Raw genomic sequence first — 72,089 nt, forward strand, 5'->3', positions numbered from 1 at the left:
GGGCACCTGGGTGGCTCAGTCGGTTAAGCGTCGACTTCGGCTCAGGTCACGATCTCGTGGTATGTGAGTTCGAGCCCCGCGTCGGGCTCTGTGCTGACAGCTCAGAGCCTGGAGCCTGTTTCGGATTCTGTCTCCCTCTCTCTGACCCTCCCCCGTTCATGCTCTGTCTCTCTCTGTGTCAAAAATAAATAAACGTTAAAAAAAATTAAAAAAAGTAATAATAAAATCATAAAAGGTATATTATCTCATTATAATAGAACTGGGCTATAAAAATAATAGATAATAATGAAAGTGTTCCTTTATATTTTAAGCAATACTCTAAATCAAGGGTAGAGAATGAATTCATAATTAAATTTCAAAAATATTTTAAACTGAGTATTAATAAAAATATATCAAAACTTACAGAATAAAACTACAATCAATCTAGTGTTAATTTTAAATTGTAAATACATACGTTAAAAATAAGACTTGAAAATCAGTGATCTGAGAATACTCTGCTTTCTTGGAAAGATAAGAAGAAATAATATAAAGATAATGCTATCCTTAATAAATGGAAAATGTTACCATAGAATTAACATATCTGAAGATATTTTTTCTTTTCAATTTTTTTAATGTTTACTTATTTTTGAGCAGGAGAGTGAGAGAGACAAAGCACGAGTGGAGGAGGGGCAGAAACCAAGACACAGAATTGGAGGCTCTGGATTCTGGGCTGTCAGCACAGAGTACTGGCTGTGGGGTTCAAACTCAAGTCACTCACAAGCCATGAGATCGTGACCTGAGCCGAAGTCAAACTAACTGACTGAGCTACCAAGGCGCCCCTCTTTTTAAAAACCAGTAAGATTGAAACCACCTGGCAACAGAGAGCCAAAAAAGAGATAGTGCAATTACTAATATTAAGAATGAAAAGGAGAAATCACTTCAGTGATTTTATTGTCTTTAAACCAAAAAGAAACTATTATGAACAACCCTGGCTAAAAACAGTATAATATAAAATTTAGGTAACGTGGACATATTGCTAGAAAACCTAACAAAATTGACACAAAAATATAAAATCCTAATATTTCAAAATTTTATGAAGAGCTAGATTTTATAACTAAAACTCACACCAGTTGAACTACACATTCAAATGGTTTTTCCAATTAGTTCTTGCAAACATATACAAAAGAAGTAACATCATTGCTACATAACTTTTTGAGAAAACAGAGAAGACATGTTTCTTGCATTATTTAAGAAGACCACTATATTATTTTACCAAAAGTGTGTAACAAGAAAGTAAAATTGTATGTTAATCTGCCTTATATATAAAGATGCAAAATTCCTAATCAGTGTGTTAGCAAGTCAAATCCAGTGATATATAAAAGGAGGACATATTGCTAAAGGGCAAGCTTATTACATGAATGGATTTAATATTAAAAAAGTAAAAAATGCAGTTCACCCAATTAACAGAAGAATATTTGCAGAAAATACATTTATTCATATTTAGCTCTCATTTAGAAAAGAAAAAAAATGTTGTCAGTAAAGGAAAATTAGGAGGATGTCCTTAATCTTATAAAAAACTAGGTACTGAACTTCTATAATATTGATTCTTATTGGTAAAATCTTGAATGTTCTCCCTGAAAGAAGGAATGATATAAATATTTCTGTTCTCACAACTTCATTTTTATGTTTGCTAGGAGTCCTAATGAATGTAAAATGTTAGGAAAAGTAAATAAAAGTGGTAATAATAGGAAATGAAATAAAACTTTTTTTTTTTTTGCAAGTGGCATGATTGGATTGTCCATATAGAAAAGGAAAAAAAAGCAAAAATAATTAAAATCAATTAAATCATGATTGATTAATTGGTTTTCATTCAAATTTAAAATTCTTGTCAAACAATACCATTTAAAATAGATAAAACTCAAGTCATGGAGTGAAGGACCATATTTTCAATTCACAAATGTTATCAGAGTATGTATAGTTGCCTAAGATCAATGGGAAGAAAAGGCAACAATTTTGAAAAATGAACAAATGTGTGGAATAGGCACTATAAAATAGAGTAAATGAAAAAAAAATAAAATAGAGTAAATGACTAATAACTATGTGAAAAGATGTCCAATTTCACCCATGATAATGGAGAAACAAAACATCACTAGGATTTAATTATACACACACTTAAAAGAGGGTAAGCGATTGGAAATCTGACATTCTGTTCATGGAAGTATAAATTAGCACCATGTTGGGAAACTACACATAATTATTAAAGCTAAATAAACACATCCCTTTTGACTCAGAAATTTCATCCTGTTATATATTCAACAGAAAGGCCTACAAACGTGCAAACAAAAGATACATACAAAAAAGTAGATTTTTTAAAAGTAGACAAAACCAGCAAACAACTCAAATGTCCATCAAAAATAAATGAGGGTGAGGAGGGGTGGGTTAAGTAGGCAACGGGCAATAAGAAATGCACTTGTGATGAGCACTGGGTGATGTATGGAAGTGTTGAATTACTGTACTGCACACTTGACTGTATGTTAACTAACTGGAGTTTAAATAAAAATTTGAACACAAAGAATGAATAATTGAATTGAGATATATAATGTATTACTTTGCAGCAATGAAAATGATAAACTGCCATATGTAGTAACAGATGAATCTCTCAATGTTAAACAAAAGTAGGCAGACATAATAGTATTTAATTTAGTTACTCAAAGTTTACCCAATATATGTAGATCTAAAAATTAGAAGGATTTACCTTTGGGGAATGTGTGACAGAGAAGGGCATGAGGAGAGTATCTGGGATGCAAGTTCTATTTATCAATCTGTGTGTTGGTTATCTGTACATGGATGGTAATTCTTTGTGAAAAGCCACTAAGCTTTAAATTTGTTATTGATACATTTTTTTTAAATGTATAAAGTCATGCAACAGTGGCCACAAATGTGGTTTTACAATATTTCCATCACCTGGAAAAGATTCCACTTCTACTTATTCCCTAGGTAAATACTAATCTGTTTACAGAAATTTGCCATTTCTGGAAATTTCATATAAAAAGAATCATGCAAGAAATAATCTTTTGTTTTCGACATTTTTTTTTTTTTACTTACCATAATGTTTCTGCAAATCATCGGTTTTATAGAATGCATCAGTAGTTTGTTACTTTAAATTGTTGAACAGTATTCTATTGCATGGATATGCCACTTTTTATTTATCCATTCACTAGTTGGACGATTGTTCAGTTTTTTAGATGAATGGTGCTGCTGTGAACTGCATATTTGTGCCTTTTTGTAGACATATGCTTCCATTTCTTTTTAATAGATTCCTAGGAGTGAAATTGGTACGTTGTATTTTAAGTTTATGTTTAACATTTTCAGAAACTGTCAAACTGGTTTTCAAAGTTGCTTTGTCATTTTGCATCTCTAAAAGTGTTGTATGACTTCAGTTTCTCCAGATCCTCATAAACACTTTTTATTATCTCTTTTTGATTATAGACATTCTAGTGGTTGTGTAGTAGCATCTTACTGAAGATTTTTATTTAGAAGTGGTATTGGTGTCATTGTTTTGTTATTCATGAATTTGCGTTGGAATGCTTCTACATCCCATGTAATATTAGTAGTTTTTCCCTTATGATCTGTGAATATCCTGAAATATATTTCCTAATATTAACATGTCTTACATTTCTAGGCTAAAGAATGATGTTAAAATGTCTGAGCATTGTAGGTTTTTGTTGATAAATATTTTATTTACTAATTTTCCATTACCATTATTTATAATATTGGCCTAATATAATGTGTAATTATTTTAAGCATGTTTTTAATGTTTGTTTATTTTTGAGAGAGACAGAGAGAGAGAGAGAGACAGAGAGAGAGAGAGAGACAGAACACAAGATCAGGTAAGGAGCAGAGAAAGGGAGACAGAGGATCCCAAGTGGGCTCTGTGCTGATGGCAGAGAGCCCAACGCAGGGCTAGAACTCATGAACCATGAGATCATGAACTGAGAAGTTGGAAGCTTAACTGACTGAGCCACTTATGCACCCCAATGTATAATTTAAAAAAATTTTTTTTTACATTTATTTATTTTTGAGAGGCAGAGAGAGCACAAGTGAGGAGGAGCAGAGAGAGAAGGAGACAGAATCCAAAGCAGGCTCCAGGTTCCGAGCTGTCAGCACAGAGCCCGATGTGGGTCTCGAACTCACAAACCGTGAGATCATGACCTGAGCCGAAGTTGGACGTTTAACCAACTGAGCCATCCAGGCGCCCCTAATGTATAGTTATTTTTAATCAAGGTTATACTATTATCTGAATGGTAATAAGTTGATTTGCTTTTCTATTTGTTTTTGGAACAGTTTATTTAGATAGAGATTTTTAAAATTAGAATATTGTCTAATATATTTACATTTAAAAATATGTTTATATACATTGTTTTTAATAGTCTATTGTAATAATTATTATTAAATCTTGCTAATACTGCTCCCATTCTTATTCCTTATAGTACAGAGGTCTTAGGAAAGAAATGGTTTTCCTTATACTGTCTCATATTGCACATTTTATTATTGTCCAGTATTTTAATTTCACTTGTTTTGTTATTCACCAAAATTGCTCATTATTTTTATCCTTGTTTATACCAGCAGTTGATGACAATTATCCTTTTGATTACCTGTTTGTTCAAATTTATTTCTTGAAACTTTGATCTTCAGTTTATTTTCCTTGTTTCTAAAGAATTTTTTAGACACTTGTTTGCTGAGAATTTACCATTTGCCAGTGGAAAGTTTTGTGTGTTTATTATTATTTGTTTATTGGTCTATAACTTTTTACCTTTAATTGTGAAATGTCATTCATTTGCTTATTTTCTTTGTGGTTATATGACTAATTGAGTTCCCTGGAGTATACTATATTGAGACCAAGATTTTAGTGTAAAAGACTATTAGGAAACAAAGAGGAAGAGAAAGGAATATGTTAGGGTCAGCTACAGTTTTAAAAAATTCCTCCATCAAACCCTTGGAGCTCTGAAGCTAGGATGGCCCTTTGGAATTGAGGCAAGGAAGCTGAGCTGTTCTTAAGCGTCAGTCTTTGGATGTCCCTTTGATGGTGGTTTCGGTTGAAGCAGCTCTCCTCAGTAGAGGGTGATTCCTGAGGAAGGCTGATAGCTGCAAGCTGTTTGCTGGCAGCACTTAGAGTGGGTTGTGTAAAAAATTATTCATTGTTTTTTAAAAATTATTATTGAAGTATCAGGGTGCCTGGGTAGCTCAGTCGGTTGAGCGTCCGACTTCGGCTGGGGTCATGATCTCTCAGTTCATGAGTTCAAGCCCTGCGTTGGGCTCTGTGCTGACAGCTCAGAGCCTGGAGCCTGCTTCGGATTCTGTGTCTCCCTCTCTCTCTGCCCCTTCCCCGCTCATACTCTGTCTCTCTCTCTGTCTCTCAAAAATGAATAAATGTTAAAAAATATTAGTGAAGTATAATTAATATAAAATTTTAGTTTTAGGTGTACAACATAATTATTCAACAATTCTATGCATTACTCAGTGCCCACCATGATAACTGTAGTCACTATCTGTCACCACACAAAGTTACTACAATATTATTGACTGTATTTCCAATACTACATTTTTATCTCCATGACTTACTTGTAAGTGGAAGATTGTATTCCTTAATCCTCTTTTTCTATTTTACCCATCCTCCTCCTACCTGTCTCCCTTCTGGCAACCACAAGTTTGTTCTCTGTATTTAAGACTCCATTTGTTTTGTTTGTTTTGTTTGTTTTGTTTTTTAGATTTTATGTATAAGTGAAATCATATGATATTTATCTTCATCTGTCTGAGTTATTTCACTTAGCGTAATACCTTCTGGGTCCATCTATGATGATGTAAGAAACTATACCACATCTTCTTTATCCAGTCATCTAAAGATGGACACTGGGTTGTTTCCCGTTTCTTGGATTTTGTAAACAATGCTGTAATAAACATAGAAGCACATATATCTTTTTGAGTTAGTGTTTTCATTTTCTTTAGTTAAATGCCTACTAGGGGAATTACTGGATCATATGGTATTTCTATCTTCAATTTTTTGAGAAACTTCTCTACTGTTTTACACATATAAGCTGATTAAAAAAATGGGCAGGGGACCTGAATAGACATTTTTCCAAAGAATACCTGCAGATGGCCAACAGACACATGAAAAGATGTTCAATTTCACTAATCATCAGGGAAATACAAATCAAAACTATTATCAGATGTCACTCTATACCAGTCAGAATGGCTAGAATCAAAAGGCAAGAAATAATATGTGTTGGTAAGGATGTGGAGAAAATGGACCCCTTGTGCACTATTGGTTGGAATGTATATTTCCACAGTGTAACTACTGTGGAAAACAGTATGGAGGTTCCTTGGTGGGGCGGGCGGGGAGGGGGAACTTAAGACCTTTATTATTAACGTGAGATCTGGCTAAATTATCATAGTGCCCCGTGTAGGTTGTTAGTTACTTCCTTCAAAAAATTGAGAGTATTATTTTATTGTCTTCTCCGTATTTTTCTGGTGTGAACTATTAACCTGTCATGATTTAAAGTTAATTGTATTTTTTTTGTTTTCCAGTTCTTTTTTCCTTCCTTCCCTTCTTCTTTCCACTTTTTTTTTCCTATTTCTACTCGCTATTAGTTTTGTTTCCTGAATCAAAGGGAAAATAATTTTAGCTATCTTTTAAACAATCTTACACTTTACCTTTTATTCCAGCATTTGCTATCTTCTGCTAATAACTCTTTCAGATATATATTGGATTTACTAATTTTATCCTCAGGCATCTCCTTTGATACTTTCGTTATTTTTTCTCCATGTGCTATTTTTAAAATTAATTTATATATCTTCCAGTTAGCTAGTATTTTCTTTAGTAGAATTTAAATCCCCATTTTTATCCATACAATTAAATTTTTATTCCAATCTTTATATATTTATTATTTTCAGAAATTGTTTTTATATCAATCATCCTAGCATTTTTAATGGAGTCTTATTCCGTTTTAATGTTCACCCTTAAAATATTATTTGATTATGTATAGTTATATATTAGCACATCTTACCTAGGTTTCATGGGTCCTAAAACAATACATTATTCGTTCTGCTGATTCTCACTCAGGTTTACTTATTTCTTTATAAAATACAAAATTTGGTGAGGTCACGATCAGTATTGTGTTATATGTGGGAAATGCAATTTGCCTTGGATATAGGGTGATTTCCTCCAAGTAATTTTTGTTTCTTGTTTTTTATTAAACAGAAAATAATATTAATTTCCATGGCTTGTGTTTTCCTGAGCCACTCAGGAAGTTCAAACTGAAGTTCTTTTGAAGAATCTTTTTTTTAAATGTTTATTTATTTTTGAGAGAGAGAGAGAGAGAGAGAGAGAGAGAATATGAACTGGGGAGGAGCAGAGAGAGAGGGAGACACAGAATCCAAAGCAGGCTTCAGGCTCAGCACTGTCCACAGAGCCCAATGCAGGACTCGAACTCACTAACTGTGAGGTTGTGACCTGAGCCGAAGCCTGATGCTTAACCCACTGAGCCACCCAGGAATCCCAAAACTCAAGTTCCTTTGAAAATGGGTCTATGCTTATAAATTGCTCATGTAGAATCTTACACATCTAGAGCTTGAGCCAAGTCAGAGTAATATCCTTACTTCTTCCTCTGTCAGTGGGGCGACTTGTTTCAGGTCCACTCAGTCCTGGAGTTACAGCTCTTTATGTTCTAGTTTGATTTGTGAAATGGGGGTGGGAGGAGTGTCTGGGTCTCAATTCTCCACATGGAGACCTGTGGAAGATCTTGTTTCCCATCCTGCTGATCCAGTAAAATAAAACCTCCTTGGTTCTGAAGACAGATTCTCTCAGGACAGCTTAAGGCGGGCATTACCCTCTTGCCATTCTGATTTTCAGCTTCTCTTCAGTTTAACTTCTGACAATATTTTCATAAGTTCAGCTACATAGTTTAGTCAATTTTTCTAGCTGTTTTGTTGCAGGAGGTTTTTTCAGATATCTACTTCATTATTTATAGATCCAGAAATAGAAGTCCAGATATTTTTATGTGACAATGCTTAATGCTCCTGAGGTTATGAGATGACAGACACTTTCTTTTTCAGCTAAAGGAATAATTTAATATTTTTTTCTGGAAAAACATTTAAAGAATCTTAAAATGTTTCATGAATTTTTCCAAAATTAACTTTTCAGAAACTGTATCCTGAGTAATTAATCATACAGTAATATACTTAACTCCTAAGAATCATACTTTTGCAGTTTTATTAAAGGAATGACCAAATGCATACTATTTTAAGTCACTGAGTATATGAGGCATTTTTTTTTTTTGTTATTTTGTGTTAGCTTTCTGGAATGGCTGTATTTTAAAATTGGTTGTTCCAGGGCAGAGATGCCACATTAAATCACTACAGATCGCTCTAACTACTGGTGTAGGAGGTCTAGATTTCCTGACTCTCTGGATATAATCATGGAAGCCCTGCTTGAAAGGGGTGTGTATAGGCATAGTGGGAACAGAGGTTTCGTATTCCTGGAAAGAAGCTTAGAGACATTGTGTGTACTAGAAGTCAAAGAGAAAAACTATTTGAATTGATACCAGGAGGAGAAAAGGAGAATGAAAAGCTTATTGGAATAATTTGTGTACTATCGAAGAGAAATTGTATTGGATGGAGTTAAACAGGCAACAATGAGTTTATTCAAGACTATTGCAGTACAATGAGATTGACTGATTTCAAGTGCTATTGAAACAAAAGGCAGGAAAATTTTTTAAGCACCAGGGTGGACCAATGGAAAATTAGCCTGAAGGTTAGTAGGTAAGATGAAGCTGTCTGTGTTTGCTAACTGTTGTTTTTGAAGTTAGGCTTCCACCTTCCGCAGAGACTGAGAGGGGCACTACCTTTCTTGGTAATTATCACATTTCAAAGGGATGGCTCCTTTGTGCTTGAGAAAGACAGCTCTGGGTTGAAAAACTAGCAAGAGGCTGGGAGAAAACTTGCATTTCAAAGGGACATTGAAATACAATTGTACGTTTTCTAAAGTAAATGCTGTCTGAAAAGACAGGTTAAGCGGCTGGAATCAAGAAGAAATCTGTCTGATGGTTACTGGAGGGGAGATGGATGGAGCAGGGTGTGGGGGGCGGTGAGTTAAATAGGTGACAGGTAATAAGGACAGCACTTGTGATGAGCACTGGGTGTTGTATGTAAGTGATGAATCACTGAATTCTACACCAGAAACCAATATTATGCTGCTTGTTAGCTAACTGGAATTTAAATAAAAAGTTGGAGAAATAAAATAAACATATCTTTAAAAAAAGAGAAGAAATCTCTAAAGTTTGGTCAGGCTGAGTGGTACATTAGGCCAGGTTGGTCAGTTCTGAGTTTGCTAATGCCTTCTTGAATGATATGCACAGTAGAAGAGGAATAAAGCTATTCTTGGAATTCAAGCAGAGCTCTCATTGCCATGCTGAGTATTGCGTACGGCCCCTCAACTTCTTGTAAACACCAAGACCCCTGATAGTGTGCATTGTAGTCAGGGAAGCACATCCTAGCATGTGTCCATGGACCTCGTGAGACCACTCCTTCCCAGCAGTAGTAGGAAGCAACAGCAAGAAACAGCGAGGATGTAGTATTTGTACTTACTCACTACATAACAGCACACTAGGTAACCAGCAATTTTAAATTCTTGAAAGGGGCAATATAGGATTAGAGGAGAGAAATACTTGGTTCCTCATCTGTCAAGAAATGATAAAATCAGTTTACTTTGAGAGAAAAAAAGTGAGAAGTGATAATATTTGCCCCTGATTTCAGGACCCATAGTTTTGCAGTTTGTTTTCATATTTATTAGGCCAAATTATTGCAAAAAATTGTCAGTGTTTAAGTTCTGGATGTGTTTGGAGACAATTTAAGCTAACTTAATCTGATATATCTCAATCAGATATATTAATTATATATTATGTTAATATTAATTATATATAATATATAATATATTATTATATGTAATTTATATATTAATATATAACATATATTAATATATAATTCCCTTAATATTAAAAGGGAAATATTTTGTGTATTATATATGTCAAATTTATTGTCTACTTTGAAAGAAAAAAACTTACTTTCAATAGTAATTCACATTGGATGATATAAAAGCACTTTAGTGCCATAGGTTGATTAAGAAAGTGAGACTAATGTGACATCATGAGAAAAGTATTGTTCTGTAATGGACTTAATGCATTCTCAGAAGGTTAATTTCTATATTATATCAGGACTCTCTAGGATGAAAGATTTCATAGAACTTTGCAAGTACAAGAGTAATTATACCTCAAAGTATAAGCCCTTGTGAAACTCAAAGGTCATTGTCCCAGATGTGCATTGATTCTATTTGTATTTTTTATTATCAATTACATATATTCATCACTCTATTTTTGGAGTAATAATAAAATAGCCATGCTGTTAACAGTAATGGATTATTATTCTAATTCAGTGTTACAATGAAACCAGTGATGAAAGTACAGTTTCAAAAGCAAAATTATCAACTTGAGAACAGATAAAATATAAAATATGCAAATTCTTTGTGTTCAATTTTTTGTCCCTCTACATGAATCAGATGTGAAGATAACCAGCAATATCAGTTAAATATATGAAGTTTTGAATTATTCTCAGAAGAGTTTTTGGAAGTAGGTAAACTGGATACATATTTTAAAAAATCATTCAAGTACAAGTCTCTCTTCCTGCCTGCTGCCCTCTCATATTCTCTCTGTCTCTGTCTCTCTCTGTCTCTGTCTTCTCTCTCTCTCTCTCTCTCTCTCACACACACACACACACACACACACTTCATCATTTGTTCACAAACTAAAAAATAATCCCGGAAGCCCTAAAAGGATTTGCCTCTAGCTACCTATCACTTACCATTTCCTACCCTATTTTTTTTTTTTTTTTTACTCTTCTTTCAATCTCATCGTCTTCATTGCCCTTTCAACTTGCCAAGTTTAGAGACTTTCTACTTGTGGTTTCCTAAATCTGTGGTGTTCTTCTCTCTGATATTTTATGATCTAGCTTTTCACATTATTCACGTCTCTCAGCCATAAGTTCACCACTTGAAGATGTCCTCTCCATTTGGTCTATCCAGAACAAGCTTCCTGCTATGATTTCCAGTTTATTTAATGTTCCTGTTTTATCAGTGTAAATGCTGTGAAGCACTCATAATTCTCTGGTATTTTATTTATTTATTTTAGTCTGTTGATTTTGTTTTTATCTTTCCTATTAGAATGTAAGCTCTGAGAGCAGGAACTGTGTTTTGTTTACTGCAATGTTCTAATTGCCAGAAGAGCATCTGGTGCTCTTGGGAGCCCCACGGATATTGTTGAATGTATAAATGAATTAGTAGTAAAGACATAGTATGATATGAAAAAAGAATTAACTTATGAATATATAAAACTGGATATATCTTCTGTAATTGGATTTATGTAAAGATATATCATAAAAAAAGAATTTTTATTCATTTTTTGTGAATAAATTGGGGCTTTTTCCATGATTTGCCTTTAAGCCCATAGCCAATTATCCATCATTCTCTTACATTGCTCTTTGCTTGGTGGCTTGTAAAACTTCTTTATATATGAAGGAAATGACTTTTCACTAGTCACATGTGTTTGAATACATGTGTCTCTTGCATTTTTACTTTGTATATGAATTTTTAATGGTTATGGCTTTGTTTTTATGACTACTGTATGTTTCTTATTTTTGAAGTGTTTATTTATTTTGAGAGGGAGAGAGAGAAAGAGAGAAAGAGTGGGGGAGGGGCATACAGGAAGAGAGAGAATCCCAAGCAGACTCCGCACTATCAGTGCAAAGTCCCACACGGGGCTCCATCCCAGGAACCCGCAGATCATGACCTGAGCTGAAATCAAGAGTCAGATGCTTAATCAGCTGAGCCACTCAGGCACTCCTTATGACTAGGTTAGAAAGGCTCTACTGGGGCGCCTGGGTGGCTCAGTCGGTTAAATGTCTGACTCTGGCTCAAGTCATGATCTCATGGTTCATGGGTTCAAGCCCTGCATCTGGCTCTGTGCTGACAGCTCGTAGCCTGGAGCCTTCTTCAGATTCTGTGTCTCCCTCTCTTTCTGTTCCTCCCCTGCTTGTGCTCTGTCTCTTTGTTTCTCCAAATTGAATAAAATTAAAAAAAAAACAGCATTATTTTTTTTTAGCCATATTTTTTCTTGTAATTGGTTACTTCTGTTAATGCTTTGATCCATTTGGTTGTTTTTTTTAAAAGAAAGAATAAAGTAGGGATTTTAATTTTTCTGGTTTTCTAGATACTTTCTTTAAACAGTTTCCTTTAATTCTTTATATTTAGTTTTTTTGTTCCTGGATTCTGAACTCTTGAACTACATCTATTAATATTTGTCTATTATATTAGAAACGAGAATGGTAATTTTAAATAAAATTGGAGTTAAAAAAGTTAAAATGTGATTTTATAAGAATTCATTTTAAGATACAAAGAAAAAGGGATAAACTGTAAAATACTTTACTTACATTTTTTAACCCTATAAAATTAGCCTCGGAGTTTTGCAGCTAGAATGGGAGAAGGCATATTGTAATACCTTTACCAGCAGAATTTATTGCTGTGTTGTGTCTGTTTTAAACTGTTCAAATATGAAGTGAAAGTGTTTACATATTCCTATACAAAAAAATTTTATTTGGAATTCTATATGGGTTTCAAATGTATAACAAAAATGTCAAGTAATTGATTTCCTTATTTCCTAAATCTTTACCTTCCTCTCTTCCCTCCCTAGTCATTCACTGAAGACTGGTTAATAGATTTGAATTTGAACCAAAAGTATGAGAAATGCCATTGGAGGATGTGAGAGAATCCACTCAGCTCTATAACCTGGATTGCAAGTAAGATCCCTGAAAACAACTTCCCCAGTGCCTTATTTTACATGGCTTACCGAGAATATATTTGAGATAAAAGGAAACCCAAATCTCCAGAGATATTGGGGTAGAATCAAATGTAAAAATGTCCAGTTAAAGGAGCTGGTTATCATGGAAAAACACTGATATTCTGACAGGAATATAGAGGAAGATGGTAGAATATTTATTGGAAAAACTTGGCGGCTTTATACATTTCATACTGAAATGTATTCAACTCTTTGTGATGGAAACACAAATTTCCTTAGGTCTTCTCCATAATATATAAAAATATATAGTAAAAGGAGTGTACTTCATCAAATTCAACATATAATTTGTTTTTATTAAGATGTATTTGTGCATGATTTCAGTATGGAACAATGCCTTCTTGTGCCTTAGGGATGGATGTTGCCTAGAAAGCATCCTTATCTTTATTAATTTATTTAAACTATTAATAATATTAATAATTTCTTATGCTTAGCCATCTCTCCAGATCTATTTCCTTGCTGATGCCTAATTTCTCCCAAAGTCTTAGGAAGGATAATTATTTATTTTTTTCCTTTGACTTTATCTCCTCCCCCCTTCCTTTTCTGAGGCGAATCAACAATGCTTACATGAATTTTCTATTCCTAAGGTGTTCTTGAGATTATATCCAATCTATAGACTGCAACTTGCACATCAAATCAGAAAGACAAGCCAAATTTGAAATATTAATCCATGTATAATACATTAATATGTGCGTTAATGGCTAAATTCACTTTAAAACTTTATAATAATTGGGGAATTATTAATAAATCATGAATGCTGATAGTATTTTGAGATACAGAAAGGCAGATTAAAAAAAAGAACCAGTGACTATAATAAGAGAAAGTACACAAAAGAATATAAATGGTTTTATATCTTGGTTTCAGCAGTCATTTTTCAATAGTTTCACAAGGAACTATCATTTTTTTTAAATGTCAACAAGAAAAGTAAACGTCCACCTGCTTGCTTACTCAGTGCCACAAAACTCACCATTAATCTAATAAACAGCAGTTCCCTGGGCTGGAAAACTTATTTAAAATCTTTCTGAGGCAAATATCCTTTCATGATCATAAATCACTTTCTTTTGAACTCTATCTGAACTCAAATTAGCATAAAAATATTGAGATGAGCTCTATTTTATAACTCCTGTGCATGAAGTGCCTTATCTAGATATTTTCATCTTCATTTCATATATAAAATACTGGCACCTTAATAGCAGTTAACATAATTTTAAGCAAAAACAAAGCCATAAGAGTGCTTCTCTCACTTGGATTTTCGGTTGTGACCAGTTTGTAGTGTTTTTTTTTTTTTTCTTTTCTTTTTCCTATAGATACGGAAAAGGATTGCATTTTCTTAAATTCTTCAGATTTTTATTCTTAATATCATTTTATATTTTTGAATTTCTAAATAAAATAAAATTTGCAAAGTTAAGGTTTCTGATGCATTACTAGGTAACTGAGATAGAAACTGAAGTTAGGAAGATTTTTATTTCAACTTTATACAACACCAGGTTATGTAAAATAATACTACTGTAGAAGTGTTATTCAGTGGTTGTTTTTGAAATTACCTTAAAATAAAAGATAACTGGAATCACATACGTATACAAACATACAGACACACACAGACATCTCTATGTATGTAATGGCTGACCTAAAATGACCATAACAATTATAACAATACCAGAGATTTCCTTTAAAACATAATCCATTTCTCAGCATATATACGTATGTGTGTGTGTGTGTGTGTGTGTGTGTACGAATACATGTATGTAGACATATAAAAATAGGTCATAATTTTTAACAACAACTCCATTCTGTGTCATATCTAACTTTATACAGTGCTAGTTCTTTTGTGACTTTCCGTTGGATCAAACATATTAATGGATGTGGTACCAGAACTGGCTTCCTTGCAGAAATTTGTATTATATCATTTTTTCTCTGAAACTGGAGCAAACGGTAATGGCTGCCTTGATGCTTCATTCCTGAGATTCATCTATATTTTGTTGTTGTTGCTGCTGCATTATTAACTCTTAAAGAAACCTGACTCAGCTGCTCAACCTTCATCTGTTTAAATAGGCTTTCTGTTGTCAGTTTTCAAATCAAAATAAATCCAGCCTAGCTGTTGGTAAAATCATCTATTTCTTTTCACTTTTGGCTGTCAGAATTACTCATTTTCCATGAAATTTTAACTGTATATATGTGTGTGTGTGTGTGTGTGTGTGTGTGTGTGTATACATATATATATATGTATATATATACACAAAAATCCTGTGTGTTTACCTCAGTGCAAAGGAGTTTATTTTTTCTAAAGTAGTGGGGACTAGAACTTAATAGAAATTTAATTAAGGGAAGTGACTGATGCTGGCAGAGCCTTTGTATTATATATGTTTGTAAGTTATAAGACTTATGGAATTTCCTTTGACATCTAATACCAATACTGGCTGTTTCATATTACAGATGATATTTATGTATATACATATAACATTTATATATATATGTATATACATATAATATTTATATATATACATATACATACACATACATATACACACACAGCTGCAACATATAACACATACAAATTTTATTTTTCAAAACATTTCTTTCTGAAAAACAGAATTTACTCGAGACATTATTCTGAAATTCATTTGCTTCACCTGAAAGTATATACTTGAAACTCATTCTAATTCTATTGATTAAAAAATAAATATATTAAATTTATCAAACACATGTATGTCTAAATACACACATTTTGTGTATAATATGTATATTTGTGAGTATATGCATATATGTGTATAAATGATTTTAGGTGAATGAGATTATACTACATAACTGTATACTAGATTTCTTAATGTTTATTTTTGAGAGAGAGAGAGAGCAAGTGGGGGAGGGCAGAGAGAGAGGGAGGCACAGAATCCAAAGCAGGCTCCAGGCTCTGAGCTGTCTGCACAGAGCCCGATGTAGGGCTCGAACTCACGAACCATGAGATCATGACTTGAGCCCAAGTCGGATGCTTAATTGACTGAGCCCCCCAAGCACCCCTATACTGGATTTCTTAGAGCAAATATTTTTCTATATTATTCTATTGTCCATTTCTTTCTTCTTTGTTGATTCCCACTTTATAGTTCCTGTTCATCTCACCCATATGGATGAGCCTCCCATAGGGATGTTGTTTACTCCTTCGGTGACATTTCTATGCACATATAACTCTCGATCCAGGGGAAAAGCATATAACTCTTGATCCAGGGGAAAAGCTGAAATCTACATTTATCAAATGGGTTCTAGATGGGAAACTAACAATAAGAGGTTCTTGCGTGATATTTTAAAAATGGCCAGTATTTTTTGGCTGCAGGTATAGAAGATCATATAGAAAGTTGTAAAAGGTACAGCTGCTCACACCTGAGCTTTTGTGAAGCACCAACTTGGGGATTCAGGCTCATAAAATTAGTAGCAGCTTCTCTGATTACATAAGCCGCTTATTGCATTTATTGTTAGCACTTCATAAATAGAATCTAGAGTGTCTTATGTTTTCACCATACACACAAACACACATAGGAAGTTCATCGTTGTTAGTTTCACAAAAATATTCCCAGCATTGATTAGATTATAGGTCTCTTGATCTTACTTTTCTCACTCAACCATTCTTCATCCTATAAGTCAACTGTTTGAGTTTTAATATAAGATCTACAGTGTATAATGTGTTTGTGCTATGATATAGTCACCCCTAATGGGCATTTATTTTCATTCTGTTTTTTAAACCATTATTCCAAAACACATATTAAGCATCATTGTAAGCATATAGTTGCGTCTTTGATTTCTATGAATATACCCTGATAATGGATTCATGGTGTGTAGGTGTATGTGTGGGGCTTATTGTATTTTAAAAGATGGTGCCAGATTGTTTTTGCAAACGTATTACAATTTAAGTGTCCACCAACAATAGGTAGGAGTGTCTACATTCCTTCATTCCCACACTCACTAAGTTATCTTTTTCAATTTTATTCCCAGTGTGATGGTTATGACTAATATCACCCTCATTTTATTTCTGTGACTCTTTGTGACTTTGACTATATTTTCATGAGTCAGTTAGCAATTTGAATTTGATGTTTAATGAATTTTCTATATATTTTCTTGTTTTTCCTTTTATAATTTTTTTTTTTTTTGGTGAGTATTTCAGTGCTTCTGGTATAGCTTAGAAATAGTCATTTATCTGCCACTGGCATTCAATTTGTTAACTAAATTATTTACTTATTGATTTTTGTTATCTTCTGTTATGGAAAACTGTATAGTCAAAAAAAAATTTTTTTTTGGGTGAGTAGTCCCTTTAACCATTTTAGTGTTTAATTTTATAATTATTTGTGGCTTATAAAAATGACTTTTGGAAAGTACAAATCTGAAATGAGCACTGAAATAATATTGCAACAAGGTATAGTCTGAAGACAAGATGGGAAAAATTCTATTCCTGGATTAACTTCATAGAAACCCACAGGTCTTAGCTATTCATATACAGAATTAGATGGTATACTGCTGCTTATTATCATGAAAATATAAGCATTGCTAGTGGAAAACACATAATTCTCTTGGAAAAACATATATCAAAATAACTCAGTTCAAAGAGCGTATGTGACAAGCTTCATGGACAAAGCCATGTTACAGGATAAACCATTCATTTCTGTTTGGGGATATTAGGGTAAGTTTTATGTCAGATTTTATTTAAAATGGCATTACATTATACATATAAAAGCAGGCTGAAGAACAAGAGTGCATAGGTAACTATGAGAAACTCAATTATTGTTGGTAATTATGAAAAAAAAAACTTTAGATGGAAATTTCCTAATAGAACCTTTATTACACAGTTATGCAAATTACATTTCTCTTACCTCATATCCTCCCTAAAAAAAGTATTTCATACTTAACGCTATTTGTTTTTTCAGCTTTAAAATTGATAACAGTGACCTGAATTTCAGATAATTTGGAAAATATCTGCTTTTATACACAATTCTGAACATAATTCTATTCAAATATTAAATAATCTATAAATAGTATTATGTTGATGTAATTATAGTAGATTTTTATATTTGTTTTAAAATATGTTCTCTAGTCACCATTTTAAATATAGCATAATAATAAATTTTACTTATGTGTATCACTATTTGAGTTGGAAAACTATATAAAATTCCATATAGGTACATCAGGAAAAAATTTTATATATTTTTTCAAAATATAAACATGTAATCATTTTAAATAGAAAATACATTTTAAGTGTGATTGATTTTACTGAAGTCTCCCATTCATATACTTACAAAAAGATTTAAGTTTTTATTAACTTTTTAATGGTACTCATTTAATGTTTTCTTTTTTATAAATGTAATGTTTTTAATGTTTATTTTTGAGAGAGAGAGAGAGAGAGAGAGAGAGCATGAGCAGAGGAGGGACAGAGACAGAGGGAGACACAGAATCTGAAGCAGGCTTCAGGCTCTGGTCTGTCAGCACAGAGTCTGACAAGGGGCTTGAACCCCCGAGATCACAACCTGAGCCGAAGTTGGACTCTTAACTGACTGAGCCACCCAGGTGCCCCAGATTTTCTAATAAGATTTAACATTGGCTTAAGATTTAGGCTAATATTTAGAAAAATGTTACTAATGAAAATTGTCCTCTAATTTCCCGTGTTTAGTTCTATATTTTTTAAGAGAAGAAGCAAAGCATTTTGATGATCTGTCACTGAAATTGAAAGTGAAAGGAAAGTTCTGCAAATTAGTTCTAACTTAAAAAGATTTCAACAACTGTATTAAATGATCCCAAAGAGTTCAAGCTAGAGTTCAAATTCTACGAATTTCATTAAGTTTGTGCATACTGAGTATGTGCACAGAATAATTAAAACACTACCTTTTGTTTTTCTAGAAAATAACAAAAGGATGAAATGTGCATGTAATTTGGGGGAGGCTGACTGGTCAATTTTGTTCTATTAATTGAACACCAAGTGGAAACAGAGACTTGACATAAAACTGAGGTCATTCTCTTTTCTGTTGATTATGAAAGGTTAAGAATTTATATAAGAAAATAGTTTTGTTCAATCCTGTGAGAAAAGGTATGAATTTCATATATTTCTAATAAAACATTTTACTTGACTATGTCACCTTGTGGATTTGCTACTATTTTTTCATTTTAATATATAGAAAATTATCCATGTAACTTTTTACTTTTGTGTACTATTCCTAAATTTGATATAGTTACATTAATAATGGAATTAGCATTTTGAAATTGATATACTTCAAAAGATTTTATTAACCTACAAGTAGTGTAGGAAAGTTATGTGTTTAATATATACTGTAGCAAATGTTATTGTTTTCCTCAAATGATAACTCCCTTTAGTTGTAGCCATGTTTTTTACTTATGTATGGAAAAAAAGGACTGTAAAATTTTTACCAAGTATGAACAAAGTTCATACTTAAAATCAACTATTCTAGGCTACTTAAAGCAGCAAAAAAAAAAAAAAAAAAAAAAAAAAGATGTATTAAAGGATATTCTGTAGGGTGGAGAAACTTTGGAAGTACAGGGGATCAGTTTGTAGAATGCATAGCCAGAAACTGTGGTACAAATAGTTCATAAGTCCAGCTGCCTTCTTTTAGGATCATATAGAACCAGCTTTGTCAAGACTGGGTATGGGGTATCTCTCCCTCTGTAAACTGGTGTGTCTCTGACCCCCACTCTTCCTCAGCTGATACCACAAATGATACCTCTTTCTTCATGTCACTCCCTTTGAAACTGAAATCTCTCATGTAGGCTGAACACAGATCGCATGCCTGTGTCATAAGTGCATGGTATTCTGGGAAAGCAAATGCATAGGTTCTTTCTTGAGGTGAAATTTGCAAAGTGGAAAACATTGTGAACACATAAAGGATATTCAAATGGTGAAAGAATGAAAAGCATCCACTAGCAATGAAAAAGTAAAACCATACTCTTAATCAGGAAACCTAAAGTTATTTATTCTAATAATATATGTGAAGTAGCAGACTAGTTAGCCAGATCTTTTTTTTTTTCTGAGATATTACTTGAGATTTATGAAGTTCATGAAAAGAGATTACCTCATGGCTAATGGTTGACACAGTCATTCAAACATGGTAAAAAAAAATATCGAACTTCTTCCTACTATCAGTTTTGTGATTTACAAGTTATAGTAATAAAACAAACTCTGTTTTATACATAAAGACATTGCAGAGAGAAGAATTTAGCACAATGCCTTCCTTTAGGGATCCAATAAATCATGACTAGCTAAAGAAGCAAGAAAACTAAAGAAGCAAAATGCAGTATGTTTGTTATTAAGAGAATAAGTTTGTTATTAATTAGCAAGCTCAGAATATAGTTGATCGATTTTTTTTTCTACAAGATGCCAAATACCAGTAAGAGCTTTTTTCATCCCTCATCTGAAAAACCGCTCTTAGATAATGCAAAAAAACTTCAGTAGAATAGGAACGTGACTCCTTTAGTTGACCCATTGTAGCTTTACAATCATGGATCTCCTTTGTGTATAAGGAGTAGAAAATTATCCAATATGGCAGTGTGTATTCAAATAACCTCCTGGATTGTATGTACACACAATCTCCGTTTCTGTAGCGCAGAGCATTATCTAGATTTCATCTTATATATTAAGCGAGTGCTCCCTTCCCCCAAACCATTATTAGACCAAAGGGCAAATTGATGACAGTTTTGAGGAAAACAAAGGGCAAGAAAAACATAAGAGATAAGTTTGTGCCAGTGATATAAGGCAGTCAATAACACCTAAGTAGACAAAACATACAATTTTAGTTTAATAAAATAAAATGATACACAAAAATACTTTTTATAATATGAACAAGGTACTATGGAGTTATACTGAAAAATGTAAAACATTGCTAATGTATATGTAAAAGGTAAAATTACAGATTTTGGAAGTATGATTTATAATGACAAGAAAGTGACACTTGAGTACAAATTGTCAGTTACAATGATGCAAAGTTAGAAAAATACTGGAGGAGTGCAGACATAAAACAGTTTAGTAGTAGACTTTCTTTGTAGTTCTGTCTCTAAAACGATTTGTTCTTTTCCTCTGATAAAATCCATTAAATACTTTAAGCATCAGTTTCTTACCCTATAAATTAAAGGGTTTAAGTGAGGTTATTTCTCATCTTGATTTTACATAAATTAATTCTTTCACATACTTATTAATTCCGTAACTTTTTCTTGAATTTTAAATCATAATAGAGCAAAACAAAGCAATATGCGGGTAGGCAAATATGGAAAGAACATAAATGCAAATTGTGGTAAGTTTTATGAAGTGGGTAAATGGGGTGCTGTGACATTTATTACTGAGGAGGGATTGGAGAAATTGAATTACTTTAGATATGAAGATTTTGGATTGCCTCTCAGAGAAAGTTATATCTGAGGTGAGATTTGAAGGAGGGGATGGAGATAGCAATGTTAACAAGGAAGACAGACTGTTTCAAGAATCACTAGCTTAAGGGCAATTGTGCTGAGCTGGGAAAGAATCTACCCTGTTTGAACAGTGTGAAAAGGATGTCAGGCATATACTGATTAAGAAAGAAAATTTTGTGGGGCGCCTGGGTGGCTCAGTCGGTTAAGCATCCGACTTCAGCTCAGGTCATGATCTCATAGTTGGTGAGTTCCAGCCCCGGGTCCAGCTCTGTGCTGTCAGTTCAGAGCCTGGAGCCTGCTTCAGATTCTGTGCCTCCCTCTCTCTCTGCCCCTTCCCCACTCATGCTCTGTCTCTCTCTATCAAAAAATGAATAAACATTTAAAAAATTAAAAAAAAGAAAATTTTGTAACTCAGATACTCTGGTTTACACGTGTTGAATTTAAGGTGACTACATGGCACGCCCATATAAAATTAATTTTGTATTTGGATCTATGAGTTATCATCACATGAGTTATTTTGTGATGAAACTATACGTTTAGGAATTTCTAGAATCTAGATAGCATTTGTAATGATGGCATAGATGGGCTCCCCCAGGAAGCATGTGTTGGTAATGATGAAAAGAACAAAGAATTAACCCTGTATTAAACCACAGTTTAGAGATTGAGGAAGTACTTCCAGCATCGGATTGAATAGATAAAGAGCTTAGATACTATGACTTTGTCTTTACAGCAAGAAAGTTTGGAAAAACTAAAAAAATAGCACTTTCTTGGGCTCATCAACAAATTTAGGTTGCAGGGTAACCCCCCATCTCAAAATATGAGAGAGAAGTACATCCAGAGAGAAGCAGCAACTGCTTACTTGAGGAATTGCTGGAGACTGAGTGTGAATTAGAATGCAGTGAGAAATTCCTAGGGGGCCACCACATATGTTTTTGGGCTTTCGCTCAAAGGACCCACCAGGTTCTCATAGTGAGGATCCAAGAAAGATCCCCTTATGGCAATCGGAGGGGAAGAGTAGCCATTGTAAAACATGCCTAGAAACTTCTCTGTAGCACATCTGCTCTATAGGAATAAAGGATTTTATCAGAGCACAGTTCTGAAAACTTATATCAGCAGGTATATAGGAATTCCTTCCCACTGAAGTCCCCTCCAGGCTTCCTATCTAACCTACAAGGATAGAGAAACCTTGTCAATAGGGACTGTGGATCAAAGGAAAGGGACTGGGAAAGCTGTAGACAGGATAGGTAGGGAGTATGAGGCAAGAGGAAATAAAAGCTCTATAAGAGGGGAGGGGAGGGGAGAGGATCAGAGACACTCCTTAAGGCCAGTTTCAAAGTATAGAACCACTGAAGTCTGGACAACTTTGGAGGATTGGAGGATTCTAATTGCAAAACTAGAGATCATTCTCCACTGTTCTCAACCCTCCTGCACACACTACACCACCTTGTCAAGGCAACTCCAGTGTAACAGTGTATGTCAGCTGAAAGAGCTGTAAGCCGTGAACTCCTACCAAACATCAACTTATAGAGAAGCACAACAACTTAAAAGACATTACAAAAGGCAAGAAAAAGCAGAGTATGAAGAAAAAGCAATCATCAGAACAATACTCAAATATGACGCTGATGGAATTATCATTTGGGGAATTTAAAATAAGTGTGATTGATGCATTACTATAGGTTCTAATGGAAAACATAGACAGCATTCAAGAACTGATTGTGTAAGCAGAGAGTTAGAAACTCTAAGAAATAAACAAAAGAAAATGTTAGATATTTTTAAAAAGTAACAGAAATGGAGAATACTTTTGATAGACTCAGTAGTTGACTTAACATGCCAAGAAAAATATCAGTTAAGTTGAATACAGGTCAATACAAAGTCAAAAACTACAACAGAAAGAGAATGAAGAATAAAAATAAAAAGAACAGAAGATAACTATGGGGCAGTATCAAAGGATGTAGGATATGCATAATTAGAATACAAAAAGGGTAAGAAAAAGGGAAAGAAGAAATATTCTAAGAAGTAGTATCAGAAAACTTTGCAAAATTAATACCAGACACCAAACTACATATCTAGGAAGTTCAGAGAGCCCCAAGAAAGATACATAAATCTATACTGCAGTTCTACAGGCCTTTACCAGGGTGACTGTGCATTGGGAAAAAGGAAATCATCAGACTTTAGGAGATTTTTGTACACAGGCTCTGAACAAACACTTTATTCCAGGAAACCCAAAATGCCTTCGTGGTCTACCCATGAGACTAGGGGCTTGTGGAGGTGACCAATGGACTTACAGCTCAGGTTTTTCTCACAGTTCGTACAGTAGACCCCCAAACTTATTCTGTGGTTATTTCCCCAGTTCTGGAGTAGAAATATGTGAGAAAAAATTATGATAGACTCTAGGCTAGAGAATTTTTGTATATTTCTTATGCTATAAAGGGACAACAAATACCAAAGTCACTGCTCACAGTCAAGAAATAACTCTTCAACCACTAAACTAGAAGATCATATCTCAGCCTAGATTTCTTGGCAGTTAGAATTTATAAAATTAAAGGTTTGCTAAAATGTTGAGGACTTGAACAGAAGTAGAATCTCTTTCTTCCTTTAACTTTCATTATGCTCCTTAGTAAAAGAAAGTATTCATTCAATTTTAAACCATAATCCCTTAGGGGTGCCTGGGTGGCTCAGTCGGTTGGGCGTCCGACTTCGGCTTAAGTCATGATCTCGCGGTCCGTGAGTTCGAGCCCCCCTTCAGGCTCTGTGCTGACAGCTCAGAGCCTGGAGCCTGTTTCGGATTCTGTGTCTCCCTCTCTCTCTGACCCTCCCCTGTTCATGCTCTGTCTCTCTCTGTCTCAAAAATAAATAAACGTTAAAAAAATTTTTTAAACCATAATCCCTTAAAGATTCCTTTATTAAATGATATTTGGATTTAGGGGCACCGGGGTGGCTCAGTTGGTTAAACATCTGACTCTTGATTTCGGCTCAGATCATGATCTCACAGTTCGTGAGATCCAGCCCGGCATCAGGCTCTTATGCTTGGGATTCTCTTTCTCTCCCTCTCTCTCTGTCCCTACCCTCCTCATGTGCTTGCTCTCTCTGTCTCTCTCTCTCTCTCAAAATAAATAAATAAACATTGAAAAAATAAATAAACATGATATTTGGTTTTAATACATGTTCACAAATGAATCTCCAGGTTTAGTGCAGGCTGAGTATTGATCATCAGTAATAACATCAGGTTCCATGAGTGACTAGCAAACTATACTTAATATATTGCTGCTGGAAACTTTTTTTATGTGTTTATGTATGTATGTATGTATGTATTTAGAGAGAGAGAGAGAGAGAGCATAAGCATGCATGTGAGCAGGAGAGGGGCAGAGAGAGAGAGAGAGAGAGAGAGAGACAGACAGACAGACAATCCCAAGCAGGCTCCACACTCAGCACAGAGCCCAACACAGGGCGTAATCCCATGACCATGAGATAATGACCTGAGCTGAAATAAAGAGCCAGATGCTTACCTGACTGAGCCACCCAGGCATCCCACTGCTGGAAATATTTATGAGAAGATCAAGTAGAAGACAATAGTTACAGTGACCCCAAATAAAAGAACAAAGCATGATTAAGCATGTTTAATAACTAGAAGTAAACACTTAAATGGATTACAATCACCATAGTGTTTTAATAATTGACATTCATGCTATATTTCTGTCATTCACATGCATATGTATCTAAGGCTTATGCAGGCATTTCTATAGCTTAATGGGAAACAGTTGGATGAAAACTTAAGAAAGCCTCAATAGCCAATGTAGAAGTCTTATAATGAATATTTTATAAAGCTTGAATAGTCTCATAATTTTCTACAGTTCTAAAAATTAAAATTAACATTCCTACACAGGCTAAGTTGTAAAATAGCTTTTCAGTCAAATTTCTTGGAGATATTAACAGAGCAGAATCTTTTCTTCTTTGAAATACATCATTAAGATTTATTTAAAATGGAATATTCACTTTGGATTTAATTTGTTTCAAGAGACAGACAAGTAGCCTCATTAGTTTTTCATATATATTATCAATTTGAACTAAGCTGTTATCTTTCAAGGGTCATAATAGGAGAAGATATTTAAGTGGTGGTGGGTGGGAATGTTTCTTATAACAATTTTGCAGACTACTTTTCTCCTGTATGTTAGCCACTGTTATGACTTAGTTTTTTTTAATTCCTTTAATCCTTACAAAAGCTTTATGAAATAATTATCCATTTGTAGACTTGAACACCCAGCATGGTGGTGCAACTGGGATTCCATCTTTGGCTGTCTACTCCAGAGGATCTGTTGTTAACCATCCCTCAGTCAAACAATCTGCCCCCAGTTCTTGTTTCCTTATAAAAACATCTAATTGTATTAATCTAAAATCCACTTCAAAATTTAATGTTGAGTATTATCCAACAAATATAAGACTTATTTTCTAAGAATGAGGAGTGCGTATTTTTTCCTTCTGAATAGCTAAAATAATAAGTAAACTCTAAAATTTGCATTAGTTTTATTTTCAGCCAGCATGTTTTCTTACTATTTCATGTGATATATGTTTCATGCTTTTTTGGAATTTTGAAAATTTGAATTTCTCAATGTCATGGGAAGTCATATTCAGAAATTCCTCAATGTTAGTAAAAACTAAAGTTTAAAACATGTTCTTAGCCAAACTTTTGTAGAGAAACCTTGAAGTAAATGTCCAATTAGTACTTGAAAGGTCAAGACAACTTAGCTGATTTTTTTGCTGTCAGGTTAAACATGACAAAGAGAAAAGAAAATAATCTTTGAAATTAGCCTAAGTATACCATTCCAATTTACTTTATTTCTCTTAACAGACTAAAATCATATCCAGAAGATGTTACTAAATCTTATTTTAGAAACCTGCATTTTTACTTATCAAATAAAAGGTGATGTTTTAAAACATGAAAATATAACACAATTTTAAAACGTTAATAGATAAGTTGATTATTGATAGTGAGACATACCTAAGTAAAAACTAATAAGATTACTTTTAAAATATTATGAGATTCTTGAACTTATTCTTTTTTTTTAAAATTTATTTACTTTGAGAAAGAGAGAGAGAGCACGTGGGAGGGACAGAGAGACAGGGAGACAGGGAATCCCTAGCAGGCTGTCCATCAGCATGGAGCCTGATGCAGGGTTGAACTCACAAACCATGAGTTCATGACCTGAGCTGGAATCAAGAGTCAGATGCCTAACCTACTGAGCCACCGAGATGACCCTTAAATTTATTCTTAAAATCCATTTCCCTTGACAAGTTTCCAAAGGGTAATTGGGCACAGTCTGGGTGCCATGAAGTTTGGGGTGCACAGTAAAGTTATGCTAAGAATTCCTTGGTATCTTGTATTTTGCTTCCTATAGTCATAAGGTGAATCAACTAAAAATTTGGAAATCAGATTTTCCTATAAATCTCCCAACACTGTTGGACAGGCTCTATACCCTAAAAGTCAGAGGGCCAGGAAATATAAGACAGCTGACTCATACAATTTCTGACATTTAAGCCAAATCATCAATGCCACCAGAGAAGAAGAGTGACTTCTATCATATCCCAGGATTAGAGTCATCTTCTATGGAGCAAAATCTAGTAGGTAAAATAGGTGTGGAAATCTGGACAGTTTACTCATGGACTGACTACATATCGCCCTAAAAACTAAAATACCAAAGATGCCCTAAGACACAACTCTTCCCCAGAAATCCTTGAACAATGTAATCCCTACTATTTACAACCTACAATGTTTCCTTATACATTTCACCTTCTGACAACTGGACAAACTTCCAAACCTCTATCCTGTTTTCTGTCAAAATAGAGATAACTAGTCCATGTTTGCTGTCTCTCTGATAGCTATTTACTCTATTTGAATGAATGTTAATATTCCCATTGTATGGGGCGTCTGGGTGGCTCAGTCGGTTGAGCATCCGACATCAGCTCAGGTCATGATCTCACAGTTTGTGAGTTCGAGCCCTGCGTCGGGATCTGTGCTGACAGCTCAGAGCCTGGAGCCTGCTTCAGATTCTGTTTCTCCCTCTCTCTGCCCCTCCCCTGCTCATACTCTCTCTCTCTCTCTGTTTCTAAAAAATGAGTAAACGTTAAAAAAAAATTTAAAAAAAAATTCCCATTGTAATAATACTAATATTTTGAGGGACTCTTATAACCAAGATAAAGGGAAATAACACCTATGCATTCTAATTTTTATTAACCTTTCCCTTCTTCAGCTGTGTTCTGAACTGGTCTTACTCTTGTGTCTCATCTGTATTTTTATGCTTTATAGCATCTTTATGACCTATACAATTTTCCATTAGTTAACTGACGTAATATGTACTAAAACTTTATCTTATAATTAATGCTTCCAATAAATATATTTCTCTTATGATCAAAAGTATCCCAGTACTGCTAACTTATGTAGACATATTCTGTGGTTTCCATAAATATCACAACCTTAAAGCAACACAATCTTAATAAAAAACTTAGCACAGAGCACAACACACGGGCATAAAACACATTCATGGGACTCCTAGGCTCGTATCCTTGCTCCCACTCAATCGGGCAACTTCTATATAATACAATTAGAGTTTCCACCTATCAGTGCCAACTTATTTCTAGGAATCATAATCACTGAAAAGTACATTTTAAAAGATATTAAGGAATATGTGTCTCTCATAAACATTGTGATGTACTTACTTTCAAATGTATCTTCATTTGAAGTAGCTTATTTAATTGATCCCATAATTTTATCCATCTATTTTGTTATAATTTCTAAATATTGCTTGTTTTTCATCCTGTTATCTTTATAATTTCTCAAAAAGGGTGGTCTTTTCTACTCCAGACTCTGGTGAAAGTAGAGATTATCAGCCACTTTTCTCATGCACTAGCACATAAAGTTATAGACACAAAAGTTTTCCTTACTGTCTTAAGTATAAGACTTAACTGGGGTGCCTGGGTGGCTCAGTTGGTTAAGCATCCAACTCTTGGTTTCGGCTCAGGTCATGACGTTACGATTTGTGAAATTGAGCCTGGTGTGGGGCTTCATGATGACAGCATGGAGCCTGCTCGGGATTCTCTCTCTCCCTCCCTCCCTCCTCCTCCTCCCCTGTTCACTCGGGCACGTGCTCTCTCCCTCCTTCCGCCTCTCTCTCTCTCTCTCTGTCTCCTGCTTGCTTGGGCACATGCTTTCTCTCTGTCTCTCTGTCTGTCTCTCTCTCTCTCAAAATAAATAAGTAAATTTTAAATAAGACCTAACTCAAATATTAAATACACAATATTTAAATAATTTCCCAGTTATTACTGATGGTTTATATTGACCTAGGTTTCATAGCCACACTACCAATTATCCTTTATACATACATATTTGTCTCAAGAGGTGATGGTTCTTCCAGTGCTTTGCATTGCTATAGAAGAGTCTAGAAGCTTAGTTCACTTTTACCACAGTCCTTGTAGACCAAATTTCCACTATTTGTACTGGAAATGAAATATTCCATGTGTGATTACTGGTATCTCTTTGTTCTGAGAGCCACAGAATATCTCAGAATGTGTTTGAAAATATTCTTCAAGTTGAATTCTCAAAACATCTTTAAATGTCTGTAGGATATATAATATTATCTTTGATTTTTTAAATATAAACATACAAAGCTGTAATATTACCCCCTTCTATCTACTACTTTATATATTAAATTTTTTGAGATATTAATTTTTGTTATAATTTAATTAAAATCCTTTTTATTTCTCTTTTAGAGGTATATTGCTTAATTTCCAAATATAAAGTGTTTCCTAGATATACTGCTGTTGTTTAATTTTGCTGAAGTCAAAGAATATAATTTAATTTTTAAATTAAAAAATATATGTACTGAAACCTGTTTACAACAGGAATATAGTCTAAGTGAATGTTCTATGTACAGTCAAAAATAATGTTTAGTGCTGATACTTGGTGAAGTGTCCTATAAATTTCAATTAAGTCAATTGATAGTATAGTTCAGGGGAATCAAATCTTAAAAAGCTCCCTGAGTGATTTTGTTTCACAGCCAATTTTGAAAACTAGTAAGGAAAGAAAAAAGAAGGCAAAGACAAAATAGTTTAAATTGAAAGGGATTTAAGAATATCACTCTGTTTGATATATAATGATAGATATGGAAATCTGAAGGTTTAAGAGAAGAGCAGGGAATAAATGTTATGTCAAACAGATTCAGCTGCTCACTTGGCTTAGTGGGGAGCATGAATACACCACTTATTCTGATTAAAAGTCATGTTCATCACACTCAGTGTTTCTTGGATGCCTGTTCCATATGAAAATATGAAATCTTACATTTGATCAAAATTTCTTGTCTCATAAATTTCTTATCTATTCATTTAGGCTATGGTATTGCAAAATCAGTAATAATTTTTGGGAATTGGCAATTGAGGGTGGATATGGCCCTTGGATAAATTTTAGCTGGCCTATTTAAAATGGCTTTTATATTATTTTCCTCAATTTCACCAATGTCTCATAAAATGTATAAATATGAATTGATAATTTTTTTCGGGTACCAGTATTTGTTATCTTCTTGAATATTAAAATAACTGATGATCTTTAATGCTCTTCATTTTACTGTTTACTTAGTTGCTTATTGTTACTTATTAATACGTGGCAACAATTAATAATTTGTCAAAAGTAAACACCTACTCCATCACTTATTTACCATGAATTAATTTGAGGGCAATTTACTTAGCTTTCTGAGCCTAATATTCTTCATCTGCAATATGAGGGTAATAATATACATCATATAGTATTGTTGTAAGGAGTAAATTATGTTAAGTATTTTGACTTGTATTTTATCTAGTTTAATCACAATTCAGTATTTTGTTATCACTGATGTAACACCTGACAACTAATTTTATTAGACTAGACTCATATGACATATTAACAAAGAAGGTTCTACATACATAGTTTCAAGATTGGAAGTTCTTAACTAATTTATTCACATCTCCTTTTTCTGTTCTTAGTTAAGAGTCTCATAAGAATTTGCTTGCCAATAACATCTAAACTCTCTTTAGATGATCTATTTCAACCAGTCAACATACATTCTGAAAGTTTGAGATTATGTTTAAACATGTGACATTCTTGCTTTAAAAGAGTGAACTGACAACATTTAGCTTGGTCTGGCTTTCAGTAGTTTTTACAAGCTAGTCCAACATTGTCTTGCCTTATCTTCTGTAATTCTTTGAATACACTTTGAATATGCACTTTCTCATACGTCAGTTATTTATTTACATTTCTCACATTGTTTTTTCCTCCCTTTTCTGCCTATGAAAACTATCATCTTGAAAACTACTAATATTCTGCTTTCCATTTCTCCCTCATTTAGAATTAATCATTCTTTTAGGTATCAATAGCATTCTGTTTATATTTCTAGGTATACATAATTTTATATATATATATATATAATATATATATATATAATAGATTTAAAATTAATAGTACCCAACCTCTTAGGACGACAACACACTTTATAACATTTGAGAGTATGTAATTCTGGTTAGGCAGAAATATAGTTATCTGAGAGATTGCTTGCTTCAGAATCCATGCAGAGCTAAAGAATCAAATGGGTAAATGACTCCAGTCCATGGGGCTAATATACCTAGGTAGATGTTCTCTGTGCACTTGAATGTTCATTTCCTAATATTTGGTGAAGTGTTCTATAAATTTCAATTAGGCTTTTGATAGTGTTGTCCATGGGACATTAGATATAAATATTTGTTAATGTTTCCTAAGTGATTGTGTTGCACAAGGAACCTTAAGAAGTAATAAATATGCTAGTTAGGCAACTTTGGGATTTGGGAAGGCAGAAAATTAATGCAACTAACACAAATTATCAGGCACACTTGGAGATATCTTCTGATCATGAGGCTAATTACTACCCTCTTTATTCCTAATCCGTTGATTTGTTTGTGGGGTGGTAGTGGTTATGTGGTGGTGTTTGGGGTAAAGAGTTGTCTACTATAAAAGGCAGTTGATCTGAGCAGGAAAGGTCCCTAAGAGATGCTCACCCCAAATGGTTGGGAAATATATTGAATATGTATCACATACAAATATATAATTATGAGTTGAGTAGGAAAATGGAAACTGCAAATTCTAAAATGGCTTTACTTTATAAAGACTAATACTTATTTAAAGTGAATCAGGACTTAACTAGGGATTTTCAAGACAAAATAAAGATCTTTAAAAATAAACAAAGAATGGAGGTGAAGTGACTATTTATAGAAGACTGTCAAATATGTGAGAAAAAAACTGAGTTTCTAAGTCAAAAAAAGCAGTCACATGGTTGAAAATGAGTGAATAGAAAGATGGCAAGGTTAAGGCCTTCCTAGACATTTTAAAGACTGAGTTCATTAAGATATTGCAAATCATGGGGTGCCTGGGTGGCTCAGTCAGTTAAGCATCTGACTCTTGGTTTTGGTTCAGGCCATGATCTCATGGTTTGTGAGTTCAAGCCCCACATCGGGCTCCACACTGAAACACAGAGCCTGCCTGGGATTCTCTCTCTCTCTCTTCCTCTGCCCCTCTTCCACCCTCTCTGTCTCTCAAAATAAATAAACTTAAAAAAAAAATAGGTTGCAAATTTTATTGCCTTAGCAGTAAAATGCCTCAAGATTTTACCAACAACTATCATGTGTAAGTCCATTTTAGGTTTAAAGAAGGTGTGACTTTGAGAAAAATACAACTTGGAAAACTGAAGTATCAAAAGGAGGACCAAAAATATGACTTGCTTGGTACTAATGAAGGCAAAGAGTGTTTAATTTTAGCTTTTGTATTATCTGTCTATGAAAGAAAAATATTATGTGTTTCTGTTATCATTATGCTTCCTTAAAGCTCACAGATATCCAGGACCCACCTTTAGGAATTCTGATTTGGAAAGATTGGGATTGGGCTTGAACATCCATATATTTAACAAGCTCTCTAGACTCTTTTCCTCCTCCTGTTTTTTCTTCTTCCTCATCCTTTGTAATTCATATTCCATAAAATTCACCCTTTTATACTTTATAATTCAGTGGTTTTAGTGTATTCATAAAGTTTTGCATATATCATCATAATATATTTCCAGAACATTTGTATTAGTAAAAAACAAAAAAAACAAAAAAAACAAACAAGACACACACCCACACACAGAATTTTCGGTATCCATTAGAAGTCAGTCCCCATTTCCTCCTCCCCCACTGCCTCTGCAGTCCTCTAATCTCTCTCTCTCTCTCTCTCTCTCTCTCTCTCTCTCTCTCTCTCTCTATCTCTGTGCTTGTCTATTCTGACATTTCATAAGAATATAATCATATAATATGAAGCCTTTTATATCTGGATTGTTTCCCTTAGCCTAATGTTTTCAAAGTTCATTTATATTGTAACTTGCACCAATACATCATTTCCTTTTAATACTGAATAGTATTGTATTGTATGGACACTCCACATTGTGTTTATCCATTCCTCAATTAATGGATGTTTTTGGTGTTTTCACCTTTTGGCTGTTACAGAAAATGTTGCTAATTTTATTCCATTTTGATTGCAGGACACTCTTATGATGTCAGTTTTTTAAAATATATTGAGACTTCTTTTATGGGTTAGCATATGATATATCATGGGAAAAGTTCCATGTACACACAAGAAGAATTTGTGTTCTCTTTTTGGTTAGAGTGTTCTCTAGATGTCTGTTAGATCCAGTTGATTTATATATAGATACATGTAGTATTACAACATACATACACACAAACATTTATGTAAAGATTTGAGAAATGGAAAAGGAATTTCACTTATGTTAAATTCATGTAGTCTTCATATTACTAGGTCTAATAACACTTGAGAGGCACCTGGGTGGCTCAGTCAGTTAAGCATCGACTCTTGATTTCAGCTTGTCATGATCTCAAGGCATGTGAGTTTGAGCCCTGCATCAACCTCCACACTGACAGCATGGAATCTGCTTGGAATTCTCTGTCTCCGTCTCTGTCTGCCCCTCCTCCACTCATAATCTCTCTCTCTCTCTCTCTCTCTCTCTCTCTGTGTGTGTGTGTGTGTGTGTGTGTGTCTATCTCTCTCAAAATAAACTTTAAAATGATAATAATAACATTTGGTTCTGATCAAACCAATTACCAATTACCAATTATGGTCACTAAAGAAAAGAGGCAAGAGTGAGTATAATTACTTAATTATAATGTTAAGTGTAATGTTACATATAATGTTAAGGTATAATTTAAATGTGTTGCATTTCAACAACAAAAAACACAAAGGCAAAAGACATAGTTCAGGGCTAAGATTAAACTCCAAATTTTGTTACTTATGTGAAAGAAAAAAAATTAGAATAGTTTTAGATTAAGTTTTCCAATGATTTCATTTAGCCCACGTCCAATGTTTATGTACTTCTTATAAAAAATAAGAATAAAGTTGGTAAATATGTAAAATTGAAAATTTAATTGTTTAGTACACAGATAAATATTGTGAATTAGTGTGTGTTTCACTGTAACAAAACCAAGAATAAAATAGATTTAGTTTATGCTTACAGATTCCCTTTAAGGTGTCATATAAATTTTTACATACATTCTCTCACTGCGTACCCTATGAGGTTTTTATCCTTGAGGATACTCCTTTAATAGTGAAATAAATACAGAATGCCTAAAATTGAGAAGAATCTAAAAACTGAAGAACCAAGAAACCCAATTGTGACAAATAATGTAGCCTCTATTTCTAGGGAAATATAATTTTTCTTTGTTTTGTATTCTGGCTTATATGTATTTACATAACAATTTTGAATTAGAAATAAGAGTCTGCACATACAAGAGATTGGATAAAGAATGAATAATTTTGTTGTTACAAATACAAGAGTTATGGGGACTACACAAAAATAATATTAAAATGTAAAATGTAACAATATGCATAATATCAATATATAATAATTCTTACTCTTACTTGGACAGTGTTGTTTACAACAGCCCTCGATAACCCAGATGGGAAAATACAATATTTATCATCCCGGGAGATTCATACAGTAAGCATAATAGTTGGAAAATAAGTTGACTAAATAATGTATATAATAAGTGACATTTCTTGAATTGAAACATAGGTCCATCTTAAGTATTCTACTTTAAAGCATCATGGTATACTCAAATCTAAATTGCAGGTTTACTATAATGTTCATATAAAGTCACCCCTTCAACTGAATCATGTGCAAATTGAATTTTTTAACAGGTATGTATGGGAAGTTTCAGAAGTCCTACTTAATGTTTTATATTAAAGTATTTGGAATCCTGCATTTAACTGAGCTGTTTGATATTAATTAAAAAAAAATACTTTTGTATAAGTCTTACAGATGACATCTTTTAGACTTTTGTCCTAAATGTTCCATTCAGGATATTACTATATAATCTTTTAGATATAGATTTCTGTTTTTTAGGTATTTCCTATACTTTGACATTATTCAACTTACTTAATGTTCTCTTATAATAGCATAAAAATAGCACTAAATACTAATACTCACACAACCAAAGCATAGCCAGATATTTTTACTTGCTACCATTTGTGAAGAATATTATTTGAATATTTTTGTCCATAATGGATATCATTTCCTTTGTGTACAAAAGGCAATGAAATGTGAGTGGTATAATGTCAAATTTGTCATAACAGACTGTTTCATGAATGAAGAGTTCATCCAAAATTAGCCATGTCACTTCACATGCATGAATAGCATAGACTGTTAAATAATGAATGTCCTCAGAAAAAAAGATCATATTCACTATTCAAATACATGTACTGAATGATTTTACTCCTTTGTTTATTGCTTAAATTATTGTAGTATAGAACATTATAGTAATTTAATTTAAATAAATAATACAACTTTATAAATTCATTTCTTCTAAAGCATGCTTTAAAAACGGGTTAAACATGTTTCTTCAATTCTCTGCTTGCTATGTGTACTAGAAGAGAAAATTGCAATTCTTAGAATTTGCCTTGAAAATTTGTGCAGTAATAAAATAGAATTGTGGAATAATAGAGCTTAAATATATGTTTAAGATCATCCATTCAGCTTTTCCAAATTTTGCTTTGTTGAGTTTCAGTTATCCTTCTCTTGTTTGTGGGTATGGGGGTATCTGCATAAGATATTTCTGATTTTCATCATTTTAGTAGTGGAATTGAAAAAGTATGCCTTGGATCCAAGGTGTTAGTTTGAGTTAAAACTCAAAAATATCCTTGACTTCCCTGAAAAAGATCTAAAATATGCCCAGGCACCAGGCAAAAGAAAACACATAGTGCTCGTAGGTGGAAATACATTCTTTTATTGGTGCTTCAGAATTTTAATTTTAAAATTAAATCAGAAAAAAATTACAGTTAAGATCATCAAAACAAATTAACCCATTCCTCTGCCCACTTCCCCTCCAGTAACCCTCAGTTTGTTCTCTATACTGAAGAGTCTGTTATTCTGGTTTGCCTCTCCTTCTCCCCCTCAGTGTTCATCTGTTTTGTTACTTAAATTGCACATATGAGTGAAATTATATGGTATTTGTCTCTCTGGCTGACTTATTTCACATAGCACTAATACTCTCTAGCTTCATCCATGTCATTGCAAATGGCAAGATTTCACTGTATTTCATGACTAATATTCTAACACACACACACACACACACACACACACACACACTCCACCTCTTTTTTATCCATTCATCAGTCGATGGACATTTGGGCTCTTTTCATAATTTGTCTATTGTTGATAATGCTGCCATAAACATTGAGGTGCATCCATACCTTCAAATCAGTGTTTTTTTCATCCTTTGGGTAAATACTTAGTAGTGCAATTGCTGGATCATAGGGAATTTCTATTTTTAACTTTCTGAGGAACCTCCATACTGTTTTCCAGAGTGGCTTCCCACCAGCAGTTTGCATTCCCACCGACAGTGTAAGAGGGTTCTTCTTCCTCTGCATCCTCTCCAATGGGTATTGTTTCCTGTGTTAGTAATTTTAGCCTCTCTGACTGGTGTGAGGTGTTATATCATTTTATTTTTATTTACCTGATGATGAGTGATGTTTAGCATCTTTTAATGTGTTGATAAGCCATCTGGATATCTTCTTTGGAAATATGTCTATTTATGTCTTCTACACATTTCCTAACCAAATTATTTTTTGTGTGTTGAATTTTAAAAGTTCCTTATTTATTTTGGATACAGACTCTTTTTCAGATGTATCATTTGCAAATATCCTCTCGCATTCCAAAGGTTGCCTATTAGTTTTGTTGATTGTTTCCCTCACTGTGCAGAAGATTTTTATCTTGATAAAGTTCCAATAGTTCATGTTTGCCTTTGTTTCCTTTGCCTCTTGAGACATATCCAGTAAAAAGTTGCTATGGCTTGTGTCAAAGAGGTTACTGTCTGTGTTCTTTTCTACAATTGTGATGGGTTCCCTTACATTTAGGTCTTTCATCCATTTTGAATCTACTTTTGTGTATGGTGTAAGAAAGTGGTCCAGGTTCATTCTTCTGCATGTCACTGTCCAGTGTTCCTAACACACTTGTTGAGGAGACTCTCTTTTTCCTACTGGATATTCTTTCCTGTTTTGTTGAAGATTAGTTGACCATGTAGTTGTGGATTCACTTCTGGGTTTTCTATTCTGTTCCTTGATCTATGTGTCTGTTTTTGTCCCAATACCGTACCTTCTTGATCACTACAGCTTTGTAATATAGCTTGAAGTCTGGAATTGTGATGCCTCCAGCTTTTTCTTTTGCGATATTGCTTGGGCTATTCAGGGTCTTTTGTGGTTCCATATAAATTTTTGGATTGTTTGTTCTAGCTCTGTGAAAACTGCTGGTGGTATTTTGATAGGGATTGCATTAAATGTGTAGACTGCTTTTGGTAGAATAGACATTTTAGCAGTATTTGTTGTTCTAATCCATGAGCATGAAATGTTTTTCCATTTCTTTATGTCATCTTCAATTTTTTCATAAGTGTTCTATAGTTTTCAGAGTACAGATTTTTTTTTTACCTCTTTGATTATGTTTATTCCTAGGTATATTATGTTTTAGGTGATATTATAAATGGGATCTATTTCTTGATTCTCTTTCTGCTGCTTCATTATTAGTGTATAAAAATGCAACAGATTTCTGTATGTTGATTTTGTGTCCTGTAGCTTTACTGAATTCCTGTATCAGTTCTAGCAATTTTTTGGTGGAATCTTTTGTTTGTTTCTTTGTTTTATATAGAGAATCATGTCATCTGCAAATAGTGATCCTTGCTGATTTGGATGCCTTTTATTTATTTTTGTTTTCTGGTTATTAAGGTTGGACTTCCAGTGCTATTTTAAATAAAAGTGGTGAGTGTGGACATCCCTGTCTTGTTCCTGACCATAGAGGAAAAGTTCTCGGTTTCCTCCATTGAGGATGATATTAGCTGTGGATTTTTCAAATATGGCCTTTATTATGTTAAGGTATGTTCCCTCTAAACCTACTTTGTTTAGGGTTTTTATCATGAATGGATGTTGTACTTTGTCAATGGATTTTTCTGTATGTATTGAGAAGATCATATGGTTCTTATACTTTCTTTTATTAATGTGGTGTATCATGTCAATTGATTTGCAAATATTGAACCACCCTGGAGCCCAGGAATAAATCTCACTTAATCATGTTGAATAATTATTTTAATGTACTGTTGTACTCAATTTGGCAGTAGTTTGTCATGAAGTTTTGCATCCATGTTCATCAGGAATATTGGCCTGTAATTCTCTTTTTTAGTAGACATTTTGGTTATGGAATCAGGGTAATGCTGGCCTCGTAGAATGAGTTTCTATTTTTTGGAATAGTTTCAGAAGAATAGGTTGTGTATTAACACTTCTTTCAGTGTTTGGTAGAATTCCCTTGTAAAGCCATCTGACCTTGGACTTTTGTTTGCTGGGACACTTTTGATTAGTGATCCAATTTTTTTGCTGGTTATATAAGTCTGTTCAAGTTTTTTCTCTAATTTTGAATATGGTGTCATGTAGGCAAATTTTTGTTTGATTAACTGTATCCTTAGGATAAGAAATAGTATACTACCTTTTTTTTTTTTTTTTTTTTGGTGCCAAGTGTGATTTTATTAAAACATGGGGATAGGACCCATGGGCAGAAGAGCTCCCCTGGGACCATGAGGAGAGACTGGTTATATACTATGGAGTTGGGATAGGTAAAGTCCAGGGAAAGTTTCTAATGAGATTTTCATCTGCTAAAGAAGACTCACAGGATACTGGAGGCCTAGCTATTGTCAAGCTAAGGTTGTTTTTCCCTCTAGCAAATCATTAGCATTAAGACAGTAGGGAGTTCCTGGAGAAACCCTCAAGTATTTGTCAATGGGCTGCAGGTTATAAGGAACTTTAATTTTATCTGCCATTTCCTTCTGCCTTTGTTTCCCACATCATTCCCCCCTTAACAATTTTGACCATTAAATTTTTAAGGTTGCTGAGAGTGGGAGGTGCTTTCTTCTGTAACATCTTCCTGCTGAATAGGGGCATAGAGATGTCCCTACCTATAGTTCAACATTGGTCAGTTGGGATATTTATATATAGGAATTACCAAAGGCAGAGGCAGCCAATCCAAGGTAGACAACATATATGAATCTCCTTGAATGGAAAGGCTCATCTATCTTCTAGAAGGTATAGCAGTGAAGGAGTCTTGGCACTAGGCAGGGAGACACCAGAAAAGACAACAAAGTAAGGTTAATAGTATAAAAGAAGCTTAAGGCTTTTTTAATACACTACCATTTTCTGTAAAATAAAAATAAAAACCCTTTTGTTCCAGTGAGTTACCTTGGACCTTTTAATTGAAAATCAGTTAACTATAGAGTGTGGTCTATTTTTGGACTCCATTGATTAACACATCTCTCTTTATGACAATATTCTAGTGTCTTGATTACAGCAGTCCTATAGTAAGTCTTTAAGTCAGTTAACAAAAGGTCCTTAAGTTTTATCTTCTTCCTCAAAATTATTTTGTCGGTTTTAGGCCCTTTGTAATTCCATATAAATTGATGAATAAGTCGATTTCTTAAAAAGTACCTGCTGAAAATTTGATTAGCATTGCTTTAGTTTTGCATGTCACTTTGAGGAAAATTAATCCCTTACCAATATTTAATCTTCTCATCCATGAATATGATAGAGCTTTCAATTTAGGTGTTCTTCAGTTTCTTTCAGTAATTGTTTTTTTTTTTTTGCCTGTTTGTTAGTTTTGTTTTTAATTTTCAGTGTGGAGGTCTTGTATGTGCTTTAAGTTTATTCCAAAGTGTTTCCTATGTTTTATGCTGTTGTGAATGGTATTCCAAATTCAAGTTTAAATTGTTTTTGTTAATATACAGAGATATGATATCTCTGCCAACTATCCTAAATTTATTATTTGCTCCAGTAGTGTTTTTGTGGAGTCCTTGGATAACTTACATAGATTGTCATGTTATCTAAGAAAAACATTCTTTCACTTATTCTTTTCATTCTCTATGTAGCTTGTTTGTCCTACCAGTAGCAATAGCTGTGACCACTAAAACAATGTTGAAAAACAGTAATTAAGAATGGACATCTTAGACTTATTTGTGATCTTAGAGGAAATCATTTAGTCTTTGACTATTAAGTATGATGCAAGCTCTAAGATCTTCATAGATAATTTTTATCGAGATGTAGAAGCTTTCTTTTATTCCTAGGGTTTTTTAAATAGTGTTTTTATTATGAATGAATAGTGGATTTTATCAAATGATTTTTCTATGATTATTGTATGATTTTATTTTTAATTTGTTTATATGATGTATTTTATTGATTGATTTTTAAATATTTGGTCAATCTTGCACCCAAGCATCACCTCATTTGTATAGAATCATGCCCCTGCTTCATTGCTCTTAAATTGATATTTTATATTTATTTTTTATTGTTTTTTCAATTTGTATACTTTATTCACTTTTTAAAGATGTTTTTGTTGCTACAGTTGATCTGATTCAAGGTAATCTGCTAAAACTGGAAGCAGTAGCCCCCCCAACTTGTAGTTCTTTCTTTTGTAGAGAGCGCTGTCTCCCTGTTCCCCAAGTAACTATTCCATTGATGTATTCAGGATGCCATATTTCCAGCCACCTAATTAGTCATAGGTTTATTTCTTTAAAAAATTTTTTTTAATGTTTATTTATTTTTGAGAGAGAGACAGAATGCGAGTGGGTTAGGGGCAGGAAGAGAGGGAGACACAGAATCCGAAGCAGGCTCGAGGCTCTGAGCTGTCAGCCTGCTGTCGGGACCTGTGTCCTGACGCAGGGCTTAAACTCACAAGCTGTGAGATCATGACCTGAGCCTATGTCGGATGCTCAACTGACTGAGCCACCCACGCGCCTCTGTAATGCCTGAAGTTCCAAAACCTCCCACAAAAGACCACCAGAGTCGTAAGTCAAAGCCAAGCGGCAAGGGTCGTTTATTGCAGGTTCGAACCCGGTCCTCTGCGCACTCGTCGCCGGTGACACAAGAGGCCACGAATAGGGTTGGTATAGCGTTTTTATAGACAGAGACAAATAGCACAGGGGAGGTTTTTTACTTGTGGCGGGAGGAAGAAAGGGGGAAGGGGGTAGGTGAGGAATGTGCTAAGCAAGCAGGTTTACAGAAGCGAGAAATGCCGGTTAGTTTGTATACAATCACTCATTCCATTACATATCAGACTACATTTAGGAAGTTTTACAGCCCATTCTACTACACAGCCGGTTCCAATCAGGAAAGGTCTCACAATGCTCGTAGCAAACAGCAAGCAAAACAAACTTCTCAGCAATTGTATTTCTTATCAAAGATCCATAATAAGCAGAAAAGAGAACCTAGCTTTAAACTAAGGCGGGGCTGTCATTTGGATTCAAAGCTGTTCCTTTCATTCTCCCCTTTTCCTTGTGCCTAAAGAGCCAATCTTGGATCTTCAGTTTTTTATTTGTAATGTCTCGAGCGGTTGGTACTGAGTTCGTAAGACCATTAATTGTACAGCATTGAACCTGTCTTGGATAAAATTAATAATTTTGTTTATGATGCAGGGGCCTAATGTGAGAGCGAGAAGTAGAATGGCCAGAGGCCCAAGTAAAGCGGAGAGCAGTGTAGTTAACCAAGGGGACGTGTTGAACCAGGATTCAAACCACCCTGCCTCCTGTTCTCTTTCTTTTTTTCGTTTGGCTAGTCCTTCTCGGATCTTGGCCATAGAATCCCTTACTATTCCTGTGTGGTCAGCATAGAAGCAACACTCTTCTCCTAGTGCTGCACAGAGACCACCCTGCTGTAGGAACAGCAGGTCTAATCCTCTCCTGTTTTGTAAAACTACCTCCGAGAGGGAGGTTAGGGATTTTTCAAGCGAAGTGATGGCAGTCTCAATTCTTTCTATATCTTTGTCAACCGCTTCTCTAAGTATACTAAAGCCCTTGTTTTGTATAGTTAAGGCCGAGATCCCTGTCCCTGTTCCGATGGCCCCGAGTCCGAATATGGTGGCTAGAGTTAGAGCCCCTGCAGTAATGAATGCTCTCTTAGTTACTTTTTTGGGTGCTATCCACATCTGGTCTACATACTCAGTTGTGTGGTATATGATTTTTGGGAACACAATTACCATTATACAGAATTCTGACTGATTGAACATATCCTTATAGAGGCAAGGGGTTAATCCCGCATGAGAACAAAGCCACCATGAGTTATTTGGTGGAATAATCCAGTTTTCTGAAGTATTGAATATATTTCTGTTACTTATGCATAAGTGGCTATATTTTGTTGGCACTGTTCCTATACATGTCCCATTTCCCATAAGCACTGGTAGTGTGAGGCCGGGTCTTTTCTGTCCCCAACTGCAAGCGTCTGAGTTGTTTGCAGTGCTATAATTTCCTACTATTGCTACTGACTCGTAAAATGGAGGTTTTGTGGAATAGCACAGCCAACAAGCTTCTGTTTCATTGGGTTTAGTATGGTTTAAGGCCTTATAAGTGGTATTCATCATTACCCATAAGGGGTCATCTTTGAATGGGATTTGAATTTTTTTGGGTTTTCTTGGGGTCCTGGTTACTGTGGTCACCTGAGTGGCCGAAGAGCTAGGACCCTTGCCCATGGTATTAGTAGGCTTACTTGTGGGCCCTGGAGTAGTAATAGTAGTAGGCTCACTTGTGGCCCTTACTACTGGATTCGGTCCTACTAGCACTGGTGGAATCTTGGGTTCTACCTTTAGTTTTATCTGAATAACAGTTGCATATTGGGGTGGTCCCTGATATAAATAGATTCCCCAAGTAAGCCCATTGGTCCATCTAGTTTCTTTTTTTCCATCTTCTAGAAATTTGATACGGACAAGGTTACAATTTTCTGAGTAATATCCTCGGCCGGAAAAACCTATGTCACAGGGCTTGACAAATGACATGTCGATGTAAAGAGGTGTTACCTTCCATTTTGATTTACCGTCATTGGCGGTGACACAACTCCAGGACTTACAGTAGTAGCTGAGAATTCCCCCACATATGGAGCGAGCTTTTTGTCCAAACCCAGGGCATGCATAAAACCCTGTTTCGCTTAAGAAATTTTTTGTTTCTTTTCCCCTCCCGTGGTCTAGTCCGACTGACTTAGCCATCTATTCTAAATTAAAATAGAGATCCGGCCACCAGGTATTTAAGGGAACATCTGTCTTTGTGGTAGTATTATAGACTTCATGGGTTTCCCAATTAGAAACCTCCCAAGTTAAAGTATAGGGTATGTGGGGGTTGCCCGCAATACTTATCAGTCCGTAGGAGGTGAGCAGGAGCACGCTAGTGAGTGTTCCCCCGATCATTGTGGGTCCGGAGCTGCTGCAACAGTCTTGGTATGGGACACCCAGGCCTTTGGTCTCAGCTGGTTTTCGGGGTCAGGTTTTCGACGCAGAGTCAATTTTAAAGGATGGGTCTTACTCTGGTCAACCGTCCAGGCGGTGTTGGCTTCCGGCACGAAGTCTTCTCGAACTGCAAAGGGATCAGCTGGTTGGGCGTGGGTGTAATGGATCCAGGTAGCAATCCCGTCGACTTTGAGAGCAGTGGGTGTGGTTAGGATCACAATGTAGGGTCCCTTCCACCGTGGTTGGAGGGTCTCTTGCTTGTGTCTCCGCACGTATACCCAATCTCCGGGTCGGTAGTGATGCGGCTCAGGAGGGGTCCCGTTTTCATAAATGGCTCTCAATCTGGGCCAAACTTCCTGGTGGGTGTGCTGGAGTTCCCTCAGGGAAATAAGAAGTTTATGATCATCAAATTCAGTTAACACATTAGACTGTAGGTTGGGAATTATAGGGGGGGGCACTCCATACATGATTTCAAAGGGGGTTAATCTCAGTTTGTAAGGGGAGTTCCGCACCCTGAACAGAGCATAGGGGAGTAAGACTACCCAATTAGCGCCAGTCTCTATGGTCAATTTAGTTAAGGTCTCTTTTAGAGTTCTATTCATTCTTTCTACCTGTCCTGAGCTTTGGGGTCTATATGCACAATGTAGTTTCCAATCAGCCCCAATAAACTGTGCTATCCCTTGTATTACCTTTGAAATGAATGCTGGTCCGTTGTCTGATCCTATTAGGGTAGGGAATCCGTACCTGGGCATGATGTCTTCTAACATTTTCTTTGCTACTACCTGCGCAGTCTCATGCTTGGTGGGGAAGGCCTCTGTCCATCCTGAAAAGGTATCTATAAACACTAACAAATATTTATATCCATATTTTCCAGGCTTTACCTCGGTGAAGTCTACTTCCCAATAGGCTCCCGGCCTGGTTCTGCGGGTTCTGGAGCCAGGGTTTTTCCCGTGGTTGGTGGCGTTAGTTAATTGACAAGCTTTACAGCTAGTAACTATCTGCTCAATTTTTGTCCTGGAATCTTTAATGGTGATCCTAGCATGTCTTATTAAGTCTTGCATTTTTCTTGTGCCCATATGAGTGGCTCGGTGCATCTTGGATAAGACTTTATTTCCCATTTCTTCTGGGAGGATTATGCTACAGTCTGCTGCTCTCCACCATCCGTTAAGGCACTGAGTGAAAGGTAATTTTTGGATCCAATTTAGGTCTTCTTTAGTGTAGGCGGGATTTTCTGGTAAACTAGCTGAACCGGGGTCTGGTAGGGTGGTCATTAAAGCACAGTCCACCTGTAAGGCCGCCTCTCGGGCCACCTGGTCAGCCAAATTATTTCCTCTGGCCACCGGTGTGACCGGTTTTTGGTGGCCTGGGCAATGTATGATGGCTAGTCATTTAGGCAGCCAGAGTGCCTTTAAAAGAGCCAATATTTCTTCTTTGTTTTTGATAGTTTTCCCCTCTGCGGTTAACAGTCCCCTCTCTCTGTATATAGCTCCATGTATGTGGGCCGTAGCAAAAGCATATCTGCTATCCGTATACAAGTTTAGTTTCTTGTCTTTTCCCAAAGTCAGTGCCTTGGTTAAGGCCACAAGTTCAGCTCGTTGGGCAGAGGTGCCAGCTGGCAAAGGCTCTGCCCAAACAGTCTCAGTTTCAGTTGTGACTGCTGCCCCCGCGTACCTTTGACCCTGATGTACAAAGCTGCTGCCGTCAGTGAACCAGGTAACCTCGGCGTCTGGTAGCGGGTGATCTTGTAAATCTTCCCGAACTCCATGAACCTGTGCCAATATCTCAGCGCAGTCATGGAGGGGGGTATCCAAGTCCGGGTCTGGTAACAGGGAGGCAGGGTTTAGTGTTCGGGGGGGAGCATAAATGATTCTGAGGGGATTTAATAATAGTCCCTGGTAGTGAACCAGTCGGGCGTTACTTATCCATCGGTCAGGAGGTTGTTTGAGGACTCCCTCGATGGCATGAGGGGTTGTAACATGTAACTCTTGTCCCATAGTTAACTTATCAGCATCCTTTACCATTAGAGCTGTAGCGGCGATCATACGGAGGCAAGGGGGCCAGCCAGCTGCTACTAGGTCTAGTCTTTTTGAAAGATAGGCAATGGGCCTGGGCCACGGACCAAGGAGTTGCGTCAGCACTGCTTTGGCTACCCCCTTGTTTTCATCTACGAAGAGATGAAAGGGTTTGGAGACATCGGGGAGCCCTAAGGCTGGCGCTGACAATAGGGCGAGTTTGATTTGCTGGAAAGCCTGGTCAGTTTTCTCTGTCCACTCAAAGGGAGCCTGTTCTCGGGTGACCAGGTAAAGAGGCTTAGCTATCTCGGCGAACCGAGGTATCCACAAGCGGCAGAACCCGGCCGATCCCAGGAATTCTCTTACCTGCCTTCGCGTTGTGGGTCGGGGGATGCGGAGGACGGTTTCCTTCCGTGCATCAGTGAGCCATCGTTGGCCTTCTCTTAACAGATACCCCAAGTAGGTTACCTCGGATCTGCAAATTTGGGCTTTCTTTGCTGAGGCCCGGTACCCCAGGGCACCAAGTGTCCGGAGGAGATTTTTGGTGCCTTGCAAGCAAGCTTCGGCAGTCTCAGCGGCGATTAAAAGATCGTCAACGTACTGCAAGAGAGTCACTTTGGGGTTTTGATTCCGGTACTCACCCAGATCCTCGTGAAGTGCCTCATCGAACAAGGTGGGTGAGTTTTTAAATCCTTGGGGGAGCCGGGTCCAGGTCAGTTGCCCATTTATGCCTCTCTCAGGATCGGACCACTCGAAGGCGAAGAGCTCTTGACTTTTGGGGGCCAGAGGCAGGCTGAAAAAAAGCATCTTTTAAATCAAGGACAGTATACCATTGTCTTTCTGGGCTGAGGGCACTTAGGAGGGTATAGGGGTTGGGTACTGTTGGGTGTATGTCCATGACTCGGCGGTTAACTTCTCTCAGATCTTGTACCGGACGATAGTCCGCACTGTTAGGTTTTCGTACAGGCAGCAGGGGGGTGTTCCAGGCTGAATGGCAGGGACGCAAGATGCCTAAGTCTAGGAGGCGACGGATATGTGGCGTGATGCCATTTCTGGCCTCCATTGACACCGGGTATTGTCGGACCCGAACTGGATCTGCCCCCGGTTTCAGCTCTATGAATAGAGCTGGGCGATGTTTAGCCAACCCCATACCCCCGATTTCAGCCCATGCTCCTGGAAACTGTTGGAGCCAGGGCTCTATGTTTTGACTTTGTGAGGGTGGCCCCTGGTGGAGTCGATATTCATCTTCTAATCTTAGAGTAAGTGTGGTAATGGGCTGGTTGTGAGGGCCAGTCACTTGGGGGCCCCCTGGCGTAAAATGAATTTGGGCCTCCATTTTAGTGAGTAAGTCTCTTCCTAATAAGGGGCATGGGCTGTCGGGGATGACTAGGAAGGAATGGGTGACCTTTCCATTTCCTAGATCCACAGTCCTCTGGGTGGTCCAGGGATATTTTTTTATTCCGGTAGCCCCTTGGACCCAGGAAGATTTTTTAGAAATTTTTCCATGGGGCCTGATCAAGACCGAATGTTGTGCTCCTGTGTCAACTAGGAATTGAACTGGGTTCCCCTCCACTTGTAGCGTTACCCTAGGTTCGGGGAGGGGATCCGAACCCCGTCCCCCCTATTCTGCATCTTGAGTGAAGAGGGCGGGTGTGGTTTTTGGCTGCCACGGTTTTTGATCATGACGTGGCTTTTTCTTTCTAGGGCATTCTCGGGCCCAATGGCCTTTTTCTTTGCAATAGGCACATTGGTCCTTATCTAGGGGCTTTTGGACAACAGCGGCCAGGACTTTGGTCATTTTCTCAGTGGCTTTAAGTTGCCTGTCCTCTGGAGTCTCTCTATTATTAAAGACACGCTGGGGAATGCGGACTAAGTCCTGAATCTGTTTTCCCTCCAGGTCCTCTAGTTTCTGGAGTTTCTTTTTAATATCAGTGGCTGCCTGATTTACAAAGGCCATTACAACAGCAGCTTGATTTTCGGGGGCCTCGGGGTTCATGGGGGTATACTGTCTGAAGGTTTCCATTAATCTTTCTAAATAAGCGGCAGGGCTCTCTGTCTTACCTTGTATCACTGAATACACTTTTGCCAAATTAGTGGGCTTGCGTGCAGCAGCCCGGAGACCCGCCATTAGAGTCTGGCGATAAATGCGTAGCCGTCCCCTACCTTCTGCCGTGTTGTAGTCCCAGCCATCCTGTGGGGGTCGGGTCAAGGGAAAAGCTGCATTAATGAGATCAAGGTTAGCAGTGGGTTGGCCGTCATCTCCAGGAACCAGCTTTCTTGCTTCCAATTGAATTCTTTCTCGCTCCTCGGTGGTGAACAGGATTCGGAGGAGCTGCTGACACTCATCCCAGGTGGGTTGGTGGGTAAACATAACGCTGTCTAAGAGACTTATTAAATCTTTAGGGTTGTCAGAAAATCGGGCATTCTGGGTTTTCCAGTTATATAGGTCACTGGTAGAGAAGGGCCAGTATTGAAGTCGGGGGCTCCCCGTCTCATCGGGAGGCCCTATTTCCCGTAAGGGTAAAGCTACGGTGGAGTCAGGAAGGCTGAGTCCTGGCTCATGTGGGGCCCGCCTACGGGTATGTCCGGCCGGCCCTTGGATTTCGCCCCCACTAGGCATAGGCGCGGTTGAGCCTCCCTATTCTCTAGTTCTCCTATGGGCTGGGCTACGGGAGGCTCTGCCGGCGCAGCAGGGATAGGGGCAGCTTGCGGAATAAGAGGAGGAACCTGGTAAGGGGGAGGGTCAAAGGAAAGTAAATCTTGGTTGTCGGGGAGAACAGGGGGTGCAGTTGGAGTTGGCGGCTTGGGAGGGTTGACAGGTTTAGCCGCTAGGATTTGGCATGACTCTGCTATTAAGGAAGTGGCCATCCAAGGAGGTAGGTTTTCTACTAAATCTTGCCACACCAGAATATAGGGAATCTGATCCGAGTGACCTTCTTTCCCTGGTAGGAAAATTTTTGATTTTACTTTAAGGACCACAGGGAGGCAGAAGGTTCCCTCTGTAGGCCAATTGACCCCAAAGGTGGGCCATTCAGAGCGGCAATAGGTGATCAACTTCCTTTTGCGAATGTCTAGGCTTAAGTTGTGTCCTCTAGCTCTTACGTCCCTGAAGTTGGCGAGAAGGAGGGAGAGAGGGGTGCTCTGCGTTTGGCCCATGTTATGATTCTGAGGAAGAGGAGAAGAGAAGGGGGCGGCACGACGGGGCCCTGAAGCGGCTGAAATCAGCGGTGGAGTTTGCACAGGCGACCTCTGAGGGTGAGACCCCTGGCGGCCTGGCTGGGCCCCGGGCGGAGGGGCGGGAGGGAAAGCTGCAGGCAGCTGAGGAAGGAGGAAAGAGGAACAAAGGATGGAATAATTAATTCTGATCAGCCGAAAAAACACTTAATTCCAATAAAACATCCGACGCACGAAAGAAAAACAAGAGCCAACAAGAATCTCTGACAGTGGTTTCAACTTTCTGGGGCCGTCTCGGCCAGCCCAACAGAAAGGGTTATGGCTAGGACGGCGGTTATTACAAGGGCCCAGGGGTGACAATACATTTAGACTGACATAGAAGCACTCGCGTACTCGCCCGTCCGCGTCCCTCGCGGGAACTTAGGTGCCTCTTAGCATGGGCGGGCAGGTATAAACCCCCTGCTTGGATCAAAATAAATTTTGACCGCCTTAAGCCGTATGAGGATCACCGCGGAAATCGGGTTAGAGCCCACTCGAATCCCGTAACTTATGCCGTGGGACTACACATAGGGTAAGTCAGGCGCGTGCCCCTGACTCCCAACAATCATTCCAGTCGATTTAACAGACAGACACACAGACACACATCACATCAAAATACGGGTAACAATTGGCATGCCTAGATGGTTTTTTTTTTTTCTTTTAGACGCCTAGAGATATTTCTTAGCACTCTGGAAGTTCATAGAGAAAATGAAAGTATTTAGATCGCAGGCGCGTTGGGCGTAAGCAGCCCACAGAAAAGAATCCTGATGGGCCAAAAAGGCCCCCCGATGGACCAGGAAGGTCCCCTGATGGACCAAGAAGGTCCCCAGATGGGCCAAGAAGGCCCCCAGATGGGCCAAGAAGGCCCCCAGATGTCAGTGGACGTCTCCAACTGACCCCGGCCGGGTGCCCTATAGCGCGTCCGCCAGGGTCACACCAGCTTCCAGACAGAACCGGTTCTCCAGAGAAGAAACACAGATCAGAGAGAAAAGGAAGAACGTTAGAGCCGGCTTACTTACCGATCGGAATCAAATACGACCCGTTGACCAGAAGTCTGGTGGGCTCGGGGGAGATCTCGGTGGAACCTCCAAATGTAATGCCTGAAGTTCCAAAACCTCCCACAAAAGACCACCAGAGTCGTAAGTCAAAGCCAAGCGGCAAGGGTCGTTTATTGCAGGTTCGAACCCGGTCCTCTGCGCACTCGTCGCCGGTGACACAAGAGGCCACGAATAGGGTTGGTATAGCGTTTTTATAGACAGAGACAAATAGCACAGGGGAGGTTTTTTACTTGTGGCGGGAGGAAGAAAGGGGGAAGGGGGTAGGTGAGGAATGTGCTAAGCAAGCAGGTTTACAGAAGCGAGAAATGCCGGTTAGTTTGTATACAATCACTCATTCCATTACATATCAGACTACATTTAGGAAGTTTTACAGCCCATTCTACTACACAGCCGGTTCCAATCAGGAAAGGTCTCACAATGCTCGTAGCAAACAGCAAGCAAAACAAACTTCTCAGCAATTGTATTTCTTATCAAAGATCCATAATAAGCAGAAAAGAGAACCTAGCTTTAAACTAAGGCGGGGCTGTCATTTGGATTCAAAGCTGTTCCTTTCACCTCCTCATAGCTTTATTTCTGATTGACTCTTCATTCTTATTGCCAGAATGATTACATTATCAAAAACTCTGATTTCAATCTTATAGCTCCTTTAAATAGTTTTGGATTTCTAGGGAAATGTATTTATTTGTATTAGAGCCATTTAAAACTTTCTGCAGATTATTGAGATTTCAATAAATCTTAGGGTTGTGTATGTGCTATTATTAACCTCCGTTGTAGAATAACCTGTCAGAATACTGAATTCCTACTTGTAATTATAAATCAGCTTCAGGGGTTGCCACACATGAAACTAGATATCTAGAGCTATCCTCAAATTTCTTAAATTTATGTTCTAACAACCTATCTTGGACACTTGCTGTCCTTTGAATTTATTTAGTCTAACAATGGTGTCTTTTTAATGTTTATAGTACTTTACCTTATTGACAATCAATTTTATTCTTTTTTCTCAAAGTTTTCCATATTTCCTCACCATAATTCTGATAGTTTAAGGTACCTATCAACATTGTATCTATGTTTCCTATACTATAGTTACTGTGCAATTCTGTACTATACTATATAAGGCCTTGGTGAGAGACGCTTTTCACAACTATATGAATTATGTTTCATCAGTGTTCAGAAGGGGTTCTATGCTTCCAAGATCCCCCATTTAATTTTAGCTCATTTCTTAAAAATGTCTTTGTCATTTATAATTTTTTTGTTCTTTTTTTTTTTTTTTTATAATTTTTTATTCTTCGTCTCTGGTAATAGGTGGAGGTAAACACTTTGCCTGGGTTATAGGACCCACCTCCAGGAGGTGGAGAGGAGGCAAATTTATCCTTCTATAATGAAGTCAGTGACTCATTTTAGTCTTATTCAATTTTAATTTTTTAAATGTTTATTCATTTTTCAGGGGTGCCTGGGTGGCTCAGTCGCCCTGACTTTGGCTCGGTTCACGATCTCGCAGTTTGTGAGCTCGAGCCCTGCGTCGGGTTCTGTGTTGACAGTTTGGAGCCTGGAGCTTGCTTTGGATTCTGTGTCTCCCTCTATCTCTACCCCTCTCCTGCTCACACTCTGTGTCTCTCAATAATAAATAAATGTTAAAATTTTTTTTTAATGTTTATTCATTTTTGAGAGACAGGGAGAGAAAGAGCACAAGTGGGGAGAATAAAAAAGAGAGGGAGACAGAGAATCTGAAGCAGGCTTCAAGCTCTGAGCTGTCAACACAGAGCCTGACACAGGGCTCAAACCCATCAGTGACATCATGACCTGAGCCAAAGTCAGACACTTAACTGACTGAGGCACCCAGTCATCCTAGTCTATTTCAATTTTAGAAAACAACTATTTAATGTTTTACTTATTTTTTTTAACATGAATAATTGTACTCCCTTAGTAAATATTCTAAGAACAGGAGGCACATCCTGTTTCCTTTTTTTTTTTTTTTTTTTTTTTGGCCCAGGTTATTTCTTGTTTTTAATTTTTTTTTAACATTTATTCATTTTTGAGAGTGAGAGAGACAGAACATGAGTAGGGGAGGGGCAGAGAGAGAGGGAGACACAGAATCCGAAGCAGCCTCCAGGCTCTGAGCTGTCAGCACAGAGCCCAATGCGGGGCTCCAACCCCTGGACCGCAAGATCATGACCTGAGCCGAAGTCGGACACTTAACTGGCTGAGTCACCCAGGCACCCCATCCAGGTTATTTCTTTTAGTCTTTAATTCTAGCCTGGGAAACCCTTAGTCTGTCTGTCTGTCTTCCTTCCTTCCTTCCTTCCTTCCTTCCTTCTTTTCTTTTTTTCTTTCTTTCTTTCTTTCTTTCTTTCTTTCTTTCTTTCTTTCTTTCTTTCTTTCTTTCTTTCTTTCTTTCCTTCTTTCTTTCTTTCCTTCTTTCTTAGAAAGACTGTGCGAATTAGAGAAAAGGGCAGAGGGAGAAAGAGATAAAATCCCAAGCAGGCTCCATACTTTAGTGTGGAGTCTAACGCAGGGCTTGATCCCACAACCCAGGGATCATGACCTGAGCCGAAATCAAGAGTTAGACACTCGGGGCGCCTGGGTGGCTCAGTCGGTTAAGCGTCTGACTTCGGCTCAGGTCATGATCTCGCGGTCCGTGAGCTCGAGCCCCGCGTCGGGCTCTGTGCTGACAGCTCAGAGCCTGGAGCCTGTTTCAGATTCTGTGTCTCCCTCTCTCTGACCCTCCCCCATTCATGCTCTGCCTCTCTCTGTCTCAAAAATAAATAAACGTTAAAAAAAAAATTAAAAAAAAAAAAAGAGTTAGACACTCAACTGACTGAGGCACCCAAGTGCCCCCACTTTTATGTTTTATTTTCCATTTTGAATTTTTGCTTTTTAGAGTTTTTCAGTTTTCTCAGGTACTAACTCCATCTAGTAGAATTGACATTGGCAGATCCTTGGCCTGTGGATCAGCACTCAGACTTAAAGAACCATCACCCTTTGAGCATCTTATCACATAGACTGTGTAAAATAATCATTTTTTTTTGTTTTTAAAATTGCAGTACATATTTGAAAAGAATATGGGATTAACCATATTTCATATGGTCATGCTTTCAATTATAATTTCTTACACTTTATGCAAACTAACAAAATGTCAGCAAATCAGCATTCCTGCCTCTCCCCCTTGTTAGACCAGCTTTTAGTTCTCTAATGTTGTTTTAACTTTGCTGCCAAAGAGTATCTTGGATCTTTTCAAAAGAAGTCCTTAGGTTCTCCCCCACCCAACCCTCCTCATCTTTTACAAAACAAAACAATTTAGGTTAGGGACATATTTACATGCTTCTGACTAACTCATCAAATTTCAGAATAAAGATATGTTCTCAGATTTAGATTTATTGTAATTCAGAGAAACATGACCATGACAGTTACTGCAAGAATTTTCAGTGTTCTTAGGCAATGTACTTTTTCAACAATTAAAGTGTTTTTTTTTCTTTTTTATTAATATTGGGCAAACCCCTGGGAGCTATACATCTTTCACATCACTTCCCACAATGAAGGCAAACCTTAGACAGAATTATGCTGTGGGCACAAATATTTATTAGCAACCAGACACTAAAAAACAGCTAAACAGATTCTTTCTACAGCTCAGGGTTAAGTCTCACTCTGCCGTTAGGGATGGAGCTAGCAAGCTTCAGGAGAGGTTAACCGGGAGGCAGATGCAAAGATACTTTGTCAGCAGGACCAGCCATATTTCTTGGCTCGTAGACAGGCAATAGATTTCCCCCTTAAAACAGAAGATCGGCAGAACAGGAGATATCAAAGCTATACTGAAATTATATTAGCCTGACCTAGTTGCTACACAGTCGTTCTAACCTCCTACGTATCTTGAGTAATACTCGTTGTGCCAGTGTGTGTATATATTTGGGGGTGGAGGGGTGTAGAAATTATATATACAAACATATTATTATATATTTAAAGCATGTTTATACTATTCAAAATGCTCTGTGGTAAATTTCAGTCACAGAAATTGGGAAATGTAATTTCCTGTGGAGTATTGATTTCTGATTAGAGAATTTCAAATGTTATCGACTCTCTCCTAGTGGGTAAATTAAAGATAATTTACATATACATATATATTATACATATATGCTGAAGTGTTCTAAAAGTAAAATGCCATATAGTCAGTTAAAAAAAAAGACAAATAGGGGCACCTGGGTTGAGTTGAGATTCTGACTTGATTTTGGCTCAGGTCATGATCTCAGAGTTTGAGAGTTTGAGCCCCACATTAGGCTCTGCACTGACAGTGTGAAGCCTGCTTAGAATTCTCTTTCCCTCTTTCTCTCTGCTCCTCTCCCACTTGTGCACTCTCTCTCTCTTTCAAACATTAAGAATTAAAAAAAAAGAGAGTTTCATTCACTCCTTTATTCAACAAACATGTTAGAGACTATTGTAAACACTAAGGATAGAGACAAAACAGTGAAAAACCTTGATTGCTAAAGAAGATACAGTACAATGAAGACAAAAACGGAGGAAAGACGTCTCTTTTTTAGTAGAGAAATCAAATTAGTCATGCTGAAAAGGGAACATTTTTAACTGTGACAAAAGGAATACAATCTACAAAGTCAACTAGTCTTCCAAAAGCCTTTTTGTTCAAACTTTAACTTTATAAATACATTGCTTCCTGTGCTTCTCCTTTCCTTAACATAGAATGTGCATCAAGGCAATGCCATTGGTAACTCACAATCCCATAATTGATGCCCACTAATATATTTTTAGTTTATGCTAAATCTAGGATGTTTATCAGTAACTTCTCTTTAACATCTATTCAGGAATTGTAACAAAGCTTAACCTGTAGTAGAAGGTTGTGGGTTTTTTTTTTGTTGTTGTTGTTTTTTTTAATGCTATCTTGACCCAGGTTTGAGGCCCTGCTTAGAAGCTATTATGTTCTCTGTCTTGAGCAGCTAATTAAGACTGCACCCCCTACCACTTTCAGGCTCTGGGTTTCTTAAGGTCAGGTACCAGACAGTAGAGATAGCCCATGTGCCCTGGAGCCTGAAATCATTCAAATCAGCCAACCCTCAGGGAGCCCAGCAAACCTAGCTAACTCCACCCCACTGTCCATAAATATGCTGCCCCCTGCAACTCCAGCTTGTTCGTACTCCGTCCAGGTTGCAGTCCTCTATGTGGCCCTATCTGGATGCCTTCTCACATTCAGAGCTGAAAATAACAGAGTTCTGCCTTTCATGTATCTAAGTGTCAGAATGTTGTGTTTCACCACCAGCAGAATTTTTAATCTTATGAAATAATTAACAATGTGAGTAATATGGTTGACTATTGCATAGCTTTGTGAGGAAACTGCTCTTTGCTTATTAATTGGTTCCTGCTAACTAGTGCAAAAGTGACTTGGGACTTTTTTGTTTCTGTTTCTGCCAGTGGTCACCAGTGTTCTCTTTACTGCATTTTCCTAGGTGTGGATACATTCAAAACAAACCGTGCTAATTGGGTGTACTTCGGGGGCTAGATTTTAGCCAAGACTGGGGGCACATCTCAGTGCATGGGAGTGATAGGCCACTATGTCACTTATTTGGGAGGGGCTTTCCTGTGTACTTTCTGTCACATTTTGTTTGCAGCAGGCCTGTTTCAGGAGCTGTCACTTGTTTGGCAGTGTTTATTATTTTGGGCAGAACTCTAGTTGGTCTGTGTGTTTTAGGCAGTACTTGTAGAGGAAGGTGTTGGTGGGGCTCCTCCCAGTGAAAGTTATTGCCTTCTGGTCTCCTTGCCCATGTTGCTCAGGTGCTATAGTGGTGTGGCTGTCTTGTTTGCCATTACATCCTTTGATGCAGTTACTAGTGATCTTCATGCTTCTTAGTCAGAGGTATTGTATGTTGCACCTTGGAGACTAGTAGCCCAATATTTAATCCAAAGAGGGCATGGGACAAAGATATCACCCCTGCACCCTCCTGCCAGAGTTACCCAGTTGTTTAAATAATGCAGGACCACCGAGTCAGTGTGCTTGGTCCTTAGTAAGTGTCCCACATATGAACATGCAGAGAGACTGGTACTTTGGACAAGGAGCTTAAGGATACACTCCCAAATAAATGCTGCTATAGCTCTCTAAGTGCAAATCCCAATCCCTGGAAAGTGGAGTAGGAAGCCTTGGAACAAAATGGCTGCCCAGGAGGCAATTCCAGCAACCTGGAGGCTTGCAGTGGTGACTGAGCTGACTTCTTTTCCCCTGTTGATAAGGGAGATGCTATGGAAGGAAGAAGGTAAATAAGAGATATAGCAGGACAGAGATTAATACCATGTGAGGTGCATGAGGGGTCCAAAATTCCTTCTGAGTAGATTGATGTAGATTAGACTACTTAACTTAATATTATGTTGTAGATTGGCCAAAGGTAGAAGCCAAGAGAGAGAGCATCAAATTGATAATTAAGTGGTGGGTAGATCACTAAAGTTTATGGCTACCAAATAAAAATGAGCAAATTTTCCCAAAGGTGATGATTTGGGACATCTTTGTTTATGTGCCTCTAGAGTTTACTGAGAGGAAATTTATTAAAAACCTAGTAAGAAGTTAAGGGAGTTTTGTTATCATTGAGACACTGAGACACAGAGCCTGTGAAAGCATTAAGATAATGCTCAAGCACAAAAAACAATCCCTGAAGACACAAAGTGAGCTTAGTAAAGATCTACTGTTTCCGGAATTGACATTCTATTCAATGTACATCTCTGATGTCACTTTGGATGATAATGACGAATGTTATCCCAATGAGAGTAGAAGTCTGTGACACAGAAGGCACCAGTGATGAGTCCATGTTCCTGTGTCTGTATTTTCTAGTTTCCTGTTTTCCAAATCAATGTCTGTTGTTACTTCCAGCAATCTCCACCACTTTACATGGTGGTTTTTTTTTTAACCGTTGTGTTTTAATCCTGCCTCTAAACCATTGATCTGTGCAGTAAGTTGTACCCTCTTCAGTTGACTGCTACTCTTTTATGCACCCTTCTTTTGGCACCAATTCCTAATTTTCATCTGGAGATCCTTCCCTTTCCCCTTTTAAGTCTATCTGCCTTATATAGGTTTCCTCTTGCATGTAGATTTCCTGCAAGAGAAAATTGCAATGTAGGTATACATCAGGTGGCCATACAGTTCATTTGACCTTGACAGTTCTAATTCATGCCCATTATTTTGTTGGATTATTCTTACTGATTAGAATATAACCAATGCCATAGAAGGTGGTGAAGAAAATCCAGATCCTTGTGATCAGTTTTATTCTCTGATATTCAGGTGTTCCTGATTTTATGTCTATTCCTATTTCCTCAGATCCAGAAGCCAACACATTTTTCTTCTTTCCTGGACCATGGTTTTTTGTTCCTTGCCACAGGCATAGTCTTCATCAGTCCAAGTGAGATCCTTATAGTTCAGCTTCTATTTACTGAAATATGCAAAATAATCACAGGATATTTTATCCACTTCTGTTTCCTGCTTACATTCAGCTAGCTGCTGTTTCATTCCAGTGTTCTATTTGGCTCTTTGTAAATAAATCACATGTGTCATTTAAATAAAAAATTAAATTAAAAAATCAAATATGTTTATAGTTTCCTGCTTTTTAAACATTTGCTATACTCCCAAGAACATTTATATTTGTCTAAATTGCATACAACTGTTAAAGTACTTGATTTTTAAGGAATTTTGCCAGTGAATAAAAATTATTTTCACTGCGAAGTAACTATTTTCACCTAGACACCAATTATTAAGCAGCAGACATCTTCTGCATCAGTGGTTATTATGATGTAAACAAACTCACATAACTTGAATTATACATTTAGCTTATAGATTTTTAAAGATAAATATGGATGTTAACGCATTTATTATAATCTGGTTTTATCAGTGAAGTTGTGTCTATTATAAGTAAAGCTCAAAAGAATTACCAGTAAGTAATATCTAAATCAAAAGGATGAAAATCAACAGATTTTATAAATCTGTTCATTTAATTTATACATGATTGAATTGCATAAATGCATACAGAAAAAATCTAGCTTATATGTGAAAAGAAATACTTATTGGATTTCAAGTTCAATTGTTGTCAAACAGTACTGTTTTTTTTGTTTTAATATTGCAAGGCTAGCATTTAAAAAGGTTATGCTACACAAGGGAAAATAATGCTATGATTCATGTACAAAGGTTATTGAAAACCAGATGTTTGTCTCCAGACATATTGGAATTTCTAAAGATTCATACAGAACTACAGGTATTCAGTGTACAATTTATATGGACATAAGTCAGAGAGACATAATCATTTTGTATTCTGTATAGAATTCTACTAGTTTATTTTAAGGTTCCTTTCATCTTCCAGTTTATCTTAAGACAGTAAGGTTTGAGTGGAATTCTCATTGTGGTTAATTTATATAATTTCCAGAATAAGCACACTGAAAATCCATACTGATAAGTTATTCTGGGATCTCCAGAATGAATTGGACTTGATTTTGTGGACTTGCATGTGTGGTGTAAATTGTCATGCAGTTAATAATAAACAATAAATTTATTTTTCATATAGATTTAATGAATATATTGGTTTAAAACTAATGCAGCAATGGCTAATAATAGTAATTTCATGAGGAGTTCTGTTGGTAGAATAATTAAAAATATTGAAAATAAGATTGGAGTTTCTACATGTGAGTACTGAATAGATAGGTTTGAAGATATCAATTCCCAGAATTCAATATTGACAGTGAAAACTTGACCAAAGAGAAAGTACAGTATTAAGAAGACATGGAATATCACAATACCCTGAGTTAAAGACTCTTAATTGAAATACGGTGTTGGTGGGGGAAGGGTTAATCTCTGATGCATCCATTAAAACATGAAGCAACCTAGGCAAAGAGTCTTTGATAGGAGTAGATCTTAATAAATCTGTATCAACTAGTGCAGTGCCTGACTCTGCCAGGGGAACAATAAATATTTGTTTGCTATATGAATAAGCCCATATTTCCCTTTTGCATTCCACTTAAGATATATAAAAGTGCATATTTTACCAATAAACCCATCAAACTAGCATTGAGCTTGCTACAGGTCAGTTATTTAAGCTATTTACATTAATCTGTAGAACTAAATATTTGTGGTGTAAATGTGGAGTTATAGATTCATACATATATGTTTCTGTCCTCCAACATTGATTCATATTTTAAACTCTTTTGACTGTGACTTCTTATTAATAAAGAATTTCTTATTCATTTTGTGCTGGTTGAATTTAGTTTTCCATTCCTCAATTTGTAGTCTGCCTTGAGTTCTCCCAACAGAGATGCAATGTTTCCCTCACATAATAACACTGCTATTTTGTGGGATTCTTTTCAGAAAGCCCATTTCTCTCTTCCTGGGAAAAATTCACCAGTACTTGGGACACTAAGTTTTCTATCCACACAGCACAAGATGATCATTTTTATTGCTCTGAGGAGAGCTTTTAAAGGTTTGTCACCAAATTGTCTGTAGTTTCCTTTCCTACATAAATTCAACAGTGGTTTTTGCTATATATTTATAGCAACCTTCAAAAAAACTTCTGAAGTGATAGTTTTTGGCTGTTATAAAAATAACATAAAATGATTATTTTAGGTATATTCTTATTTTTTTAATATTTTTTTTTCTAGTGAAGAACAACGTACCTGCTATAGGTCGACCTATAGCAATTCTGGAAATGCGTTAATAAACTGAGTTTCAGAAAGTGTCATAGAATGTATTTTAGTATTTAATCCTATGTAGAGAACCAGTTCTACTGGCAGACTAATTTTTTAAAAATGAACGTATTTCAAGTACCAAAGAATGTCACTAAAGAAACTTCACACAGTCTTATTAGAATACTCTAGGGGCACCTGGGTGGCTCAGTCGGTTGGGCGGCCGACTTCAGCTCAGGTCACGATCTCGCGGCTTGTGAGTTCGAGCCCCGCGTTGGGCTCTGGGCTGATGGCTCCGAGCCTGGAGCCTGCTTCCGATTCTGTGTCTCCCTCTCTCTTTGGCCCTCCCCCATTCATGCTCTGTCTCTCTCTGTCTCAAAAATAAATAAACGTTAAAAAAAATTAAAAAAAAAGAATAATCCTTGTTCATATCAAATGTTACCTGTCAAGAAAGAATTTCATGGCCATATCTCTGTCACCGACATGAGAAACTGCCAATATATTAAAGATGGCCTTTTAATTTATGAGTTAGAGCAAAAACGCAAAGCAAATATCATTGTCCCTAGACAGAATATTCATTTAAATATGGAATTGCATTAAACCTGACAGTTTATAGAAAAAAGTGACCTTCAATCTAAAACAGAAAAACACTTTATTTATGTAAGCTATAATAAGAAATAGATAAAATTAAGGATCTTATGTTTTCTTACTAACACTCTTTTTTCTCAAAAATAATGTTTAAAATTGGTGTATAAAAATTGGAAGTGTAAATTAAGATGGTATTCTAGTTTCCAAGTCTAAAGTGATTTCTCTAAAAATCTGAACACCTTAAAAACAAATAGTGTTATTAAGGAAAAATATGATTTTATATCATTTTATATTCTATGAAGTGTCATTTTTGTGATTAAAATTGTTTACTAAATTTTACCAAGTAATATCTTTGCAAAATTGCTAAAACAGCTTTCATCACCTCTGATTTAAGGCATGAATAATATTATATATTAATTTAAGCATACTGTAATTAAAAAGTAGAAGAAGTGGAAAAGTTGAGAGAATTAACAGTATCTCAGAATTTGCTCATATATCTTTTTCCAGTCACTTTGCCCAAAGATAACTTCTGTTGTGACTTCTAATATCATATGTGTTATTTTGTTTTGTATTTAAACTGTATAATACAGTTTATGCTCTTTTTTTTTCTTCAATATATGCTCCTTTATACCCAACTTCTTTTACTTATTATACTTGGGAGATCTTCCACAATTTTCCTTGTAATGATAGTTTGTTCTTTCTCATTGCCGACTAGTATTTCTATGTTTAAATACAACCTTTTCTACTGAAAACATTAATTTTTAGTTTTTGACTATTATGAGTAATATTGGTATATACACAAACTTGTGCATTAAAAGAAAAAAAAAATAATGTTTATTTATTTTGAGAGAGAGACAGAGTGCAAGTGGGGGAGGGTTAGAGAGGGAGATGCAGAATCCCAAGCAGGCTCCAGGCTCTGAGCTGTCAGCACAGAGCCCAGCATGGGGCTCAGACTCATGAACCATGGGTTCATGACCTGAGCTGAAATGGGACGCTCAACTGACTGAGTCACCCAGGTGCCCCCACACTTGTGCATTTTAAGGGAATGTTATATTTGCCCATCTGATAACAATATACTTGAAAGGTCATGAGTGGGCTAATGGCTAATAATGTATTTGGCTCCAGTAGATGCAGCAAAAGTGTTCACAGTGGTTTACACCAGATTTAACTCCCACCAGCAGTAACTGAGAATTCTAACTGCGTATACTCACTAACTTTGGTATTGTCTGTCTTTTAGGCCTGTCCTCAGTTGTGAAAATATTCTACGTTTTCTTTTAAAAGATTTTCTGGGGTGCCTGGGTGACTCAGTCAGTTAAGGGTCCAACTTCAGCTCAGGTTATGATCTCATGGTTCATGAGTTCGAGCCCCGCGTCGGGCTCGGTGCTGACAGCTCAGAGCCTGGAACCTGCTTCTGATTCTGTGTCTCCCTCTCTCTCTGACCCTCCCCTGCTTGCACTCTGACTCTCTCTCAAAACTAGATGAACATTAAGAAAAATTTTTAAAAAAGACTTTTTGCTTACTCTTCGTAGAACAGTTTTTGTCACATACTGAGCACTTTGTAAATGTTACTCTTATTTTTTGTGAAGATTTTAGTAAAAAAGAGATAATTAGTTCTAAGAAGATAGAATTCATATTTCTTGGGGATTTACCTTATAAAATAAATAAATAAATAAATAAATAAATAAATAAATAAATAAATAAATAAATAAAGATATAAGCAGAGAATCAAATTTTTAATTTTCTTAATACAGGAGGTCTAGTTCAAAACTGCTTCTAATGTCTTTAAAAAATTTTTTAAGTTGTTTATTATTTTTGAGAGAGAGAGAGAGACAGAGAGAGAGAGAGACAGCAAGCAGGGAAGGAGTAGAGAGAGAGGGAGACACAGAATTGAAAGCAGGCTCCAGGCTCTGAGCTCTCAGGACAGAGCCCAATGTGGGGCTTGAACTCACCGCGAGATTATGACCTGAGCTGTAGTCAGGCACCCAATCTACTGAGCCACCCAGATCCCCAAAACTGTTTCTAATTTCTGATTGAAAACATTTTCAAGGAATATATTTTATAGTATCCCAAACTGCTTTTGGATTTAGGAATTTTATGTTTTTTCTTTTAATATGCATTGCAAAGAAATTAAGAATATTTTCAAAATCCTTATACCTATTATATACTCTTTGTCATGATGACATTACTCATTCCATATTTATTTTGTAAGGCAATATTTACCTAAACATCACATTATTTACCCTGAAAAGCTAAAAGTAACATGAAACCATTTAATTCAAGAAATGAGAAATCCTGATATTAGGATTGAAAAGGAATCACTTATATTTGTAAGAACATTGAGAAAAAAATATACCAACATTAAATATCAAATACCTTAGAGTGAACATTAATGAGTACTTAAATCCAGTGCTCTGTATTTTCAATAATTGGTATGTGTTTTTCAGTTAATGCATGATACTTTAATAGAAAAAAAATTAAAAGGATAAAAATCTTACATAAGAAAAACTTCTTTGTGTTCCATGAATTTGAGAGACTTAAAAAAGAAAAAAAAAAAAAAAAAGGCAGTTGTCTGGCTTACCAGAAATGCTTCTCAATATTGAGATTGAATTCCCTTGGAAAGTAGTTGCAATCAATTTTCATTTGATACATTCAGCTACTCAGTGAGATTAGATGTTAGGATTTATAGTATAACTTGTTGTGCAAATTATAGCTCTTTTGCAAGGGTGAAGACATGGAGAGAGTATGCAGTATATTTCACAAACTTGGTGTTCTGCTTTAAGTGGATACATAAAGTCGTAGTGATCTGATCAGAAGGGAAGAAGAGCAACGTTTCAATTTGAAAGGAAGCTGTAATGATTTGAAATATTGTTCTTGTAGTTCACTTGGAGTCTGGTAAAGCTATAGAAGCGGAAATCTAAAAGGAGAAAGAAACACTTCAGGCACAGGGAATTTCTCCATTGGAAACTGAAGCCTATTTCTGTTATATGACTGCAGGGACGCCATTTACAACATGTTTATGACAGTACTGGTATTGTGAAGTAGAACATCTTTGACATAAGTTAAGAAATGGTAACTGATAATGTTAAGTACATCTATATGTGTATGTGTTAAAAAGGGAAATTAAACAGTAATTTAAAATAAAAATATTGAGTATACAACTTAATTCAAGCATTTCTTTCTGTTAGTTTTCATTACTAAAGTTAGACTGGAAATTCTAAACCCAAACCACTTCTTATCTGTTATAGTGTACATGATTAACAGTCATTCAATATAATCTCAATGTCAGAATAATAGGTCAAATATAAACTGTTGTTTCAGGCTCGGATTAGAAATAGAATCTGTCTCCATCTTGTAAACTCCTTCCTTTGTATGAGGATATATTATGTGATCAATATTATAAATCCATTTCCTAAAATAATTTGATTCTTTCTCTATTTAGCTGTTAATGTCAGAATTGATTGAATTGAGAGTACAAAACTATGGGTGTTTACTGAAAGCTCCAACTAAAGGTCAATGGGGAAATTAAGGCAAGACTTTTTAGTAATGTAAATACTGATATTTCACTATAATGAAAAAGCTGTGGTAGTCTCAGAATTTCTTACTGCATTTTGTAACATTTATTTAAGAGTATTCACTAAACTGATGAGGAGCTTAGCTTGACACAGAAAAAGGAAAAAAAACCACATTTTTTAAATAAAAAAAATATACTTTATTCTCATGCCAACATTACAATAACATAATTTTTTAAGTTTATTTATTTATTTTGAGAGAGAGAGCAGGGGTGGGGAAGAGAGAGGGAGCAAGCAGCTGCACTGCCAGCACAGAGCCCTATGCAGGCTTGGACCCATGAACCATGAGATCATGACCTGAGCTGAAACCAAGAGTTGGATGTTTAACCGACTGAGCCACCAGGCGTCCCTATAATAACATTATTATAATTTTTATTTATTATCATTATTGTCATCAGCAGCAGTGTTTCATTGCATGGTATTAACTGTTTCAAACTCTCCTAAGCATTCAGACTGCATTAACTAAAACCTTACAACAAAATTTTGAGATCAATACTGTTTTATTTCCCCAAATGTTTGAAAAGTAAGTAAAACTTAAAGTACTTTACTAAAAGTTCAACAAAGATCACAAGCTATGTATAAAAAGAGCACTAGATGAGAAATCAAGAATCCTTTATTATTTTTTTCTGCCTATTTCTAAAGTCAGATAGGAAGATATGCAATTAGGTATTCCATTTTCAGTTAAGTACAGGAAGATTGAGTTCATACTGTCCAGGCATTGTTTTCCACTGAATATTTTATTTAATAGTTCAACTCTGCACTGTTAGTATTTTACCTTTTTAATAGATAAGCAAACTGTGGTTTGAGAGGTTGAGTGTTTCCTCCAAAATATATAGTGGATATAGGAAGGAATTAAATCTAGATCTATTTCAGACATGAAAGTTCAGGCTCATTCCATTATCCTAATTCTTATCCCTACAATTTTAGATCACAAAGTGGTTATATGCTATGCCAATTTTAAAAAGTTTTCCAGCATTAACATTTCTTCACAGACACTCACTGAGTAACTTAAAAGGTTCTAATAAATGACTTGTGTTCCAAATAAACAAATCCAATGCAATTTGTGGTTTATTGCTCTACTTGACTTCTCATCAGTGGTTGATGCTGTAGGTCAGCCTCGTCCTAGAAATGCTCAGCTTTTCTACTTCCAGGAAAGCATGGTGCTGTTTGTTTTCTACTTCCTGGCCACTCTCAAGCTTCTTCATTAACTCTTTAAAGGGTGATGTTTCCCTAGGTTCAGTCTTTAGAAATGGTTAAATTTGCCAAGTAAATAGAGACATAGAACCTATTTTATTTTTATGAATAATTTTGAAATGTGTAGGAGTTACTATGTATGTTAATACTGTTATTAAGGATAAATATCATTCTGTTATTTTAAAACCTTTACAAGTGCCTGATTCATGTATGAAGCAGTTATGTCATCTTTTAGTGATGTAGACAGACATACTCTTTATATTGAAATATAAGGTTTAATTGGGGAATTGAGAAATATTCATTTGTGTGTCACTCTTTATAGAAATGTCATTTATGAGGGACTGTGATTCATAGGATTTTCGTGTTGGTAATGAAGTAGACCAGAGAGTCAATCTAGGGTCACATTCCTAGTATTGTGCATAGACTGAAAGTGATTTCAGGCTGTCAAAAATACTTAACCTGACAATATATTTCTTACTCAGAAGCTTAGGTGTTCTTTATCATTATAGAAATAATATAATATGTTTCAGAATCCTATGAATAGTTTGAGTTTTATGAATCTAATGGACAAAACACATTAAATTCCTGAATTGTATATTGTATTTACAAAACTACTAGTAGAAGAGACTTAAGATTTTTTTCTTAAGTCAGGTAATTTTCTGTCAATAATAAACATAAAAGAGAATATAAGTATAATCAAGGGGGAGGCAATGTTAAATAACTGTTAAAAATTTGGGCCACGTAGATATAAATCTTGGGTTAGTGTTCTAGTCCACCATTTATTAGAGGTAGGTCTGACCATGTTACTTAATGTTTCTATATCCTATTTACTTATCTGTATATTTGAAGTAATATTTCTATTTTATAGATTTAGGATTTTTTTAAATAAATTTCAATTTCTTGGGACAGTGCCACATCTTGCATACTTTACAAATGTTATCTAAATTGTTACTAAAAAGTCAGAATTGAACATGAACACAATTCCAGACTGGAAGCCAAAAGATCTGTTCTTAAAATCTATATCATCAAAAAAAGTAGGCAAGTATTAGTGTTGGTGGTCAATAACATATAAATATTTGCATACCCTGTCTATATTAAAAGGCTGTTGTTTACATCAGTTTGATTTCTATATGCAAAGCTATACTATAAACTAGTGCTTGCTTTGGCAGCACAGATACTAAAGCTATACTATAAACTAAATCATTATATTAATGCTCTAATTTATGTTCAAACTTGTTTCTAGAGTGATTTAACTACAGTGATCCTAATTTAGAATTTCTGGTACAGAATTAAATTCATGTCCTCACACACTGGGAAATAAATTCTGGATGTTTTGTCTTCTAATGTGGCCTCTGTTTACCTGACCTGGATGGACCATCTCCCATGGTCTACCTTATATACTGCATTTAAATTATATAACATAGGATGCATAATTATGCAACATAAGATGCATAAATGTTTCAGGATTCTGAAACGTATTATTTCTATAATGCTAAAGAACAACTGAGTGTCTAAGCAAGAAATATATTGGCAGGTTAAGTATTTTTGACAGCCTCAAATCACTTTCAGTTTATACCCAAACATATATTCAAACACAGATAATGCTTTCTTCTGGAATACATATATTTACAAATGATCTTCCCTCTTCCAGTAGAAATACACTGCCTCCTCCCTATTCAGATGCACTATAAGAATGTAAGAGTGACATATGAAAGCATTCAACATCCAAATATGCTTTCATCAGTTATGTGTGCTCCATTGTCTGCTACTGACTGGAAATTTAGAGAAATGTCAGAATAAACAGGTCAATATCAATCAGTAACAAGCTAAATGTTACATAATTAAAAAGTTGGGTTAACCAAAATAGAGTGAATGGGTCCAAACATTATGGCTAGGAAGATACCATAAAGAGTAAGGAGCTTAGTGTTGAGGTAAATAAACATGAGAAAACGGTTTGTTAAATACAGAGAACCCACTAGAGATTATAAACTGACCCATGAAACACCCTGCACAGTATTTAGTCTTCCCCAAGGGATAGACCCTCATAGATATAATGACGCAAGATAATAGAAAATGGTGGGGTTGCTATTGTTGGTGTCTTCTGACTGCCCCACCCCTCATACTTTATTGTTGTCATGGGCAATTTCATTTGGGACCTTCAGGTGGCCAGAATTGATTCATGGAAATGTCACATTAATTTGTTCTACCTTGAATATTTAAAAAATCTTATAGGGTCCTGTATAATAGGACAGGCCTATTTTTGTAAACAAAATGTAAGGGAGAAAATTGTAGCGCTGTATAAATCTTTAGTAAATGCTATTTGTTGCATGATCATGGATAATAAGACATCTCAATTTAACCTCACAGGTTTAAAATTAAGCACATTAATCTTTAAAAAAATTTTTTTAATGTTTATTTATTATTGAGAGACAGAGCATGAGCATGAACATAGGAGGGGGAGAGAGAGAGGGAGACACAGAATCCGAAGCAGGCTCCAGGCTCCGAGCTGTCAGCACAGAGCCCGACGCAGGGCTAGAACTCACAAACCCCGAGATCATGACCTGAGCTGGAGGTGGACACTCAACTGACTGAGCCAACTAGGCGCCCCTTAAGCACATTAATCTTAACAATGAATTAATATAAACATGATTGGAAATGCTATTTATTTGTACCTGTCTGGTATTTTCAAATATATAGGCATTTGAGAGACAAGTAAAAATCTTTGCATACACTGTGTGATAAATTAGTGATCTAAACAAAGGTGAGTTCCTCTTTTTTTTAAAAATTTTTTTAACGTTTGTTTATTTTTGAGACAGGGAGAGACAGCATGAACGGGGGAGGGTCAGAGAGAGTGGGAGACACAGAATCTGAAACAGGCTCCAGGCTCTGAGCTGTCAGCACAGAGCCCAACGCGGGGCTCGAACTCACAGACCGCGAGATCATGACCTGAGCCGAAGTCAGATGCTTAATTGACTGAGCCACCCAGGCTCCCCCCTTTTTTTTTTAATTTTTTTTTAACATTTAAAGGTGAGTTCCTCTTAATAAATGTTCATTTATTACTCTTAATAACTGACCATACTACGTTTATCTGCATCTCCCACTATAATAATCTGGTTAGGTTTCATAATCAATAACTGACTTGCTAATATTTGTAAGGAACTATTTCCAGGTATGTCATGTACTACCCCAAACTGTTAAGAACCAAGTCAGGAAAATCAGAGAAGGAAGTGATATTTCTGAATTGTTGATATGTTGATATATTTGGTCTTTCATGGTTTTTAATATGTAATTCCGACTAAGATGTGGGGATTAGAAGTGTAAAGATTGTGATAGAATGGAAGTGACACTTGAGGGAAATTTTGATTCTTAGTTTTTGAAGTGAAAAGGATATTTATATAGATTGAGATTTATGAGTGCCTTGGTATTCATGAGTTTCTATAGGGCATTGGCTGACATAGAGCAGTATAAAGGCTCATATGGTGAGCATAAACACTGATGAGTATGGGTGGGCGAAGGGGAAGGGAGTTTTGGGAGGGACCATAGGACAATATAACACTTGATGTCTTTTGGGACATAGGTATATGGACAATTCAGTGAACTTGAGAATCACGAGATAACTGGTTTTCCTCAATTGGAGGCTGACCACATTTGGTCTAGACCTCTTAGAGACTGTCTTTATGTATGGTAAGAGTCCCATGGAAGAGATATGAGATAGGGCTACAAAACAGGGTTTATTCTACATGTGTGGAATTAGGGGCTCTATGAAGTGTTACAGTAGTTCCTAGACCCTTATGAAGCCACATTATAGAAATCTTACATATTAATGGAACAAATAGAGAATGATCTTCATCATCATATGCAGAAGGATAGCATCAAGGGCATACATGAAAGATCTTAATTGAATCCATTTTATAATAAAACAATTTATTCAGATATCAGAAAAATTTAACATAAATTTAAAGTGTTTTTAATGACCTGACTACCAACTAAGAAAAGCAAAAATACACACACACACACACACACACACACACACACACACACATATATGTATGTATTTTAAAAAGTTTATTTATTTATTTTGAGGGAGAGTGAGCGTGAGCAGGGGAGGGGCACAGAGAGGGGCTCCTTGCCATCAGTGCAGAGCCTGGGGCTCATTCTTACCAACCATGAGATCATGACCTCAGCTGAGACCAAGAGTCGGACTCTTAACCCACTGAGCCAGTCAGGTGCGTAGACATTTTTAATATATTAAAAATACATTTTAATTCTACATATTAATATTTAATATGTGCATTTCACACACACACATATATAAAAGAAGATCATATATATCAATATGTCAACAATTCAGAAAGTCACTTTATTATATATACATATAAACTTTAATTCCACACAGAACTTGCCAATTCAGGAGATGATATATGAGAAAATTCTGATGGCTTGTTCACATCATCCTGTTTTCAATCGCTTTATCTTTTTTTTCCCCCCTGCCAGCAAAGGGAATAGAATGGTGATTTAGAAATGGATGTATGGCAAAAAAACATTCCTTTCATTCAAGTGTTAAAAACAGTATGTTTCATTTCTCTTTGACTTTGAAGTGTAAGGGCTAATTGTTATATACTTCTTTAGTAGTAAATGTTTTCACAGCTCACCTTACGATTTACAGTTGCAGAAATACAAATGAAACTCCCTAAGTCATTCTGCACTAAGGGAACAAAGTGACATTGTGAGCTACCAGATTGTATATTGCTGGGAATGTCCACATTGTTGAAATCTTGTTTAATTTACCTACACAGAAGCAATATATATATTTTTTATTTTGTAGCATCACTGTTGTCTTATTTTTGTGTACGTTGTTAGCACACATTGTTAGCACAATTGTTTACTACAGTTGATAACATTTCTCAAAAGAAAAATTAGAGTTTCTCTTCTTGATTTAGGAAATGTGTTTCTCTTTAGGTACCTAGCATTATAAAAAGAGACAAGCTATAATACATAACTAGAAACAACATGAAAAGAATGATGTTAGAATAAAAAATAACTTTCATTAATTTGAAAAGGTTGACCATGCTTTAAAACCAGTTAGGCACAGTAAGAGTTTTGTAGACTTTTTCTAATGCTTCCTTGTAAGTTTCTGAAATCTTCTCAGTGTGACAGAATATCATAATTTACATTCTGAACTTGAATCTGTTCTCGTTAGAGTAACTGTCGGTAAATGTCAAGGAAGACCATTGTTCACTTGATTGCTGAAATTTATGATTTTTATTTATATATCTAATTCTGATATTTTGAGTGATATGGCAATGACATTGCACCTATGTTTTCTTTATAAGACAGTTTATAATAATCTATTTTGACTCAAGTAATTAAAGACAAATATTCAGATTTTAACATTTAAAAACATATCAATGTTGTTTATCCTAATGCAAAAACAAAGTTTTCATGATTCTTAACATTATGTTAAGTAACATTGTGTTACTCTCTGTATAGTGTTTTTTTGTTTTGTTTTGTTTCATTTGTATCTCATTTCAGGAAGTTGTTGTTACATCTTTAGTTGATATTTTTATTTCACAATTTTTTTTACTTCTCTAATTTTTGCAGCATATATGTATATTTTGCATCCTAGATTAATCCTAAATGTCTCTAATACTTTCGGGGTTATAGAGCTTTGTATTTTTTTCTCAATTCAGTGATATTCTTGACATTTTCCCCTAATTGTTTCTTGTTTTTTGATAATCAAATTATTTGTTCCATGGCTCGATATTTCTGAAATTCAGTGATTATGTTTAAAACTCAAAAAAATTGATCTCAGATTTTTTCCAGTTACTGATTTCTACATTTCTTTTATAAATATGGTTTCCATATGTGTGTTTCTGGGAGTATTGAATAATTGATTATATAATTTTTCTGTGTCTTGTTTTTTTTTTTCTTTCCCAGTAAGTAAAGACTTGAGTTTCCTCTTCTTCTGAATATATATATATATTTTTTTCTGTGATATGTGTCCCCTAAATTTAGGAGATGAAATCAGTTCTGAAATAGATTTCATGGACTCTCATCAATATGATTAGGCCTACATAAAGAATGAAGGGTAAAATTGAGGGGTATTTTAATTTTGAGCTGTCAGTTTTTGAGATTTTCTAGTCCATGGGAAATAGAATGGGAGGCACAGCCAGAGACAGTCCTGGCAGAAACAGTATTACAGCTGCCCAAAATGACTTACTGAAGAATCTACCCTCCTTATATGGCACACATGCCTCTATGAGAAACCAGCCTTTTCGTATGACTTTTGGGGCAAGTAGAAAACAGATATTTCATACTCTGGCAAACATACATTTCTTGTGGGGGAGGATGGCTATGAAGATTGATATTTGGCCCCATATTGAGTCAGAGTCACATCTTACAGACATATCCTTTCATTTCAAACTGGGGAAATATTATTATTATTATTATTATTATTATTAATTATTATTATTATTTTCTTGGGAATTCCTTTGACTTACATTCAAGACAGTGCAATCCTCTGCAAGCTATAAACTTCTGATTAGTCTGGACTCTTCTTAAACTGGTCATATATAAGCAAAACATCTTATAAAGTTACAATTAAATTTTTGATGTGGCTATCACTTCATATATGGTCTCAATGTTTGCATATGAATATATATATGTGTGTGTATACATATATGTACACAGAGACCTACATATATCACTTTTATTGTAATGAAAATTTAGGAATTTAGGAGAAAAATTGGACTTGAGTAACTTGGACTGTGAGTAACTTGTTCTGCAAGGATGATGAAACATTTCTAATAAGTTTTAACTTGATAAACAAGCGATGTCTTGCAATATGAATAGTATGTGATGTCCAGTGTCACATGATCACAACTGAACCAATAGTTCACTTTGATATACAAGTGCTTTGTTTTACAGGCATGTTTCCAGAGCAAATTATACTCCCAAACTAAGGTTTTACTGTAGATGTCATTGAACTACTTATTACATAAGCTCAAATAACGAAATTGAACTTCTTTTGTAAAAGTGAAGAATATAACTTTATTTATTTAAAAAATATCCATTTTTTAAAAATTTATTTTTAATGTTTACTTATTTTTGAGAGACATATACAGAATGTGAGTGGGGGAGGAGAGAGAGAGAGGGAGACACAGAAACTGAAGCAGGCTCCAGGCTCTGAGCTGTCAGCACAGAGCCTGACACAGGGCTGGAACCATGACATCATGACCTGAGATGAAGTCAGATGCTTAACCAACTGAGCCAGCCATGTACCCCAACAATATAACATTGTAATAAATAATGCATATCAAGTGTCATTTTGAAACAAAATATTTGAGAATATTGTCATTAAAAATTATTCAAGTTGGGGCACCTGGGTGGTTCAGTTGGTTGGGGAACTGACTTCAGCTCAGGTCATGATCTCATGGTCTGTGGGTTCAAGCCCACGTCAGGCTCTATACTGACAGCTCAGAGCCTGGAGCCTGCTTCAGATTCTGTGTCTCCCTCTCTTCTCTTCTCTCCCCACCCCTTTGTGTTGTATCAAAAATAAATAAACATAATTTTTTTTTTTTAATCAAGTGAATGCTAAATCAAAAGTTCACATATTCTACAGGGTCATATCAGTTATAAACAAAGATTTAAAGAACTTCTCAAGTTC

At 36.0% G+C, this 72,089-nt stretch overlaps 2 protein-coding genes across 2 annotated transcripts; both read right to left on the reverse strand.

The window, feature by feature from the left end:
• Positions 1-42,905: 42,905 nt before the first annotated feature.
• On the reverse strand, positions 42,906-47,778 carry LOC109263977 (uncharacterized). The gene is given in 2 exon segments (XM_019443791.2): positions 42,906-45,957; positions 45,959-47,778. Coding segments are annotated over 2 exon segments (4,674 nt in total). The 5' UTR covers positions 47,777-47,778; the 3' UTR covers positions 42,906-43,101.
• Positions 47,779-47,787: 9 nt separating this feature from the next.
• Positions 47,788-48,343, reverse strand: LOC109263978 (translation initiation factor IF-2-like; the record flags this gene model as incomplete). The annotated part of the gene is made up of 1 exon (XM_019443792.1): positions 47,788-48,343. A coding segment is annotated over exon 1 (525 nt), but the record flags the coding sequence as incomplete, so codon positions are not given.
• Positions 48,344-72,089: the final 23,746 nt, after the last annotated feature.

Source organism: Panthera pardus, unplaced genomic scaffold (genome assembly GCF_024362965.1).
Source record: "Panthera pardus isolate Hobbes unplaced genomic scaffold, ASM2436296v1 HiC_scaffold_1, whole genome shotgun sequence".
Taxonomy (NCBI): Eukaryota; Metazoa; Chordata; class Mammalia; order Carnivora; family Felidae; genus Panthera; species Panthera pardus.